Raw genomic sequence first — 72,089 nt, 5'->3', positions numbered from 1 at the left:
TCTACAAAGGGCACTTTAAATTAGTCAAAAGTGACATTTATACTCTATTTCAAAATAAATCACCAAATGCAGGAACACTGATTTTAACTCAAGGTTTCAGATTCAGAATAGCATCACAGGAAAAAAATATATATTCAAACGGAGAACATTTTAAATTGTAATAATACTGTTTGTACTGTATTTTAAATCAAATGCAGCCTTAGTGAGCAAGAGACTTCTTTCAAACATATTTAAAAAAAGGTATTTATTCCATCAGTAGACATTAAAATAGTCCAAAAGGCTGAGTCTCTGAAGAGCGAGTCTCATCCACTTCCCCTGAGATGAAGGGACCTCTGAATGAGCTTCTTTATCTGCCTTCTCCGCAAATGGCTTAAAGATGTGCGGCCGTGCCACATGGCGGACTGATAAGTGTTCATCTTCAGGAGACAGGAAAACTGCGCAGATAAATTTACTCTGTCATTTTATTTCATGAGCAGGCCTTACAAACTGAGGATACATTTGGCTTTTATCATAAACTGGTTTAGATAAGGCACCCACAGGTCTGAGATCGAAAACCAGACAATCTTTCTTCGAATAATATGAGCTCAAATGAAACTAGAAAGAGCATGACTTTATTTTTTGTTAACAAAGCTTACCATAAAATAGCAACACTGATGTGCTGATGTTGCATTTTTCCTTCTGTGGAACATAAAACAAGATATTTTGAAGAATGTCTCAGTGTTTTTTGTCCATACAGTGGAAGTCAGTGGTGAGCAAATTGACTCTTTTGTAGAGTCATAAAGTCAGCCTTGGAAAGACTTGAGGATGTATAGTGTATCCAGAAGTGTTTCTACACTGGAGTTGGATTTTCTTACTCAGTATTTTGTCTTATTTTCCAGTACAAATATCCAAACATTCTAAAATCAACATACATTTACTTGAAAAGCAAAATGACTTAAAAAAAAAAAAAAAACATTTGCTAAGTGTACTGTGTTATACTGAGACTTGTGCATCTTGCTTTTGTTGATTTTGATTGCTTCCATTGTCCTCATTTGTAAATCGCTTTGAATAAAAGCATTGGCTAAATTACTAAATGTAAATGTAAGATAATAAGCTTTGTTTGCTGAAAATGTATCAAAAAAATCTGCCAATGAGGTAAGAAAAAAAATCTTCTTTTCTCTTTGAATCTTATTTTTCATAACCTCGTTGGTGAGCTTAAACTCCAATTTGATACATTTTTCAGAGATAAAAAAATAGACACCATCACAAAATGTGTAATGGTTATACTGGTTATAATGGGACTTGTAATGGTTTTAATGGAAACTAATACACCCTCTGGGTTTCTATTGGTTGCTTTTGATGGTTTTAATGGTTAAAAGTTGATGGTTTAAAATGTTTGTAATGGTACTTGTAGTGGAAACCATTAGGATTCATGTGATGGTTTCTATTGGAGTTTTTTTTCAGCAAGGAAGACTTATGTCTTACTTTAAGTCTTGTGTCATTTTGCTGCTCAAGGTAATGTTAGACATTTTTACTGGAAAAGCCAAAATGATCAAATTGTTTAACTCAATACAGAGCTTTTTGAAAGCATCTTTATGCTACAGGTAAAGAAAACAAACAAACCACAATAAAAATAATCTGAACTTTTTACAGTTTGTGCCTCGAAATCAGGGTTGCCAGGTTTTCACAACAAAACCCACCCAATTGCTACTCAAAACTAGCCCAAAAGTAGCCCAGTCGCCTTTTGAGGGGGGTCCCCGGTAGAAATTGCGTTCCAGAGGGTAAATATTAAATTATTGGGGTCACTTTAACCCGCGGTCATGAAAAACAACCTGTGGCAATAGTATAAAAGTAGCCCAATTATGCGGGAAAACCGTGGACTTGGCAACACTGTTCGCAATTCTGACTTGCTTTTCTTAAAAGTTGTGAGAAAAAGTCTGAAATGTGAGATACATACCCCCAACTGCAAAGGTCAGAATTGTACACTCTTAAAAATAAAGGTGCTTCACACTGCCATAGAAGAACCTTTTTCTTTTTCTTTTTGTCTTTATTGGTTCCATAAGGAACCTTTAACATCTCAAGAACCTTTCTGTTTCACAAAATGTTCTTTGAGGTGGAAGAAGCTTCTTCAACTTTATAAAAAGGTAAGAAAGATGGTTCTTTAAAGAACCTTTGACTGCATGGTTCTTTGTGGAACCAAACATGGTTATTTATAAATAGTTTGCGATTCGCTTTGAATCATTCGGACACACTTAAGCTGTTTCTCACACCGGACACTAAAATTGAGAAGAACTCGTCATGTGAAGACCTTTTTTTTTTAAAGCACCTTTATTTTTAACCCCTTAACTGTCACCGTCCAACCTGTGGGACGCTTGGTGCTCTTTTTTCCGTTGTCCTTTTTCTCTATCAAATGTTTTAGTAACCATCATAAATTATATATCATTTGAAAGCTTAGAAGCTCAAGAATCATCCTCTGAAAACCATTTTGAAATCGGACATTGCCTTACTATGGAAATGGTACTTTAAAATCGTTTGGCGGTCTCCTCCCCCTTAGCGGTGTCATATTACAAAATGCATTATGGTCTTTTAGAATCACAACTTTTTACAATCTTGACAAAAAACATATCATTGGAAAGGTCTGAGTCTCAGGATTTCATATTTGGTGGTTACTTTGTGATAGAATGAAAATTTCCAGAAAAATTTAGACTTTTGTGACAGAAAAATGCATAAAAAATATATATGGCATTTGGATGGCACCCGGAGGCTGTTTGTGGTATAACGCCTAAACAAACTTTCACAGGAACCTCAATTTTTTTAATATCAACTTCAAATTTGGAACATAATTTATTTGGATGTGAGGCTTTAATTTGATATCAAATTTAGGATAAAACCTGTTATGTAAAATTTGTATTTTATATAAAATATAATAAAAATTGTACAGTGCTTTTTATTTACAGTAAATTTAAACTTCTATAATTTGTTGAGACTTTTTTTTTTTTTATTCCACTTCTGCAATAATCTGCTGATTGTCTTCTTTAAAAAGAGACCCACCTTAGATCTGTATTCCAAAGTGTTCATGAATTACAACAATTGAAGTTTGGATAGTGCACTTTCATGCCTATTTAAAAAAATGGGGGGTGACAGTTAAGGGGTTGAGCATAAGATAAAGTTACACTTTCCCCCTTTTTTTCCATTCAATGGATTTTAGATCAATCTGTAATTTTGTTTTCTATTTTAAACAGTATCCCATTACAGGGTGAGAAACATGCAGCTTTAGTGTGTTTGAATAACTAACTGGAATCCAAATGTCTGAATCGGAAACCACTCCGTTTGACTGATTATTTAAGTAATTCAATCATCAAGTAGATTAAATGTATGTGAAATAGTATTGCTTAAGGGGAGACACTGCAGGCAAAAACACCTGTCACCTTTGAAGTTTTGGGCTTTTTATTAAGTGTTTTTTCAGAGTAGTGGAAAAATAACATCTAAAAGACACCATTAAGTGTTTATTTTATAGCACTTGATCTATTTGTGTCAATAGATTTCAATTACAATGCATATTTTTAAAGGCCGTTTTCTCAAAATGAGCTTTTCTCCTACACTGAGCCATAAATCTCCACTTCAGTATCCCTTACACACACCAAACTTTACATTTTTATTCCTGTCTTTATCCTGAAGGTTTCTACAAAGGGATTTGTTCATATATAATTAGCTTGATTTTATACATTTTAATCCCCAAAACACTGTAAAAAATAGTTCCCTTTCGATACTTTCACTCGTACTGCGTCGAAGACGCTATGGGAAAAGCTCCTTTTTCTCCTGAGACTGAAGCATTTCAATAACGCAGTGTAACTGCACGGCCATTGGTTCGTGCAGTGATAAAAAGACGAACCAATGGCTCGGCAGCGGAGCTGCACGAGCCTATGGCGATGATTCGCGCCCGATCGCGCCAAAAGGGGCGGAGTATCTGGCTATATAAGCGTGCATTTAGCCATAGGATCTCAGATCCTTCTCCTTCAGCGACGACTTCTTTGCTGATCTACGAGACTTGATGCTACTCGCCGTTGACACGCCTTCGCAGCGGATCAAGCTGAACGAGAGACCCTCTCTGCTCGTCTGATTAGCCGCTTCTCCGCCGCCTTCAGCGTCGCAGCAGCAGCGGTCCCAGCTGATCCCCTGCCGCCATCCGGTGAGTATAAAAGGGCTTATTTCTAAGAAGTAAGTTCTAAAAGAGCAAATTTTCTAGCGACGTTGTTGCAAATGTCGCGATGCGAGTGGCTCGTGCAGGGCTCTGCACGATGTAGAAGGGCAGTGAGTGCCGCTCACTGAGACGGAATGCTGTCGCTGACAGTTTGAGTCTCGCTCTTTTCGCTCGCTAACCCCGTTCTCCCGTTTCTTATCTCTCAGCAAGGCTCGGAGAAAGAGACAGTGGAGTCAGGGAACTAAACAACAGGGTTTGAACGATCGTACGCCGGCAGTGTGCCCGCGTGCTCGCTCTTCCCGTTGCCTTTGATCTGACAAGCTCGCATTTGTTTGTGTGTGTGTGTTGCTAGGGAGACGGACTGCGTTCACTACGAAAGCCCGGTCCGCTCGCAGAAGGCGCTCCAGCTCTCATGTCTCTCTCCTCCCAGTAATCTCGGAGGAAGCAGCAGCGAGTTGTGAGCTGAGCAATCATGCACGAGCATTCTCATGCCGACACATATTGTGCGAGCTTTATTGATTTGCCAGCGTGTGTTACTCGCGAGGATCAGATGCACTCGTTACACGAGCGGCTTTAATCCTCCCAGGCAGATCAGAGCGAAGCACTGTTACATCTATTACTGACGGCTTTGCTTTCGTGTATGCGTCGCTTATGCCGCGCTCACAGAGGCGAGCTGCTTTCATTATTAATAGTATGGACATGTTCGCTCGCGGGAGTCGCCCCGCCTCCCCCTTCTCACGTTTCTCTTCTCTCAGTTACCTCGGAGAAAGAAACGGTGAACGCGCGATCAGACTTAAGTGACGTAACGCCGGCAAAGCCCCGCGTTCGTCACTCTGTGCAGTTTTTGATCAGTGTTATGTGAGGATCTGCGCCTCTCGCCTTATCGAGCGGCTCTATCCTTCTGAGCAAATCGGAGCAGAACGCTGTCACCTATGATTCTATATTGCTGACAGCTTCATATTTCAGTGCGCCTCTCGCCTGGGCCACGCCCACGCTGAGGCTGCGTGCTCTGAGACAGACAGCTCTCTCTGCGAGTGTTTACGTCTGGATCTGCTTTGCTCACAGCTCGATTTCGCAATGAAGACGGCCCCACCCCTCCCCTCGTCTGCTACGAGCAGAACTGAGAGGATGTGCGCAGCGTTTTAAACTGCCTATGTTTATACAAAGATCATCAGTACTCCTCTTTTTGAGCGGTTTGATCTTTTTAGGTGGATTAAAGGAGAATGCTGTCACTGTGATCATTACTGACAGCTTCAATTTGGATGCGTCCTGGCCACGCCCACGCTGAGGCTGCGCTCGTTGAGATGATGAGTGTTATGTCTCGCTGGCGGCTCGTTTCTCAATGAAGACGGCCCCGCCCCTCCCCTCGTCTGCTACGAGCAGAACTGAGAGGATGTGCGCAGCGTTTTAAACTACCTATATGTTAATACAAAGATCATCATTACTCCTCTTTTTGAGCGGTTTGATCTTTTTAGGTGGATTAAATGAGAATGCTGTCACTGATCATTACTGACAGCTTCAAATTGGATGCGTCTGGGCCATGCCCACGCTGAGGCTGCGCTTGTTGAGACGATGAGTGTTATGTCTCGCTGGCGGCTCGTTTTCTCAGTGGAAAATGCTGTGACCCCTGGGCCCTTTCTGACAGCGTCCTCACAACCTGCCATTGTCATAACGGTCAGTTGCTCGAACCAATGCAACCCCTTGCCACGCGGGCCGAGGCCTGGCAAGCCATCCCCGGAGTGTCAAGAGGGTTCTGGGCATAATAGAACGAGGTTACACACGTCAGTTCGCTTGAAGACCACCACGCTTCAGCGGGGTCTCCACCTCAGTTCACAGCAAAGACGTAGAAGTTTTGCGTACGGAGGTGAGGAATTTGTTGGCAAAGGTGCCGTAGATACGGTTCCCCCAACACAGAGCGAGTCAGGCTTCTACAGCCGTTTCTTCCTCGTTCCAAAGAAGGATGGCAGTCTAAGACCCATCCTCGACCTCAGACGTCTGAATCGCGCCCTCATGAGACGGCCGTTCAGAATGCTTACGCTAAAGCAGATCCTCTCGCAGATATGCACAGAGGACTGCTTTTGCTCACTGGATCTGAAAGATGCATACTTCCATATCCAGATTGCCCCCCGTCACAGGCAATTCTTGAGATTTGCCTTCGAGGTATTGGCTTATCAATATACAGTCCTTCTGTTCGGACTGTCCTTAGCTCCCCGCACGTTTACGAAGTGCATGGACGCAGCGCTTTTCCCCCCTGAGACAGATGGGAATCCGCGTCTCGAATTACCTCGACGACTGGCTCATCCTGGCCCAGTCGGAGGACGAGCTAATACACCACAGATCCATAATCCTCAGCCACTTCGTGTGCCTAGGACTCAGGGTCAATTTTGCCAAGAGCGTGCTGTCTCCCAGCCAACGTATTTCATTCCTGGGAGCAGTTTTCGACTCAACCCGAATGGAGTTGCGCCGCAACGAGCCCAGGCTATTTGCAGGCTCGCGGCCTCCTTCAAAGTCGGAGCCCTTCGCCCTCTCAAGGCTTTTCAGAAGATGCTCGGCCTGATGGCCTCGGCATCCCCAGTACTTCAGTTGGGCCTGCTTCAAATGCGCCCTCTGCAGTTCTGGCTGAAACCAAAGGTTCCTCCTCAAGCCTGGCGTCTAGGACGCCTACGTATCAAGGTAGATCAGGCCTGTGTCACAGCTCTGATTCCTTGGAAGAACTCTCAATGGATGGAACAGGGCGTTCCCCTGGACATGGTATTCAGAAGGAAAGTGGTCTCGACAGATGCCTCCAACTCAGGTTGGGGGGCACTGTGCGACAGCCAGCCTGCATTCGACCAATGGTCGAAAGCAGAGAGTCGCCTTCACATCAACTGCCTAGGAATGCTAGCAGTGTGTTTAGGCCTCCACACCCTTCTGCCGGTCTTAAAGGGACACCACGTCTTAGTCCGCTCGGACAGTATGACAGTGGTGTCTTACATAAATCACCAGGGAGGTCTTTCGTCAAGACATCTATCACGTTAGTGAAACGTCTCCTAAAGTGGGCTCAACTGCACTTCCGCTCGTTGAGAGCAACACATGTGCCAGGCAGGCTGAACCAGGGAGCAGACATGCTGTCTCGGAGCAACGTCTCCTCAGACGAGTGGATGCTTCACCCCCAAATGGTTCAGGAAATATGGGCGGTCTTCGGCAAGGCGCAAGTAGATCTTTTCGCCTCAGAAGACAATTATCACTGCCCAATCTATTTTTCAAAGGAACAGGATGTATTGGCCCGCGAGTGGCCCAATCTCCTTTTGTATGCGTTTCCCCCGACTGCCCTGGTACCACGGGTCATAAGGCGAGTCAGGGAGCAGAAGCTCAAAGTCCTGTTAGTGGCCCCATTCTGGCAGAACCAGCATTGGTTTCCAGATCTTCCTCGGCTGCTTTCAACAGCGCCGTGGCCCATTCCACTGAGACGAGATCTCTTAACACAGGCAAACAGAACGCTATGGCACCCCCCACCGGAATTGTGGGCGCTGCACGTATGGTCTCTCGACGGGAGCCTACAAGTCTCCCTGAGGCCGTTTTGAGCACTATCTCTCAAGCCAGAGCACCCTCTACAAGGCGGCTCTATGATCTTAAGTGGTCTGTCTTTTCCGCCTGGTGTTCCACCCGCGGTGCAGATCCGAATTTATGCGACATATCAGTGATATTGTCCTTCCTTCAGGAGCTATTGGACAAGGGAAGATCTCCCTCCACGCTCAAGGTCTATGTGACATCCATAGCGGCATTCCATTACCTTATAAATGGTCAATCTGTGGGAAAGAACGAACTGGTCGTTCGTTTCTTGAAAGGGTCAAGAAGGCTTAACCCCCCCTTCGCCCCATCACAGTCCCGTCTTGGGACCTACCCACGGGGCTGAGGGCTCTGAGAAGCCCTCCCTTTGAGCCGCTTCAGTCCACTGACCTTCGCCCTCTAACGCTGAAAACTGCCCTGCTTTTGGCATTGGCATCAGTCAAACGTATGGGTGAACTACAGGCGCTCTATGTGAGCCCCATATGCTTGGAATTCGGGCTAAATGACTCTAAAGTCATCCTGAAGCCAAGACGTGGTTATGTACCTAAAGTCTCTCGACGCCATTCAGAGACCAAATTATTTCCCTCTTGGCTCTTCCTCCTTCGGAGCAAGACCAGGATTTTAATCCCCTCTGCCCCGTTAGGGCATTGAGGTGTTATGTAGAGCGTTCTGCTTCCTTTAGGCAGCCAGAACAGCTGTTTGTGTGTTTCGGTGGCCGCGCCAAGGGGTCTTCGGTCACGAAACAGGTTATCCAAATGGATAGTGGAAGCCATCATGCTGGCTTACTCTTCTTTGGGCCTACAATGTCCCATGGGGGTAAGAGCCCATTCGACTAGAGGCATCGCCTCGTCCTGGGCCTGGTCTAGTGGCGTTTCCATAGCAGAAATTTGTGCGGCGGCCGGCTGGGCCTCGCCGTCCACATTTGCTAGATTTTATAATCTGGACGTCCCGGTCTTACAGACTCGGGTGCTTCTGCATAATGGGATAACTGTTACCAGTAATAAATGTTATGTGGTACGCTTTGGCCTCAGTTGGAGCTCCAAACTGCACTTAAATCCCTGGAACGGATGTTTATCACGTTATCTTGATTAAACAGATCGGCCCATACTAGCCCTTCAGTGCTAGGGCCGTGTCAGTCGTTCCTCTACCATAGCAACGGCGGGATTGTACTGGTTCCCCATAGCGTCTTCGACGCAGTACGAGTGAAAGTATCGAAAGGGAACGTACTCGGTTACTTTCGTAACCTCGGTTCCCTGAGATACGGGAACGAGTACTGCGTTGCTGGCCGTGCTATGTAGCTGCACGACTCAGTCGTCGCTTCAGTCGAAGTACCTGAGATCCTATGGCTAAATGCACGCTTATATAGCCAGATACTCCGCCCCTTTTGGCGCGATCGGGCGCGAATCATCGCCATAGGCTCGTGCAGCTCCGCTGCCGAGCCATTGGTTCGTCTTTTTATCACTGCACGAACCAATGGCCGTGCAGTTACACTGCGTTATTGAAATGCTTCAGTCTCAGGAGAAAAAGGAGCTTTTCCCATAGCGTCTTCGACGCAGTACTCGTTCCCGTATCTCAGGGAACCGAGGTTACGAAAGTAACCGAGTACGTTTTCTGCCTGTTCTAAGTATTTCCTGAATTACGGAGTGACAAAATGATACCCAAAATTCCCTCTGTAAAAATATTTGATTATAATATGTCAAAAAAAAAAAAATTCTACAAGAATTTTGAAACTGAATTCATCCAGTGTTTAGATTTTTGTACTAGAAGTGTATGCAAATTAGCACATATTTCATTAAATAATGCCCTATTTGCACATTCAAACCTAACATTTTAGAAAACTTGTAATACAAAAAAAGTTAGCAATTATCAATGTAAGCAACCAACTGAGTAAGTAAGGCGATAACTATTAGTTATTTTTTACCCTATTCACCTGCAGTGTCTTGCCTTCAGTAGGGGAGAGTGGGGACGGTTGCAACAAGGCTTATTTCTTCAAGCAGGAATAAGATACAGAGATGATATTCATACTGCACATGTTTTATTGGCTCCTCATACTTCCTGGAAGAAATCAGCCACATGTGATCATTCCCTCTACAAAAAAATCAATTTCATTGTAAAAAAGTGTTTTTTTTAAAAGATGAGATTTTTGGTCATAGTGTCCAAGTTGTTTGTGTGACGCATTGTAAAAACATAACATTTTAATCAGTGCATTCTGAGCGTCTGATAGGCATGGCTAGTGTGTGTCAATGATATTGTCTCAAGCTAATATAACAAATTTTATCATGGCTATCACTGTAGGGACAGTTGTGACACATTGTTGCAACCGTCCCAACATGCTGTCCCTTACCACAGCATTGATTTAAAAGCTTGCCATAACTGTAATTATATAATGATAATAATAATGAACCACTTTAATAGTTATCTCTCCTTTTTTAAGTGAATAGGTAAAAAATCTACTTGTTACTTAAGAATGTTTTTCATTTACTATTCTTTGTTTTTTACAGCCAATTTGCCTTATTAAAGACCCTGACTGTGCACAAATTCCATAAAGAAAAAGCTAAATTATATTTAAGAATGATTTAATTACATTTTATTGAACGTTGCAACTGTCCCCTATCATATGTACAAATGTTGCAGCACTCTGGGTGAGTAGCTGATGAATGTGGCTTTATTGTATTCAAACAAAAACAGTCTCTGAGAAACTATAGGAAAAAGTGTTGCAACTGTTCCCACTCTCCTATTTTATCATCTTCATCATTCTATCCCAACCTGTTCTTAGTCCTCACGAATGAATGCACAATTCCTTTTTATTGCATACAACACACATGTGCTCTCACTTTCCATAAAGCCTGTAATATAGCATCTTTATGCTGGCTGCAGCCACAGGGCTTGGCGCGGCCTCAGACAGCACTGCCTTGACCTGTCGCTCAGTAAAAGTGCACCGACTGCCCCACAAACCATGCTGCACTGAGAGGCAGAGCTCTGCGCTTGCGGTCGTGAGGCAAGATTTATTGCTGTAGGTTCTAGATGTAAGGCTTGGCAGTCCATTAAATGCTGGAAAGATTGGGGGGGAAACGTAGAGATCAAAACGGGCTTAAATGCACATATTGTGTAAATATGGGTAATGAAGTCCAGATGCTGCTCCAGAAGGGGAAGCAGCGTGTAAGTGGAGCCCTGAGGTCTTATTCATTCTCATCTGCATTTCTTACCTATGATCTTTATAGACACATTTGTTATAGATACCATTGAGGAATTTAATGCTCGTTCAGTCAATTATGGGAAAACATTATAGCACATTTGCATATGTGTGGATGCTTATTAATCTCGATGAATGGCATGACATGAATGCATAATGATTCGAAACTGCAGGTCCTGAAATCATATTAAAAACTGCATATGCGTTATATGATCATTTTACGAACATATATTATGAAAAAAAACTCAGTGGAATATAAATGACCTTTTTTCTGCAACCATCGTCTCTTTTTCTTGAAAAGGTCATAGAGACTTGTTTTCACTTTCCTGCCGCTAGAGGGCATTCTGCTCATAGAATTCACAGCAAACCTATGTGGGCAATGCCTTTTTCTAGGATATGCAATTAAAATGTTAATCTCGACACATATTGTGCTCATGGGGTCACAGATTTGATTCTGGATTGTGTCATGCTCCCATCCTATACCTTCTCTCTACCTCTGCTTTCCAGCCTAACTTCTGTGTGGGGGAGAGTGGGGATGGTTGCAACTTTTTTTGCATTTCCTTTAGGACAACTTACACTTAAATAGACAAAGTGAAATGAAATTACATTCAGTAAAATGTAATTAAATTATTCTTGAATATCATTTTGCAATTTCTTAAATTTATGTGTGCACAGTCAGGGTCTTTAAAAAGGTAAATTGGCCGTATAAAAACAAAGAATAGTAAATGAAAAGGGGGTTAATTATTCATAATCATCATTATTATTATCATTGTAAAATTGCAATTATGTAATGTTATGGCAAGCTTTTAAATCAATGCTGTGGTAAGCGACAGCATGTTGGGACGGTTGCAACAGTGTGTTGCAATTGTCCCTACAGTGATAGCCATGATAAAATTGGTATATTAGCTTGACAACATATCATTGGCACACGCTAGCTATGCCTATTATGGTTTTACAATGCGTCACACAAACAACTTAGACACTATGACCAAAAATCTTATCTTAAAAAAAAAAAACTTTTTTAACAAGAATTTTTTTTTGTACAAGGAATGATCACATGTGACTGATGGGCCAATAAAGCATGTGCAGTATGAATATCATCTCTGTATCTTATTCCTGCTTGAAGAAATAAGCCTTGTTGCAACCGTCCCCACTCTCCCCTATTGGCTCCTGTTCTTATTTCAGACTAATATTATTGCAGATGGTCATTCAACAATACACACAAAAAAGTATCAGAAAATGTGCATGCATAGATTAAAAAAAAAAAAAAAAAAAACGTGACAAAAACGTGAGCAGCAGGTACGAACATAGTCTACTCTGGAATGATCCATGAGCTGTTACTACTGTCTTGACTTGTATTTTTACTTGCTATCTAGGTTTCTTCATACTTCATTTGCACAAAAGCATAAGCTAAATGACAACTTTCTACACTTACATTTAAAAATGAATATGAACACTGTGTTTAACATTTATTTTAACATTTAGTTACATGTCAGATGGAAAGTAAAAACAAAAAAAAAAGTGATGTAATTACTTATGTACATAATATAAGTGTTGGGAAAAGCTACTATTTTTAAAAGAAATGCATTACAATATTGCATCACTCCCTAAAAAAGTAACTAATTATGTTGCTTCATTACTTTTAATGGAAAGTAAAGCAGTATGGTAGTTTTGCATTACTTTTACATTAGTTTTTAAATTTGGGCAAGGCTTGTTTGTTGTTAATATAAAATATTTAATTTTTGGCAAACATAAAAGCCATTTCACACCAAAATGCATCAAGGATATTTGTGTTATTTAGCATATTTAAATATTGCAGGTTTGCGTCATACTCTGAGTTTGCATTTTACTGTTTTTATTAATTTTGATGAATACTGAATCAGTTTTTTGCAAGTAAGATGAGTTAATGCATGTTCACATTTAGTCTAGAACTACAGTAACATCATTTTTATATAATGCACAGCACCTCTGCACTTACTCCTGATTTCTCTCAACATAAATAAATGGGAAAACAAAGTAACTGGCGTTAATTAACCCAAACAATCTCACTACTAAAGTAGACTGTAACACCAACACAATGCATGCATGTGGAATACATCTTGGCTGTATTGTGGTATAATCACATACCTGTTTGAAATAAGTATTCCATCCCCCATCAGCAATCTTTCTGCAACACACTCAGCTTAATTAAAAATACTAGAAAACATTTTCTTTTCTAAAAACATTACATACTATGTTAGAGAAAAAGTGCATGCAAATGTAGGCCTGTATACCTCTCCATTTTATTTTATTATATTCCCATTTTCCCCCATATGATTTTATATATCAAAATAAAGAACATAACCTGATGATTTGGATTCTGCCAAGTTTTGTCATTAACATAATAATACACTAAAAATAAATTAAACAATTTATGTTTAGCTAATTCCAAACTGAGTACTGCATGATTCTAGAACCAACATTTCATTTAACAGCTAATTACTAGCTAATAATAATTAATGCACTGCAAATGTTACTTACTAAACATGTAAAAGTAATAAGATGTTAGTCATCAATAGCACAAGCATTGCTCATAGAGTCAGCGCAGCATGAACTTTCACATATTCAAACACAACCTAACCACGAGCGCTAGTCTTCAGCACCATGGTAACCACAAAAACGTCAAAACAAAAACTTTTAAATGTCAAACATAAAAGCATTACAAACAGGATATTTCCCTTTACTTAAAAATGGAAATTTCAGAATTGCACACAATATTAAGTTGAAAATGATCAACATTATTACAACAGAACTCATTAAAATAATGTTTGCAACAAAAATGTTTTATTAATTCAATACCTTTTCAAATTGCAAATTTGCATTTTAGTTGTGTTGATAGGGCCCATGATTTGCTTTGTAGAGAGTGTTAAAAATGCTCTGAATGAGGTTTTGTCTCGTAAGTCCTTTACATTTTTATACTATCACCTCAGGAAGGTGCTGGTCATGTATGACAGTTCTTTCACCCCTGTAACTAGTTTGTCATTGGCTAAACTGATAAAGTGACAACTCCCCCCATGTTAAATCCATCTCTGTTCACTGCTATTACAACTTTTTACTTTTAACTGTCATATTTTTGACATATATTTACAAAATAACAATGCTTTCATTATTGCTTAACTGCCTAACTATTGATTGCTTGCTTAATTCTTTAATTCTTTCCTAATTCCTGAACTTCCTCTCAAAGAGTCAAAGTATCTGTCATTATTAAATATTGGACTTTGGACTAAACAAATTTATGTATTGTGCAAAATGTATTGTTAAAAAAAATGTCTCTTTTTTGGCATAATATGTGACCCTGGACCACAAAACCAGTCATACGATTTTGATATGTATACACATCTGAAAGCTGAATATGTGTGTTAGGATAGAACAATATTTGGCTGAGATACAACTATTTAAATATCATAAATCTGAGGGTACAAAAAACCTGTTACGTATTCTATACTGCCCTCCAAAGGCAAATCACAGTAACTACGCATTTGATCAAAATTGAGTTAAGGCATAAAATGGACTTTGTGATAACTGTTTTGTCTTGGGGCAAAGTCTCCTGGTTCAATTTTGTCCCAGAGAAACGAGAGTGTTTCAGAGAAGCAAGCGTGTCAACATGTTTGACTAGCTGGCATTAAAACTTTAAAGGCATTTTTCTCAGTTTCAGTGTTTGCGTAGTTACTGCACTTTGCTTTTGGAGGGCAGTATACATGCATTCTATACATCTGTCATATGACATAAGTCAAAGATTTTTTTTTTTAATTATACAAATGTCTTGCAAAGCCTTTATTTATTTATTTTTTTTGCAACATTTGAAAATTATTTACTGACTAAAGCAACTTTATATTTACTTAATTATCCACACATTATTATTATTATTTTTTTTTTACAAAATCAGGCTTTTGAGGAATGTTTATGTCATCAAACTAAGACATATTGTTGGAGATATAGAGTGAGAACTGATATTCGTGACCCTGAACCACAAAAAGCAGCAGGGTTATATTTGTAGCAATAGCCAAAAATACATTGTATGGGTCAAAATTATTAAATTTTCTTTTATTCCAAAAATCATTAGGGTATTAATTAAAGATATTTTGTAAATTCCTGACATAAATATATAAAAACTTAATTTTTTATTAGTAATATGCATTGCTAAGAACTACATTTGGACAACTTTTAAGGCAATTTTCTGATTTTTTTTTTTTTTTTTTTTTCACACTCAGATTCCAGATTTTCAAATAATTGTATCTCGGACAAATATTGTCCTATCGTAGCATTTTATGTATGATCTGCTATACTGATATTAAGATCTCATTGATCTACATTACAAGCTATCATAATTTCATCTTACCTTTTGGCCATATGTGACCCTGGAACACAAAACTAGTCATAAGGGTCTTTTTTATTGAGAATTATACATCATCTGAAAGCTGAATAAATAGATTTTCCATTGATGTATGGTTTGTTAGGAGACGACCAAGATGCATCTATTTGAAAATCTGGAATCTGAAGGTGCAAAATGAAGTTCTTAGCAATGCATATTATCAAAAATGAAGTTTTGATAAATTTATAGTTGGAAATTTAGGAAATGTCTTTATTGAACATGATCTTTATTTAATGTCCTAATGATTTTTTGCATAAAAGAAAAATCGATCATTTTGACCCATACAATGTATTTTTGGATATTGTTACAAATATAACTGTGCTATTCAAGACTCATGTGGGCCAGTGTCACATATGAGAATTCACTATATGGACATAATCTGTCCTAAAACAATCGATAAAATACATTTGTGAGTGAAGTATGGGAGCTTTTGGTCTGTAAGCCTTCGCTGTGCTGTGTATACTATAAATATGATCTGCTGATCAACAGCACTGTCTTTTCATTTCAGAACTCTTCTGCTCCTCAAACATAAATGCATATTAAACCACCATCTAAGTATAATTCGGTCTAGCGTCAGCATTTTTCAGTCAACTCCAAGGGTGGTCCATGTGGAGCGTCTTCTAGCTGCTGTCTGTCTTCACAATGCAAGGCATCGACAGGCATTATAGCAAACAAACAAACCAACAAACAAGCAAACACACAAAGAGTAAACAGGATCAGGGAGCAGATTCATTTGAGGTGTGAGAGAGCTGATTGCAGTAGAGAAGGGGCTTTTTCATGGACACCCCCACAAGAGCAGCCTATCTGGAGCTTTGATTGAGCACAGAGGTAGAGCTCTCTCCAGCTGTGTGCCTTTGACGTTACGTCTTGTCGGAATGCATTGTCCCATGCGAGTCTGAGCACTGCCGCTCTGTGTTGGCTGTTCTCACGTGACATGCTGGGGCTTTTGTTGACAGCTCGACATTTATGTGCCTGTGGATGTCTGTAGATGCATCTAATGTGGACAGAAATTCTGATTCTGATTCCTGAAATCTAATAGTAACTGGATTGCAAAATTAGGTAACACTTTAGTTTAGGGACCAATTCTGTTTATTAGAACTTATTAAGCACATATTAATTCCTTATTGTGCATGACCATATTTTGGATCCATAATAAAAATATAAAAAGTACAATAATATTACTCAGATTTTTCTTTTTTTTTTTTTTTTTGTAAATTGAGTTTAATACTGTGTATAGACAATACAAGAATGGATTTAACATTAAAATTTAGGGTCTAACCATAAAATGCATGCTTTTTTTGTACCCTTTTCACTTTAAATACTTTGGAGATTTAATAAGAATACTGGTAAAATATTAGTGTCCAATTCCCACTATTAACTACACTCTTAAAAATAAAGGTGCTTCACGATGCCATAGAAGAACCTTTTTTTGTTGAAATGGTTCCATAAAGAGCCTTTAACATCTGAAGAACCTTTCTGTTTCACAAAAGGTTCTTTATGGTGAAAGAAGGTTCTTCAGATTATAAAAAGGTAAGCAAGAGATGGTTCTTTAAAGAACCTTTGACAGAATGGTTCTTTGTGGAACCAAAAATGGTTCTTCCATGGCATCGCTGTGAAGAACCTTTTAAAGCACCTTTATTTTTAAGAGTGCAGCTGGTTATTAGCATGAATGTAACTGTGATATTGGCTGTTTATTATTAGTTAAAAAGCACATATTAATTATTACTTAAAAAGCACATACTAAATCTTTAATCATACCCAATTCTTAAGCTTAATTACTTTACTACATATTAGCAGTAATTAGGAGTATATTGAGGCAAATTTAAAAGTTAACAGTTAGTCAATAGTGAGAATTGGACCCTAATCTAAAGTGTGATCAGAATAATTTATGTAGTAATCTATTATTTATTTGAAAGAATTAAAATTACTGTTTAATGTCTATCCTTGGATGGTTAACTTGTCCAGGTTGATATAGGATTTAGAAAGTAAATAAATACTTTTTAGAGAGTAATTTGTACAGTAATCTAATTACACTGTTGAAGATGTAACTAGTAACTAGTAATTAATTATTTTTCTCACAATCTATTAATAAGTAGCTAATTAGGAGTTTATTAAAACAAAAGTCATAGTTAATAGCAACAATTATGGTCCTCAAACTAAAGTGTGACCAAAAATTACAATGAAAACATCATCTATTTTCAAAATTAAAGGTTCCAAAAAAAAGTGTCTTCGCAGCATTGCCATTAAAGAGATGTTTTAGATTCCACATAGAGCTTTTAAACAAACTGTTCTTAGATGAAAGATGTTATTTAAAACATTGTTTAATAATACTAAGAACTTCTTTTTTTTCGTCTAATGGAAAGGCTATATGGATGTTACATGTTCTTCATGGAACCAAAGATGCCAGCCTCATATAAAGCACTATAAAACAAATTGACTTTGGTTTTTCTTCAACTATGGGCATCTATAGGTATATATCTCCCATTCTTGTCTTCTAAATATTTTACCATGCATTAATTTACAATTGTGCAAGTAGCTTGTGTGTAGACTGTTTAACCCTGGTTCCAGACTTTCATTCTTAAAATATTACAAATCCATAATTTTACTTTTTAGCAATTATGATAATGTTAAAAAAGTTAAACACTATGCACAAATGTATACCTTTAGGGGCGTAACAGGTTGTCAATGAGATATTACTCCAAAAATTACAAATTTGCAGCTTATCTAACCCTAAATAAAGCATGTGACCCTGGAGCACAAAACCTTCTAAACTCTTAAGCATCACAGGTATATAGCTCAATACATTGTATGCCAAAAATCATTTGAATATTAATTAAAGATCATGTTCCATGAAGTTATTTTATAATTTTCCTACTGTAAATTTATCAAAACTTAATTACTGATTAATAATTTGCATTGCTAAGAACTTAATTTAGACAACTTTAAATGCGATTTTGCCAGTATTTTTATTTTTATGCACCCTCAGATTCCAGATTTTCAAATAGTTGTATATTGGAAATCTTATTTATTGAGCCTTCATGAATCTCATTTAAACAGACCCTTATGACTGGTTTTGTGGTCCAGGGTCACATATTAGTAAGTGATATGGCAATACTGTGAACCATGTAGAGGTAAATATTATAGATGTCTATTTAAGGGGTAGTGTCCCATTGACAAACTATTTCTTTGCACATTTTCTCTTATGAATAAACATTTCAATATTTCTGGCGTAAAAGTAATTTATGTACATGTTTACATAGCTTGTGGCCGTCCTTCAGTTACAACAATTTCAGAATTTTTTTTCTATGATGCATGTGCACTTTTAGACATGATGTTGGACATTGTCGGTGGACAAATTTACATTTAAAAATGTGTTTTATTTTCCAAATGTGACCCTGGACCACAAAACCAGTCATAAGGTTAAATTTTACAAAACTGAGATGTATACATCATATGAAAATTCAATAAATAAGCTTTCTATTGATATATGGCTTGTTAGGATATGACAATATTTGGCCGAGATACATCTATTTGAAAATCTGGCATCTGAGGGTTCAAAAAAATCTAAATACTGAGAAAATCACCTTTAAAGTTGTCCAAATTAGGTTCTTAGCAATGCATATTACTAATCAAAAATTACATTTTGATATATTTATAGTAGGAATTTTACCAAAAATATTCATGGAACATGATCTTTACTTAATTTCCTAATGATTTTTGGCTTAAAAGAAAAATCAATAATTTTGACCCATACTATGTATTTTTGGCTATTGCTACAAATATACCCCAGCGACTTAAGACTGGTTTTGTGGTCCAGGGTCACAAATGTCCACAGGGCCCAAAGTACCTATGGCTTATGAAACACACAATTATTAATCTATTCTCTCTTTCTTTTTTAATGAATATTATGAATCTCCAAAGAATTTTATATTTTTACATTTACTGTAACATGTAAAACACAACCAGAAGCATTAAACCAAAAGAGTGTTACCATATAATTTTTTTTTCCATACACCAGAGTCCACCAAAGCTCAAAAATGTGTTTATTTATTAGTTTATTTATTGAATTTTAGTGTTAAAATGCTTGATGCACATTATCCTGTATGCAAAAAGTGCAAAGTGCTGCATATGCATGTGATCTCAAGTTGTTCATCTGATCACTAAAAACTTCCACGATCAAGCTGCACATGATTTCCTTTCCTACTTCCGTAGAGAACGTGTCAGTTCAGCGCCAATTCAGATCAAGTCACTTCAACTGTCTTTCCATTAAAGGAGTAGTTCACTTTCACAACAAACAATTTACAGATATTGTACTCACCCCCTTTGGCATCCAAGATGTTCATGTCTTTCTTTCTTCAGTCGTAAAGAAATTATTTTTTAAGTAAAAGGATTTTGGATTTCTCTCCAAAATCGCCCCGAGTTTGAACTTCCACAATGCATTTTAAATGCAGCTTCAAAGGGCTCTAAATGATCCCAGCTGAGGAAGAAGGGTCTTATCTAGCGAAACGGATATCGGATATTTTCTAAGAACATTTAGAATTTATATACTTAATATCTACACAGAGTACATGCAGATGTAGCATTAAGGTTAAAAAGTATATAAATTGTATTTTTTTTTTTTTTAGAAAATAACATTGTTTTGCTAGATAAGACCGTTCTTTCCTTGACTGTGATCGTTTAGAGCCATTTAAACTGTATTTTGGAAGTTCAAATTTGGGGGCACCATAGAAGCCCATTATATGGAGAGAAATCCTGAAATGTTTTCCTCAAAAAACATGATTTCCTTAGGACTGAAGAAAGAAAGACATGAACATCTTGGATGACAAGGGGGTGAGTACATTATCTGTAAATTTTTGTTCTGAAAGAGAACTACTACTTTAAGGTAGAAGCTTAATAGCCAAGTGGCACTTTGGTAATTTGCTTATTGAGGACTAAGGTGTCTAAAAACAGCACATGCTTGATCAGGTCACTTCTCAAACCTCAGTGTTACTGTGAGCAACAGAATCGACCACCCAAACACTGTACGTTTTAGAGAATGACACTTTCCCTTTTCTTTTCTAGCGGTCCATAGGTCAGAGTTAAATCAGACCGAGAGAATCCACAAAGAAGCTGAAATCTAAGGGCCATTCCAAGACTGGACTGATTGGATGACTCCAGCTGTGCTGAGAGGAATTCCCATAGCTTCACACCTACTTCCTGCAAGTGAGTGACTGCAATACGCAACCTCTGAAAGGGGCAACCATTGAACTCTCAAGCAAGTGGCAATATTTGCTCACCTGAAATACACACAACTCTCCAATTGGGCCACAGGGCTGGAGCAGGACTTGGTGGCTCAGGCAGCTGTGAGGCAGAGAGAAGGGGAAGGTCAGGAAGTTTAGTGAGGGGGAATCGGACCCCCGCTGGGGTGTTGTTTATCGCCGGCAGTCCCATTGTACTTTATGGGAGGGAAGGCTATATTTGTCCTTAGCCACGGGAGGCTGATGAGGTGCTAATCTGTCGAGGGGCTCGCTATTGGAGTCTCCTTGTTAGCGGGCTAGCTTGTTAGCTATCCAGGTCTGTAAAACGTGGCTTGGATTTATGGGCTCCCCTCCCTGGATTCTGCCACTGTTCATGGGTAAGCAAACACAGATTGGGCACTGATGTTGGGGCGGTGGTGTCTGGGGGACCTTTGAATGAACGGCTGGGATGACAAAAAGATTGAGCTTCCCTGGTTCCCCCATGCTGTTTTTCAGTAAACATTACAAATTAGCCATCTGCATATGGATGGATCTTCAGGTGAGGCAGGAAGAAATTGCAGAGCAGAATTCTAATATCATTCCCTCATCTAAAGGACATCAGCACACATCGTACATACACTGTAAAAAGTTTTCACCAGATTCAACTTAAAAACCTAAGTTCAGCAGCTGCTTTAAATTTTTTTTAAGTTAAATCAGCTTAAAACTTCAACTCATTTTAATTTATTACTAAAAAATGAGTTGATTTAACTTGTGAGTTGAAATTATTTAAGTTGATTTAACTTAACATTTTAAGGTAGTTGCTAAACGTAAGTTTTTAAGTTGGAACTGGTGAAATTTTTTTACAGTTTAGGAGTATAAAAAATAATAGTCAGCAATATCCGTTTCAAATGGAACCGTTTATTCAACCTTCAGGCAAAATTGGAAAAAAAAAGTTGCATCTGTGTTTTATGTTTTGTACCACATCAGGCTTTTATGATATAGTGGGAACGTGGAGCTCATATGTGAAGAGGAAAAGCACCTACATTCAAACTGAGCAAAAATTTGCAATTTGGTGCAGATGCTGACCTTGGACAAAAACAACAACAACAAAACAGTCGTAAGTATCATGGGTATATTTGTAGCCATAGCCAACAATAGGCCTACATTGCATGGGTCAAATTTAGTGATTTTTCTTTCATGCCAAAAATCATTAGGATATTAAGTAGTTCATGTTCCATGAAGATCATTTGTACATTTCCTACTGTAAATATAACCTAATTTTTGATAAGTAATACGCATTACTAAGAACTTCATTTGGACAACTTGAATGGCGATTTTATCAGTATTTTGATTTTGTTTTGTTTTGCACCATCAGATTCCAGATTTTTAAATAGTTGCATCCTGGCCATCTCCTAACAAACCATGCATCAATGGAAAATCTATTTATTCAGCTTTCAGATGAATAAAATAATTGACTTTTATAATTGACTGGTGGTCCAAAGTCACATATGGCCAAAAAGTAAGATGAAATTCTAATAGCTTGTAATGTAAATCAATGAGATCTTAATAACAGTATAACAGATCATACACAACATTAATATAAGTGTGACCCTGGACCACAAAACCAGTCATAATGGTCAATTTTTTTTTTTTTACAATTTTGTAAGGATAAGATAATATTTGTTTAATATTTGGATCAAATTTGACAAAATTATTTGAAAATCTGGAATCTGAGGGTGCAAAAAAATAAATAAAAATAAATCTAAATATTGAGAAAATCGCCTTAAAATTTGTCCAAATGTAGTTCTTAGCAATGCATATTACTAATAAAAAAGTATGTTTTTAGATATTTATGGTAGAACATTTACAAAATATCTTTAATTAATATCCTAATGATTTTTGGCATAAAAGAAAATTTGATAATTTTGACCCATACAATGTATTTTTGGCTATTGCTACTAATATGCCGGTGATATTTGTGGTCCAGGGTCACAAATATCAGTTGTCATTCTATATCTCCAATAATAGTATAATGATATAAACGTTCATCAAAAGCCTGATTTTAGAAAAAATAATCTGTGGATAATTAAATAAATATAAAGTTGCTTTAGTCCAGTAAATGTTCATTTTCAAATGTTGCAAAGCAAATAAAATGCTTTGCAAGATTTCACAGTAAAAAGACACATGAAGCACGAGCTGTAGTTGGACGTTTATACAATTATACTAAAAAGTCTTTGACGTGCTGTTAGTCAGATGAAAGAAGGCATGTATAGATTGCGTAGCAGGTTTTTCAGCAAAGTTTTGATCAGTGTTGATCAAATTCAAATACGTACAGTAGACTTGTTAGGGTTAAAAGCTATTTAAGGCTTAAATAAATTTTGCAACAAATATTTAATAGACATTCATGAAAGAAGTTAATACTTGAATACATGAAGCTGAAAACACAGAGTAAAGCTCTTGGTGATGGTTGTCTTGGGTCAGCCTTCATTCCAGCTACTTTAATCCCGAACTCACTATCACCTATCAGCCCGGAATACAGATAAGACTGTCCTCCGGCAGACACGGGAATAATGGAAAATGGGAACAGTCAAATGCCTTCAGACTGATGTAAAACTGAAACGTGAGCGTTTTCTTAAGGGGCCGAAGGCCTGCATCAGACAGCTCAACCAGCGGAAACGCTGATAATGATTGGCACTGATTATGACATGTGGATTTCAGTGCTTTCTACACCTTTGAAATCCAAAAAGTAACACTGCTGGACTTAATTTGGTCTATTACCATTTCTAACCTTACTAATGGAAGGAGAAAAGGATGGCAAGGAAACACAGGAAACTCTAATCTCTTACTAAGTTCGTGTCACACATGCTGTCACCTCTTTAATAACTTTCCCTAATGAATTGATTTCAGTCAAGCCCCTGTTTACTTTACTGCAGCTCGGAGGTGAAAATGTGTCAGGTGAGTGTGAACGATGGCAGCTCGTAGTGCTCAATCTGGACTGATAGCAGTGATATTTAAGAGCTTCTCTTCCCACGGGAGCCTGCCATTTAATTAGCATACTGACGCTTGTCCTCACGTTTAATTGCTTTCGGCTTGTAATTAAAATGTGTGTTGACTTTGCAGTTCCCTGACTGATGAATAGCAATGGAGGGTTATGCGATATTACATTTTTGCAGCGGCATACATTAAAATGGAAGGATTAAAATAACGGATTTAATCCGAACCCTTTTGTCCTCAGAGGGGTAATAGTTTGTCAGACATGCCAAAGCATTATAATGCATTAATCTGATCAATTAAGAGATTTAGCATCTCAAGCCTCCGCAAGGCTTTGTTTTGTTCCCTCTGTCACCCCGTTTAACTTCTGCCCGCTTTGGCCATTTAGCCGAAACGAAGAGATGTGTGATTTTGCGCATTCAGATCCTCCAGTACGCTGGGTTCACTGGATGTGGATTGGCACCTTGTTTGAGGTATGCGCGATTGTGCCGTGGTCTTCTTTGCATGACAAGAGAAGCGTATTGCAGTGGGCCTTGGATACAGACCAAACAGAAGTGCACTATGGGGCAGTCCTCGCAGAATGCTTCTCAATATCAAAACGTGCGTATTTGAGGAAGTCCCTTAGCCCATTTACGCCACTGTTTGCGCCCAGGCCCCTGTGCAATATCTTCCGTACCACCCCTTTGGCTTTGAATGGCATTTCAATGGCGGGACTGCGTTTTTTTCCCCCCTCCGCATCCAATCGCCGTTGTGTGCATTCCCCGTCAAACTACTTTTGAGATTCATTTCCAGGTAAACATGCTTTGGTTGGTCACAAACCTGCAGCCAACAGGGGTTGTCACAGCTGTGCCAGATAATAGCCAGAACAAACTCCTGTCTCGCTCCGGAATGTTTACTGTCGCCACAGACACTGTGCGCCAAACATTTTTGCATCTTTTATTTGGAAAGAAAGAGATCCAGTTATTGGTTTCACACAGACCAATCATAAGCTTAACCTACTGGCCCTTTTGTGTTCCATCAGATAAATGACAGGGTAAAAGTGCAAATGGCAAAAAAAGAAGAAATTACAACAAACACGGTTTTGTTTAAAGGCCTCTTTTGTGGCTTAAAAGCTTTGAAAGAGGAGCTCAGAGTAACACATTCCTGCAAATAACAGCAGGGAATTTAATCAAATCCTGCTGCCTTACTCTTGCTGACAACATATCTATCTATCTATCTATCTATCTATCTATCTATCTATCTATCTATCTATCTATCTATCTATCTATCTATCTATCTATCTATCTATCTATCTATCGTTAATGCTATATATTGTTCATTCTCTGTCTGTCTATCTATCTATTGCTATATATAGTTAACTTATATATTGTTCATTCCTTATCTATATATCTATCTATTGGCCTATCTATCTGTCTATCTATATAATGCTATATATATAGTTAACGCTATATATTGTTCATCTGTCTGTCTGTCTGTCTGTCTGTCTGTCTGTCTGTCTATCTATCTATCTATCTATCTATCTATCTATCTATCTATCTATCTATCTATCTTGTTAATTCTATATCTATCTGTCTAGTGTTAATTCTATATATAATTTTATATATTGTTAATTATATTTATCTATCTATAGTTAGTGCAATATATTGTTCATTCTCTATCTGTCTGTCTGTCTGTCTGTCTATCTATTTATTGCTATATATAGCTAACTTATATATTGTTCATTCTCTATCTATATATCTATTTATTGGCCTATCTATCTGTCTATCTATCTATATAATGCTATATATAGTTAACTCTATATATTGTTCATTCTCTATCTATCTATCTATTGTTAATTCTATATCTATCTATATAGAATATATAGAACATCTATCTATCGATCTAAGAACAGATCTATTAGCTTAAAAATATCCTGACCTCTCTATGATCTCGAACACAAATTCCTAGTGACAAAAAGGAGAATGGAGGTCAGTGTTTAAAGATTCCATGGCAATATTTACTGGGAATACAGGCCCTAATGTATGAGATTGAGGAGGATCACCGAGGCGCCACCCACAGTGACAGTACATTGCAACACACAGAGCATGCTGAATCGCATGATGAATGATCGAGCTCTGGGCCGTGCAGAGAAGCAGAGAAGCTTTAGAGAAAGAAAGTACCCCTCAATAAAATATCTAAAAGTTTTGCCATCTGTTGTTTTACAGCTTGATATTTTGAGAGACATGTGACATGTGCCAGTCCAAGTTCAGAGATGATCAGGCACAAAGTGTGGACCTATGCTCCAACGTGGTGTGTTTACTCAAAGACATGGTCCTTTTTGCATTTTCCAAATACAACATAGCGACCTTCTACACAGAATGCGTTCAGTCTGTACCTTGTCCATTAATAATTAACTTCAAACAAAATAATCCAGGAGGACATTGTGCCATGTAATTTAAAAAGCTTCTACTGTTGCGTAATCTTTTTTAAAATTAGGTAAGCATAGTTACCTAGTTTAGTCTATAGCTTGGTAAAACTGGATTACAAAAACACCAAGCCTGTCAATGCATGCTCATATAAATGGCATGATTTAGATTTAAACAACTCTACAATGCTGTAGTGATTCAATATTCAGAAACTCTATGCTGACAAATACTCTATTTGGTCTAGTTGTATTAGAATTTTGTCAACTATTTGTCTCAAATTTTGGTCAATGCTTTCTGTTAGAGGCTGATAATAAAACAGTACCATCAATGTTATGGGAACTATAATGATGCTATTAATTTCCATTACCTAAATGAACAGTTAGAAGATGTGATAGGCTACACACACACACACACACACACACACACACACACACACACACACACACACACACACACACACACACACACACACACACACGTTGATGTTTACATGTTTTATGGGGACATTCCATAGGCGTAATGGTTTTTATACTGTACAAACCGTACTTTCTATGGCCCTACACCTACCCTACACCTAAACCTAGCCCTCACAGGAGATTGTGCCCACTTTTACTTCATCAAAAAAACTCATTGTGCATGAGTTATAAGCCTGTTTCCTCATGGGGACCTGAGAAATGTCCCCACAAGGTCAAAATCTACTGGTATTCCTATCCTTGTGGGGACATATTCATCACCCCACAACGTGATGAATACCAGGTACACACACACACACACACACACACACACACACACACACACACACACACACACACACACGTTTGTTTTTGTGAATTGTGGGGACATTCCATAGGTGTAATGGTTTTTATACTGTACAAACGATATTTGCTATCACCCTACACCTAAACCTAGCCCTCACAGGAGATTGTGCACACTTTTACTTCCTCAAAAAAACTCATTGTGCATGATTTATAAGCCTGTTTCCTCATGGGGACCTGAGAAATGTCCCCACAAGGTCAAAATTTACTGGTATTCCTATCCTTATGGGGACATTTGGTCCCCATAACGTGATAAATACAAGGACACACACACACACACACACACACACACACACACACACACACACACACACACACACACACACACACACACTTCAATCTCTTTATTTGAAATGTAGATCAAGAGACTGCTGGCAAATTATACTGCTCCTTTTTATTGTTTGATTTTTAACTCAGAAAATAAATTAATAAATTATAGTAAACCTAATAATTACGACATATGACATGACCACAATTGGTCCAGCATTGTCATTTTTTTTTTTTTTTAGTTTTTAATAATTAAAATGGCATCTACAAAAAATCACTAATAATCAAGTAAGATAATGTGAATATGCTAAACACAAGAAGTAGATCCAATAGCACACATTTTAAATGACGGACAATTCTCACTTGAACTAAAGGAATACTTTAACGAGTTATCCAAACAAGGTGCATTATCAAAATAAAAAAAAGCCTACATTTTCACTGATGACTCAGTTTTAAATGAGTTATACTCTTACAATATTTCATTGACTGTTGTGAAAGAAGGTTTGCATTCAAAACTACCATCGTTTAAGATGTTCTGTGACATACAACATGTCAAACCACAATAAGAAATTGCTACGAATTTGCAGAACGTTATTTGTTCGGCGATGTTGCACGCGTTTGGCGTTGTCTGTGAGCACGTCAAACTTACACCGTTTACACAATACACACAGGTCCAAATAAACTCAGTGACTATATTTGCAAATTGTATCCCTGCTATAGGCAAATACACACTAAATCTGATTCTACATCATTACAATGCTGGTGAGGCACGTGTCAAATCGAAGAAGAGATGATGCCTCGCTGTTTATTTGAAGAAATTTTATTTGATTAAAATGACAGGGAATGACAATGTTCACCCTGCAAGTTTGGACAAATGTGATTATAAAATGAACTGATAACGAAGTGTAACCATTATGATTTCTGTGTCATTTATATATTCAATTATTAATTATATAATGCTTAAAAGATAATTTCTTCAACGCTTGAGTATGAAAATACACGAAAATTTCGTGACAATTCGTGACATGTTTGACACTAACTAGTAATCTATTAAACATTGAATAATGCAATAAAAAGGTAAACAATTCATGTATTTTAAACAGTTAACAACTGAGCATACTAACCTATTTCTGTGGAAAAATCAATTTGTACACCAAGAGAGGGCGCACTCTTTTTTTCTCTCTTTTTTTTTCACAAAATCAAGGGGATGCTTAGCTATCAAAGGCCAAAGAATATCAAAATATAAGCAATTATGTTGTGGTAGGCTTCACGTATTTTTATAAAAAAATTTTATTCGTTGTCCTCAGCTTGTGCACCAAACCACCGCCGGCTAAATATCGTGGATAGTCAAACAAAGTGTATAAATGTTAAGCTACTTTGTTTAATGAAGGCAATCAAATCTTGCCACTGAGCTCTGCAGAATCAACACCGATGACCTGCTCTTACATTAGCAAACTGCGTACCGCTATTAGTTACATAAACTAGAGCGCAGGTAAACAAATTAATTCAAAATAGGCGAAAACATTTGAGAACAAACAACGCATTTTGAGGATGTTTCGATCTGGCCTATATCACTGTCGTCCTGATTTCTCTTATATTTAATGCTATATAGCCTATTTTTAAAATACAGCCCATTGTCCACAAATAGCAAGTTTTAAACATTTTGTTTATTGGACTTTTTTCAGCTCAAAAATGAAAATTAAATGGTGTTAAGACAAAAAATGTAGGCTATATATATATATATATATATATATATATATATATAGTGAGATAGTGAGATGGACTTGTTTAAATGTGTTATGGATTTTAAAATTGATTCCAATTGATTGTAAATAATAAATACTGCTTATGAACTATGAAATAAAAAAAACACTTGAACAATCTGAATATAAACTATAGTACTTGAACCCAGAGGTGTTGGCATTCTTAAATCCGTTTTCCCAGGTTTTATCTGGATGTGATTTCAAACCACTCCTCTCGCAGCAGTCCAAACTTCTATTCCCCCCTTTCTCCCGCTGGAATACAATAAGATTAGGATATAATGAATCTTTTCAAATGGGGCTGCTCTTTTCAAGCTGCGCAGGTGTACAATAGGGGGGCAAATGGAGAAGTCTCACGCCTAGGTGTGAGCAGATTATTCAAATAGGGGCCGAGTGAAGCAGTAGGGATTGGAGGCTCGCCCGGGCGCACAGAGCTATATCACAGCGTTAAGAGCCAGCAGCAGGCGTCATTTCAACTGCAGTCATCTCAGATACACACACACACACATACACATGCGCCAGCTCTTGACAGGAGGAGAGCACAACGACGACACGAGTGTATCCCGTGGTCCCCAACAACCACCTTTGGCTGCCAAAGGACACACAATACCGGCATTTCTCGTGTGGGGAAGCGTTTTGAAAAGTAGACGAAACTTTTTTCCAGGATGCTCGGTGCTGTCAAAATGGAGGGACACGAACACGCAGCTGACTGGAGCACTTACTACGGAGAGCCCGAGGTGGGTAACTCACCTAAATAAATATATATGTATTTTTTTCTCCTCGTCGAAATCCGATCCGGTTTTATACAACTCAATATTAGCCCTGAGATAATATTAACTTTGAGATCAAATATTGACTTGAGGCGCCTCCAAATCCTCCCCCATCATCTCGACGCCCTGCACTATCCTAACAAAGTTGTGCTTGACATGCAATGCAAACTTTTCATTTCCAATTATGGATAGTGATGAATACATGGCTTTTCTTATTCGACAACATCGGGCGTTCGAAAGCGAAAATAACCGGACATTTGACTTTTAAACAAATAACCTACTGTTCTTGGTTTTGAATTTCTGCGTGGCTGTAATATCGACTATGGTTTTCCTTCAATATGTTGGAAACCTTTAACTGGCCAAAAAAAAAAAAAATATATATATATATGTTCTTTTTATTTTTTATTATTTTAGTAACACTCTTATGACTTCTACACGCCTCCAGATAAATTCGTTTTCTTTTTTCCACAAACCCCACCAAAACGATTTATTTAATAAAAGCACTTCTATATTAAACTATATATTAGGCCTATTTCTCTTTTCAGTGTAGCGAAGCCAGCGATTATATATATGTTCTGCTTGGAGTTGAATTGTTTTTAATAGTATTGTTTGATTTCTTTGGCAGTGTTACACCTCGGTCAGCAATATGAACACCGGACTGGGAATGAACTCCATGAACACTTACATGACTATGTCCGGTATGGGTTCGACCGCAAACATGACAGCAGCTAACACCATGAACATGTCCTATGTCAACACGGGTATGAGTCCTTCAATGACAGGCATGTCCCCCGGCACGGGAGCGATGGCCGGCATGGGCGCGGGTATGACGGGCATGAGCGCAGCCCTGAGCCCGACCATGAGCCCCATGGCAGCGCAAGCGCCCTCTATGAACGCCTTAACCTCGTACAGCAATATGAACGCTATGAGCCCCATGTATGGCCAGTCGAACATAAACAGATCCAGGGACCCGAAGACCTACCGGAGGAGCTACACGCACGCCAAGCCGCCCTACTCGTACATTTCTCTCATAACCATGGCCATCCAGCAGTCGCCCAGCAAGATGCTGACCCTCAGTGAGATCTATCAGTGGATAATGGACCTTTTCCCTTTTTACCGACAGAACCAGCAGCGCTGGCAGAACTCTATCCGCCACTCGCTGTCTTTCAACGACTGTTTCCTGAAAGTTCCGCGCTCCCCGGATAAGCCGGGCAAGGGCTCGTTTTGGACCCTTCACCCCGACTCCGGGAACATGTTCGAAAACGGCTGCTATCTGAGGAGGCAAAAGCGCTTCAAGTGCGACGTTAAAAAAATGAGCAAGGAGCCGGGTCGGAAAACCTCGGAGGGCGGCTCGAACAGCAGCTCTGAGAGCTGCAACGGGAACGAATCTCCTCATTCCAACTCGTCCAGCAACGAGCACAAAAGATCCCTGTCTGACATGAAGTCGGGTCAGGGTCTGAGCCCGGACCACACAGCCTCCCCGACCTCTCAGGCGCAGCATCTCCTGGCTCAACATCACTCTGTTTTGGCGCACGAAGGACACCTGAAGCCAGAACACCATTACTCCTTCAATCACCCCTTCTCCATCAACAACCTCATGTCCTCGGAGCAGCAGCATCACAAAATGGACCTAAAGACATATGAGCAAGTGATGCATTACGGTTACGGCTCTCCTATGGCCGGCGCGTTATCCATGGGCTCCATGGCGAGCAAAGCGGGCCTGGATTCGCCGGACACATCGTACTACCAAGGTGTGTACTCCAGGCCCATCCTGAACTCCTCCTAAACTCTCACGGACCTTGCGGCGATTTGTACATTTGTAAAATGTTTGTGTATATGTATTCTGATTTTTGACGTTCTCCGTTAATTTAGATGTTCGTTAGTAATTATTTTGTAAAAGATATGTTGACAATGTGACGAACTCTTCGAGGCGGCTTTTGAAAATGGACCAAAATCTCACCGAAGGACTGCGGACGGATTGAAGTTCTTCAATCACTTGTGTAAACTTATTTATGGCTTGTAAATGTGTATTCTTGTAGTTGATGACAAGAACAGAATCTATATTAAAGTGTTATTTGGAATTTTTTCTCAATTCTGATTTTCACTTATTTGTGTGTGTTGTCAACAACAGCAATATTATTCTACTACTACAAGGCTATAATAATAACTAATGTCCTTTTGCTCAACGAATTATCAACGCATTTGCACATATGAACTAGACTAGTTAATTGTGAGGGTTACACATTTCTATTTCATCTGCCACAGCTGAATTATTTTGACTGAATAAATGATTTGCCATTTTTATCCCTGACATGAAATATCAACAATAAAAACTGAAAAAATAGCCTAAGAATATATATTTTTTTACAGTTAAAATGGTTTTAATTCCATAGGTTTCTAAACATTCAGAAATTCTCCAAATAGTCTGTATTAAGCGACATATATTCGAATACCTTGAATATATATTGCAGTTTGCGTAAAAAAACCGCAATCATTTGAAATCTATTATCACAACAATTAAATGTAGCCTAGTGTTGTGTTCAGAAATCCACGTTGAAGAAGACACAAATGGTTTGCATGTAAAGGCTATATAATTAAATAGATTCATTTACTCATGCACAGTGTATAGGCCTATATGATGACTTCATGAAGATTTTTTTTAAAGCACAACGGCATAACAAAACTAAAAAGACAGTGCCCATTTCTCAATTCAGCAACATCTTTTGTCATTTTTAGAAAGGCACTTGTTTCTACAAATTAGAAGTGAGGCCCTTTTGATGTATAAATGAATAAATAAATAAACAAATATCATGAAGTATAGACTATATTAAATAAAAACCACCAGTTTTCACCAAATATTTTAGGAGATTTTTTAATGAGACAAAACCGAAAAAATAATAATAATAAAATAGCGCCAATTTCTGAACATCTTCTCTCATCTTTATGAAGTCTCTCGTTTCTTTCCAAACATATAAATAAGACGATGAGACCCCTCTGATATAAAAAGCAAATAACAGAAATAATAAGTCCTAACTAAAACACAGAAATGTTTAAGTAAATGGACACTTTTGATAGGCATCGCATTGCCGTTCCGACGCAAATAAGGAAGCTGTATTACAGGCTTTCTCTTTTTAATAGTAAACTTGCAGATCAAGAAGTCATCTGCGGCCAACAAATCATCCCCCAGGGGTATCACATGAATGTGTACACTAAGAGAATTCTCCTTCAACTTGAATAATGGCAAAGAAGGCCTGGTTTTGTTACCTCTGTGTTTTCAGCTCTCAGTCCATTCCATTGTATTTCAAACCCCCATGATCTGCGAATAAACAAAAACTGGTAAACAATGAAAAAGGCGGTATTAATACATATAGGATGTGTACATGAGCAATCAAATCACACGAGTGTAAACTTTGAATAGGAGCACGTCACTTCTAGGTAAATTTACACAGAAATTAAATTTCGGTGCCCCTCGTTTTAGACATAATGCTAGGCTGAATTTTTATAGCGCACTGATCGATATCTTGGTAAAATAATCATTTTTTTAAACTAGCGGGGCAGTGAAATCTTTGCTTTGTTGCTAAAGTCAACAGTGACAGAGTTTGAGCTCAAATAAATGCCGCGAGGCTTCCAGCCCTGTGCAGAAGGCAGCGGGAGAGGCTCCGACTACCGTTCTGCAGGCTCCAGGTACGAACAATTTTATCATTAAATCCTGAGGCTTTCGATGCATGCTGTGTGTTTGGCTTGAAACGGATTTCATATAGGACGTTTCTGCGTGCAACTTTGATTTCACGGCAATATGGTTCGACGCTTGAACAGACACAGCTCAAGTGCTGATGTTAAGGGGCTCTTTCAGCCGACTGTCAGATGGCTATTCCAGCTGATTGATGCCAATGATACTGGAGAAGACATGCACTGTTTTCGCCGTGCCAATAACCGCAGCCCATCAAATGGAGTTCTCAGGTAGCCTACATAGCGGTGATGTGTTTTTTTTTTTTTTCCGGACAAACTTGTTATCGAAATAAACGCAAAGCCTTTGCAACCAAGTTGCAGATAAAATATCTGACGTCTCTAATTTAACGAAAGCGAAACGGTCTACATCTTAAATTATTTTCGATAACCAATACAAAAATTTTGCGACGAATTTCTCGTTTCAAGAGACACAAATATCAACTTGAGCATACAATTTAGCAGCATCCTAATAGACCTAATGTTTGACATCGGACAAAATAAGTATCATCATGACAAGATCAGAGTTTATCTTCACAAAGTAAAGGAAAGAATAAAAGGAGTGGTAGCTCCGGTTGTTTCTGTTCTGATTCTCTACAATGTTTTAAAAATTCCCTTCTTCACCACCACCAACAATTTAATTTGATAATAATAATAACAACAATATTATTATTGTTAGGCTATTATTATTTTGCTCATAATTACTGTGACTGTGCGAGTATGTAAAACGAGAGGCCTTGAAAGGAAAAAATGCAATAAAAGGATGCAATAAAAAAGTAAAACCTAAAATATATTTCTAATAGCATTTTAACAGTCTGTTTGTTACAACGAATTAAAACAAATATAAAAATCGAACTATTATAGTTGTTATAGCAACGAGATCAGCTTTTCCCTGGCGTGTTTTCTCTTCTCACTTAGGTAACCCAGTTTAATTGCTTTTCGTCGGAGTCATCCAATTTGCATATCATACTGCAAATGAAAGCCGGAATGTAAACAACCGATCCTTAAAATTCTCATTAGGAGCATAAAGTTTCTCAAGGAGAGCTATGGGCATCACCTAAACTTTCATAAGTAGATACATCACAAGCATAATGCAGGCCAAAATTAACAAATCATTGGGAATGAAGCTGATTTATTTATATTTATTTGATTGAATTGCATGCATATGAACGACTCATATTGTTACCTAAAGCACAAATCCAGCTAATTTTGAAATGGAAACGGTCTGATCCAAATTTCATGACAGTGTATGTGGCATCTAAACTAAATGGCTTTAGCACGTATTTTGCTCTCTACTCAGTCCTGGAACACCCAAGTGGAGCTGGTCTCCAGGGAGATCTGCGGGACACCCTTCTTACAAGCTGTAATGCCGCTTTAACCCATTGCTGGGGAGGGTCCGTTCGCACTACCCCGATTTAAGACCAAATACTCTTAATCCTGCTGCTGTCCCACACTATATTAATGCTCAACACAGACGCCTAATCTACGCCCTAAAGTTAGAAAGGCAGTTTCACTGCAATATGCCGAATAGGATTAGGTCAGTCTTTGTAATAGTCTTTAAGACTTTTTAAACGTCGAGCAATAAGATTACATGTAAAACTAGAGCATTTTTCCCCAAAACTGATAAAATATTAATACATTTAAAGGAACAACGTCGAAGACGACAATTTTAATAATTCCATGTCATATTTCTACTAAAATTTTTAAATAGCCTACTAATGCTCGATAATGAATTTTTTTTGGAACCCTTTATTTTCTATATAAATTGCAATTAAAACTAAAACAGTTTTTCGTTCTTTTTAAATGTTGTTGTCTACATATATAATAAAGCCAGACAGAAAACCTTGGAGAGCACATGTTTTTTTTTTCCTAAAGATGACCTTGAACTGCTGTGTACTTTGGAAAAACGCTAGTTTCCTCCTAAAATAACTAGTAACAGTTATTTATATAACAGTTATAAAATCAACATTGTTTTTATACATTTCTTTAGTTTTTAATATCATAAAATATTGAGTATGCTTTTATATTGCCTTTACAATAAATTACACTTGTTCTTGGTTACCTTGGTCAATACAATTATATATTAAAACATTACACAATATAATCTGAGAAATATGATAACCATAAAAAGATACACTCTGTTTATTTAAGTCAATAACCTGATGAAGCATATCTTTGTGACACAGCAAAAGATCAAATGAATCTAGCTGTCTACATTTTTTTTTTTGACTGGAGAAATGCATGTTTTCTAACCTTTAATGAAATGTTTGCATTTCATGTGATACAATGCATGCTATCCAAACCATTAATATGACATAAATATGCTGTTTGAGCTATTCAAGCTGGTTACATTACAATACAAGCTGACTAGTCTTCTAAATAAAACACTCATGAGCATTTCTTGAGCAATTTACTATAGTAATTAATGGGATGAGTAGGTGGCATTGTTTTGAAATGAATCATCAACAGAGTTTTTCCTGCTCTTGCATTGCTTTTAATGTTATGTGCATGCCCAACCCTTTAGACACTGAATAGAAACATTGTCTATTATTCTTTAGCCTTAAAAGGTTGTTTTATTGTCTTGGAGCTGTTGTTAAATGGCCTACATGTTGTCAGGGTGTCATGGTCAGAGAATCATGGCGAATGCAGCGGAACTAGTGAAAGAGTGTGACGGTTCAGGCCTGTGTTCACACTCATCCAACAGCTTGGTGTGAAATTCTTGCTGAGACGTACAGGCCAAACCACATGTCCATTCAGCAAACCCATTCTCCCGATTCATCGATTAAACATCGGCATCTTTTAGGGATAAATTCGCTTGGACAAATGCCAGATTCCATTTTATGACTGAAGTAGGATATTAAATAAGAAATGACAATGTTGATGTCAGCTCTGCCGTTTCCTGTGCACATTAACACACATGTCAACATGGTACGGATGCCAATAGTTCACAGGCTTGCCCAACATTTCCTGTGGTCAAATGCTGTGGGTAAAATCTAAGTCACTGGGAAGGACACTTGACTCATTAAATCTTAATGAAAGCAATAAACACAGACGCCAGCAATTCATTCAGACCTCCAAACCAATCTCCATTTCTCACCAAAGGCAAACAAGCCCAGATGCCCCAGCGTGATTCCCTGCATAACAAAAGCGAATCAGATTGTGTCCTGCATGTGTTCCCAGTGCCGAAATGGTAAAGGCGATAGGTTATTCCAAGATAGAGCTTGTCCAATTTATTGTACGTGAGAGGAGTATGTCACAAAGGTGATTTCTGCATTTTTTTTCAACACTGAGAAGCTTGTAGTTTAGAGGGTGATGGACATACTCATGCAACATTCATGAGAAAAACTTTCCTCAAGCATTCACAGAGAATAAACACATACATACAAATAATCTAGCTGCAGGATTTTAGAGTTTTGTAGTGATGCTTCTTTATGTTTATTACAACTGTTGTGATATAACTTAATGAAGACAGTTATAAAGCTTGATTATATATGAACAGCATTCATTTTTACATTTGTTTGGTAAACCACTTAACAAAAGCAGACATGAGCAAACATAATGGGGGAGCAAACAGCAGTTGATGTTCTTTCATTTGATCGAATCAGATCTCTTGCCACGGACGAATTTAACCTACTAGTAAATACATATCCAGGATCTCTACCCACACCGTCCCCAGAGACTCCACAGCAAGAGCTCTTAAAGTAAATCCCCCAACTCAGACCGAAATAATTCACCAACGCTTTCACAAACTAAAGGCAATCTTCAGTTTAATCCAGTATAAATGCATTTATCACAAAGAGATTAATGTCTGGGTGTTGCCTGTTAAAAAGCCCGGAGGAGCCTCTGGTACGCTAGAACAGATTACTCTCAGATGCTACACAGTAGTGGTCCCCTGACACACAATGTTTAACCCCTCTCCTCGTTCTGACAGCCACATAGCAGGCAGTTTAATTCAATTTCCTGTCAGATCAAGTGCTTTCCTCATTGTTGTGGCTGATTTATTATCTGCAAGCATGTCTTTGTTTTCCAATTTACAGAAGCGACGACAATGGCTTCAATTAGTGCGAATGTTAACGAGGCCCCTTAACCACATTAAAAGCTATAATAACCATCTGAAGTGGATGTTTAACTGTAATACAATAGCAATTCCCATAAATAGCATATCAATAGTTCTGAACAATGAATTTAAGTACCTTGAGTGTTTTTATAGTGGAGACCAACTTGTTTGCTGATGCTCTCTAAAATGGTAACCTAAAAAATGTGCTTCATGATCTAAAATAATTGATTTTATTAATAGAAAAATGTTATTTAACATTAATGAATATATTAGGTTACACCAACAAAACTAAATGTAAGGGTAAGATCAATTAGAAATAGATTTTTAATGTAACAGTCTAATAATAAAATAGTATTTTTCATCCTGAATCCCAAAAATGTTTATTTTAAAAATAAATGTTATGTAAGCAGATTGCTTTAACAAAAGCTTATCCAATCGACTAGAAAGCTCACAACAGGCCTGTCTTACCTTTTTAAGTTATAATAAAAAATAAATAAAGTGGATTTCTTACTATCAAAATCCAGCTGTTGCACTCTATTAGTGTTGAAAAAACAGATTTAACAGAGAAAAGAGGTATAGTCTATGCATGTTTGGTACAGGATTTATTACTAGCATCAACCGTTACCATAACTGTGTATTGGGAAGTTTAAAAGGCTCAACTCATCATTGAGGTCGCTCTTCCCATAGACCGTTCTCCAACTAATGCAAACCTATACCAATGCAAATCATCCAGAGAGCCATTTTTACATGCAAAACAAAGCATTGTTGGAGAATGCCTTGCCATGATGCCACCTTTGAAGCAAATCAGGTGATGGATGTGAGCTGTGAGACATATATGAGAGGCGGTTCATAATCTAAACAAATCCATCTGCCTTTTATGCGACAGGTTAAGACTCATATTGCCTTTACGATGCAAATGCTCTCTCTCCGTGGAAGCTATAGAAGAAGGGAAAGATGGGAATAGGAAGATGAATTATTCAGCATTTGCAGTGCCCTTTGATGGTAACGGACAAGAACACAATAGGGTTTACAATTAATTTCAGCTGTTAAATGGTACTTGGAGTAACAGCTTTATGTCGTTTGTGACATTTAGGAATTGTTGTATGACTTGGAAGAACGTTGCACTTGGAAAAACAGACACTTGCAACAAGGGAAGGACCAGTTTGAATTGCATTTGACCTGAAACAGAAAATGCCAAATGAACAGGCTGTGCGATTCGACGTTCCTGCCAGTGCAGAATCTGAATTTCAATACGGTCTTAGTGACTTTTCACCTCGTCAGGCTAGAACATTACCATGCGTCCACGCAGATACGTTTAAGTTTATTTAGCCCAGATCCTTAACCGTGTCCTGCGGCATGTCTCTAAAATATAAAAGCCGACAATTGAGGAGCTTGCGGCCGAAGTCGAGGGCATAATTGCTAGGAAACATCTTACTGAACAGTTGGCGATAAACGCAGTCAGCCCCCTCCTCGGCTTAAAGCAATTAATTCAGGCACCCTGACATCAACTCTCCAATCCTCTGACAGCTTGGAGCCCAAATCAAAATGCTAGTTCTCCTGGGAACAGCAGAAGATAGCCGGCTCTTTTCTGGACTGTTTGCTCACTGGGCCTGAGAGCAATCTTCCTTGCCGAATGAAATGCAAGGACACAAACAATGTGCCGGCGAGAGAATGGAAGACGGGGAATGAACAGTTTGGACTATTTGCTCAGCAGAAGGGCAGTCACAATAGCTGGCCCATAGCTTTCCCATGCATCAAGCCTCTTAGTCTTAGGGCTCCTTTGTTGCCGGGTTTCGTTCAGATAAGAGTCCAGCTGCCCCATGTGTTTAATTCTCATTGTACGTTGTACTGTATGGTCATTTAGATACTTTTGCGTGGCTTTTCGCCATTTCGGGAACAAACACGCTAATGCCACATATTGTGCGTGTATCTCCGTGGCCGGGCTTCACCTCTGCATGTGCTCTCATTTAAGGGGGACGGCTGAGTCAAAAAGGGGGTCAAGATTGCGGTTTGAGGGCAATGCCTTATCTTGTCAAGTATAAGGGTTCTGATATGGGGTTTGTGCCAATTATACAGTAGCTCTCTGATCTCTGATGTGTTTCACAAATGAGTGGTAGCAAAATAAAACTATCCACATGACTCCTTTGATCAGTAAAAAAAAGAGGGACGACAATGCGATGGTTGCTTGGAAAGAGAAATCCAGTTCCAGAGCTCACATGCATCTTTGTTGTGATTGCACAATACGAAAAGTAGCAAACACCTAAGGCTCTATTTGTTAACATTAGTTCATGCATTGACTAACAAAGTAGCAATAAGAAGTATATTTTATAGCATTTAGTAAACAATACAATTGTTCATTGCTTGTTCATAGAAGTTCAGAGATGTTAACAGATGCAACTTCAGCTTTTAAAAATGTATTGTACATATTAACATGAACTAAGATTCATGACTTTTGTTCTAATTATTGTTAACAAATTAGACTTTATTGTTATCCATATAACTGTTATTATTATTACCTATTTCTGAGGACGCCTTAAAAGCAACCTAATGGTATCAGTTTGTTTTAGTCATAATGAATAATAGTTTTGCCACTTTTGTCATTATTAGGTTAACCGATGTGTTTAACATTGCAGTATGCATTCAGTTTTTATGACAAAAAAAACAGTTAAGGGTCAATTTTCTTGAAATTGAGATCTATACAGCATCTGAAAGCTGAATAAATAAGCTTTCCATTGATATGGTTTGTTATAGGACAATATTTGGTCAAGATACAACTATTCAAAATCTGGAATCTGAGGGTGCAAAAAAATCTAAATACTGAGAAAATCGCCTTTAAATTAGTCTTTGCATATTACTAATTAAAAATTACGTTTTGAGATATTTATAGTCAGACATTTACAAAATATCTTCATAAAAACGATGATCTTAATGATCTAATGATTTTTGGCATGAAAGAAAAATTTTACAATGTATTTTTAGCTATTGCTACAAATACACTTGTGCTATTTAAGACTGGTTTTGTGGTCCAGGGTCACATTTTTTTTGTGTAGTCACACACACACACACACACACACACACACAATAGACTTAAGTCCGTTTAAAGTAGGTCAACCTATTTTTTTTCTTCTTCTTCTCCTAACACAGTATTTTGTATTCTCTATTCCAGCAGTGCGGACACATCAGAAAGATCATATGGAATTACAGATGTATTAGGCAGCTAGAAAACTCGATAAGTTGATGAGAAGAGTCATTTCATTCTTGTCATGACTCATAGACTAATTCTAATGCATTAGTGCATAATATGGCTTAAGTAATGAGATCTCATAAAAAGATGACAGATTTCACAGTTCGGTCACAAGAACGATGGATTTTAATTAAAACCCAAAATAATAATAATAATACATTCAGTGGCTTTGAAAAAAAAAAGAGGTAAAAAGAATCATTTGTGTTTTTTGTTTTTCATATGTAAGCATGTAAGTGCAATTATGCACGCATTCACATTTATGTGAGTGTGTGTGAACAGGTCGTGTGTGGGATAGTGGAGACTTACGCTTCACTGATAGTAAAGTAAAGCTCTGTTCATGGCTTTTCAGCACTTCTTTAAGTTGCCACCGCTGTGTAATTTATGGGTGCTGAGAATCGCTGTGTTGAAACACGACGCAGATCTCTACTGCACAGAAATGGCTGAGAACGACTGACTCATATAAGATGAAACGCACAAAATCTGGGTGATTAGCAAGTACCGGAACATGCCAAGGATACGGTTATGGGAACACACACGAATAAAAACACACCCTGCTGAAGGGCTTTTGCGTATACCCAAGTGAGACTTCCTAGAATAAATGTAAAAGTGATACAATATTTTGGTCATGCATTAAATCAGAGACAATAGGCTATGAAAGGCTTGAGTAATAAGGTTTATTTAGGTCTTAGGCTATGAGAAAATTATCGTCCAGGTGCTCCCTAGTGAACCAAAATGTATGCAAAAAAATGTATTTCAAGCTAAGTATAATACAAATACATTTACATAATATGTACTTATCGTGCATTTAAAGACCGATATTATTTAAAGATTATACAATCGTCATTAACAGTGACGTTAGAAAACATTTTAGGCTTAATATTAAGAAATGTGCATTGTGCACAATAGTACTCCAAATGAAATGTAATTATTATTTTTATATCAGTAAGTCTCAAGCGATATGTCAGTGAAAATGATAATAGACTTCAACTACACTTACTATAAAATAAATGCATTTTAAATCTATTACCTTATTATGTCTGTTATTCTCATATTCTGTCAGTTTTCAGAACTGAATTCTTCCAATGTTGGATATATGTGTGTGTGTGTGTGTGTGTGTGTGTGTGTGTGTGTGTGTGTGTGTAAAACTACATTTCCTAAGTTGTTACGTTTAAAGAAGATTAATATTATCAATACATTATAAATAAATGCCATCTTATATTGAAATGACTATTCACATCAAAAGTAAACAACTATTTCGGGAGTTGTCTTTATTTCTAAAACTTTGCTACAAATTATATGCATATCTTAAAAGTTTGCTCAAAATCTTGGCTGGATTTAAAAAAAAAAAAGTAAAACAGGTAAAAAGATGACCACTAGTCATGCTCTTGAAGCACATTTAAAATGTTTTCCATTTGACATCTTTTTAATCTGCTTCACAATTCCATATATTTCCAAAAATTTCTTTCCAAATTCTTTTGACAAGTGCTAAATGATAACAGCTTGGCTGTACACATGATCTCAAAAAAGGCCAAACATTATAATCTCTATCTCTTCAAACGTGCCTTTCGCTCTCACTCACAGGTCTGGTCTCAAAGAGTACACCAGAGATAAGCCTCATCCACACAATGTCCCCTCAGTAGGTCTCATTGACCGGCCCATGGCACCGGCCAGGTATGCCAGCAATGTTTAACCAGCTATCCATCTTCTACCTGCTGCTGGTAAACAGGCACCTTTGTTTAAAGCGCACTACGGTTAGGGCCTGCTCTGACTCAACAAATGAACTATTTATTTCCCCATTGGCCCAGGCTCAGGGAAATATGCCTCTTGTAATCCGCTTTTTATGTCTCTGACAGGAGCAGTGTGGTAATGCATGTCTGTGTGTGGGTGGGAGTTTCTTCAGAAGAGAGGGGGCACATGGCCTGGTTAACTAGTGATTTTCACAGTGAACTCATGTTCCAAGCTCTTATCATTAGCGTCCAGGGTGAACAAACAAACAGTGTGCGGTGTAAATCTGGCGGGATGTCTGAACATTGTGGCTTCAGTGATGTTTCTGCCTATAATTTAGGTTAAAGGTTCGCCTTTTTCCTTAGATTGCACATCTTTCGATTTAAAACCCCCCAAAAACAATACAAATAGCAATACAAATTTGAACCTCAGACCTACATTTATGCACGGTATTTAAATTATGCTCACTACTTAGTTTTCAACCTCTGCCTAAAATTTTTGATTGGTATACTGTATTCCTATATTGTTAGAAACAATCATACTACAACTTTGTTACCTATAAAACATGTGCTTGAATGTGTGTTAAACCCAAGTCTACAATCTTAAAAAAAACATTCTTTATTGGCATCGATGGTTCTATGAAGAACTTTTAACATCCATGGAACCTTTCCACTTTATAAAAGGAACTTTACAGTGGAAAAGGTTCTTTAGATGATTCAATTGTGACTCTGAAGCAAAACAACAGTCATAAGAGTCAAAGTTTGAAAATTACTTATGTGAAAGCTGAATAAATAAGATAATAATAAATAATGTTTAAAGTTGTTTAAATGAAGTTCTTAGCAATGCATATTACTAATCAAAAATTTCATTTTTTTAAATTTACGGTAAATTTACTACATATCTTCATGAAACATGATCTTTACTTAAGATTTTTGGTATAAAAGAAAAACTGATAATTTTGACCATTGTTACAAATATACCAGTGCTACTTAAGACTGGTTTTGTGGTCCAGAACTAATGTTCTTTGCACTAAGAAAATTCTTTTTTTTTTTTTAAACTGAACTTTGGGAAACGCAAAATGTGAAAATGTTCCCCATTTTGGAACCTTTTCATTTTAAGAGTATGTGCATTAGAGAATTGTACACTCTTAAAAATAAAGGTTCCAAAAGGGTGTTTTTGCAGTGATGCCATAGGATAAACTTTTTTTTTTTTTTTGGTTCCCCAAAGAACCTTTCAGCGAACAGTGCCTTAAAGAGCCATTTTGAAGAACATTTCAAATCTAAAGATTTTTTTTTCAGCTATAAAGAAAGTTTTCTGAATTTGAAAGGTTCCATAGATGTTCAAGGTTCTTCTCAGAATCATTAATGCCAATAAAGAACCTTTATTTTTAAGAGTGCATGGGGGTAGTTGGGGTCTTTGGAACAACCAATAACAAGTTCAGGCATAAGTATAATCTCAGTATCTTGTGGTTTAGCCAACTTAATTCCTTAAAGATGGATGTGATCCATGTTAGCACAAATGACTTTAACTTCTATTATCGCTTCCAATTTCTCAGTCACCATGTCAAACAAGACCCCAATGGTTGCTGCTATGTTTGTAGCATTTTCTTCCAATGTCTTTCTAGAATACACATTTTTAGACACCCTTCAACTGCATTACTGCATCACAAATATTTTACACTTTAACCAAGTATGCTTTTCTTTTTAGATCCGAACCAATCAGCAGTCGTCTTCACCGTCGTGCCACACCCCTTCATATGGCAACTGCTGGTTCTACTCTTTCCATCAGCCACGTTCACCTGCAGCTACCCACAGTCACGTCTGACCTGGATGCATGAGCAAGATAACATTCACATCTGCAACGTCAAGAGAGAGGGGCACAAGGAAGCCTGACATTAATGATTAACAGCGCTAAAAGCCCCTGCTTTTGTATTCCCATGGTGCCGGGGCTATCTGCCGATCATGTGACCTGCACGGGGAAGATTGGGGGAGTGAGCGCAAAAGCAAACACAGGTGTTTGGGCTGGAGTCGGTCGGTGCTGTTAGGGACAACTGCAAACACAGGCTGCCATGCTTGGAGACGCGAACGCCCGCCCACACCAACGGGACGGCCAACCAGAGTCACTGACTCAACTCTAACGCTCTGCCTGCCTTCTCTCTGAACAATTAAGGCTCTTCATTGGCCTATTAAAGTCTGCTCTTTTATTACAGTTTGACCTAAGGAGCTACGGATTCTTAATTGGGCATCATAAATAGCCATAGCCATAAATAGAAATAAATAAAGCTTTCAAATAAATAAATAAACAAATAACTAAATACATAGCTACCATGAAAGAATGTGCTACAATTACTGAACCACGATAGTGTTAACATTGTTATATTCAGATAAAATCCAGTGACTATCACACTGTTTACAAGAGATTTGTCTGGTTCGTTCATCTAAAAAGTCAACTCATTGTGAGCTAGTTTTGAGTTGACTGAGAAGGTGAATGTATATGAATGTAATTTATTTTCAAATACTTGGCTGAATTCATTTTTAATGCAACCGTAATTAAATAAACACATTTTGATCTACAAATTACGCTCATTTTGTTTATTTAAAATTAGTTTTGGGTAAAATCATTTTAGAAACGACAGCATACTTGATGTAAACAATGTAAATGAAGTTGAAGGAGCACACAGCTGCTGATCTATATTCAGCAGTTTCTTCGTAGCAGCAGTTAAGCTTTGGATGTGTAAACACTGATCTGAGAACAGCGATAGCTAGAGCAGCTATTGGAACTTATTGTTGCGCTATGGGAAGACTAATCGTACACAGAGTCCGCCTAAGAACAACACGTTTTAACATGAAAACTGATGAAACTTACATAAGAATCATATTTTTTGATGTTTGCATTGCACAAAATGTCATCAGCGGACATTAAACCACAAGATGCTTGACTTGTGTTGTAATCAACGTAGTGCCGATTTTGCTGCAAAAGTTGATTTCACAATGTACACAATATTCAGTGCCATTCCAAACTGAAGGGAACGTTCATTTTCAGTTTGAAGGGCACTGTAAACGCCATAACCAAATTCCCCCACCTTTCTCTGCGCATTGCCACAGTACTGCAAAATTAAAAATAAAAAGTGGGGAAAAGGAGTTGAGGCATTATTATTGAGTTTAATTAGGAAGGTGTGGTTTGTTCGCAGTAATAAAGTATGCAAACTGCAACAGCTGCTAAACAAAGCTAAATATAATGATTAAGGGTTACAGTTAAGATGACCATATAACCAAAATACACACTTAAAAAAAAGTTGCTTTGCAATGCCATAGAAGCACCTTTTTGTCTAAATGGTTCCATTAAGAACCTTTAACATTTGAAGAACCTTTCTACTTCATAAAAGGTTCTTTGTGGCAAATAAGGTTCTTCAGATTATAAAAAGGTAAGCAAGAAATGGTTCTTTGTGGAACCAAAAAAAAAAAAAGCCAAAAATTATTCTATGGCATCGCATGAAGAACCTTTTGAAGCACCTTTATTTTAAGAGCGTACCTTAGTTTTCATGTTAAATGTCGCAACATATATTCAGAGCTTTTAGGACTTTTAAATATGACTGATTATAATCATAAAAATTGATATTAAACTAAATTGAATGCATTTTACAATTTATAATTTGTGAACTTTCAGTGATGCAATTAAAAAACATTTTGGGTTCCGAAAGAACCTGTCATTGAACAGTTCTTAAAACAACCTTTTTTTCTTAGTATAATAAGTAATCTAATAAACCTTTTTTCAACTATAAAGAACCTTTTGTGCAATGGAAAGCTTCCATGGATGTAAAGGAACCTTTATATATTGTATAGGGAGCAGCGAACACTGCATAAGGGACCCTGTGAACTCAGCTTTACTGTATGCAACCGTCCCTGCGTCAGGTGGCAGTAAGAGACTGTATGTGTGTGTTTTTATTAAAAAACATAAATAAAAAAACAGGCAGACTTTGGTTTCACAGATTACTACTATTAATATTTGTCAGTCAGTCAAGCAAATACGTTGAATAACCAACAAGGGTAATGAGTTTTTGATGGGGACAGGAGAAAAAAACTAAGGAAGAATGCAAAAAATGCTTTTTTTGAGGCGTACTATAAATATAATTGAGTAGGCCTGTTTAAATTAGTTATTTTTATTTCTATCAAAATTTGCAAAGTCTGAGTCACTTAAAACTTAAACTATATATATGTCTGGCCTCAATAACAGCATACACAAAAGCTTCACAAAATCTGATAAATGCAATGGCATGAGTATCTTGTGTGCTTTAATAGAAGCTAAGAGATTTTGTGCAGTTTTTGTGGCTAACATGTCTCCTTTAGTGTAGAGCAAAAAAGCAATACAAAATGCAAAACTCCTCTAGGGAGTAAAATGACGGATATTTAACAATAAATCTGTACTGTATTTTGAGAAGATAAAGGCAAACACATCAAACCACTGCTAAAGGATCAGCTTTGTAGGCATTGTGTCAATCCAGCAAGATATGCGTCCATTGTGGGCTGAAAGTGAGCTAATCAAAGTGAGCCGGCAGCGATAAGCTGCAGATGAACGGTGCTTTGCTCAATTGAGCTTTTGATGTTGCAGACACAATGCAACATGTCAAAAGAGCAAGTGTCCTAAGAAGCTTTTTTTTTTTTTGTCTGGCTCCACACCTATAATGAGGTCACACAGCAGCCGTGGTAAAGCTGTCTAGCGTATTCATTCCCACGTTAAAAGATACCACTAATACACAAACTTAGAAAAAGAGGGAATTTTATGTTACAAGCTTGTATTTTTGTGGAATGTTTCAAAGTCCATCTAATGGTTGAAGGACAAAGCTCACTTACATATTTTTATAGTGTGTTAGTTTTTTGCCATTTTGTTCTTTTTCACTTTCTTGTGTAGATTCAGTATTTGTGTTGGTGTTGATGTTAGCTGCACTTCATATTTATTTGTATTTGATTCATCTAAATGTCAGTGTTTTCAGACCAACTGCACCAACCAGGAGAGGACCACAGCTTATACGTGTAATATGTTGGTTGTGTAACATTTATTTATTCAGTTATTGTCAACGTGGTAAGAGAATGAACTAAGAAGTCAAGTCATCGTTTCTTCTGTATCCTGTACATTTTATACAAGATTTTTTGTTTTCCACTACGGCCTATTTAGGTCAGACGTGATTTAGGCAGCAAGAGTTCAGGGACAGTTCAAGCTCGTGCATGTGTGTGTGTGTCTGTGAGTGTGTTTGTGTTTTAATCAAGGGTGGTAAAAGCTTAATTGCACTGCTCTTCAGGTAGCAATGCAGAGGCCAGGTGCTCGCTGCATGGGTCACCACAAGCCCTTTTTCCAGAGAAGCTCTTAAGGAGTTGAGAACCAGCGCACTTCTTATATTTGCCATGCAGCCTATCAAAAGTGGAGAATTATAATATAACACCACTGGACAAAAAAAAAAAAAAAAAAAGCTTGATCAATTTGAATGATCCCAGGGGGTGGAAAGTACAAAATGTTTGTCTTTGTAATGTGTCATTGAATTGCTCCACCTAAGAAAGGGCTTTACTTTAGTGCTGACAACAAACCTTTCTGATGCATTCTTATTCTTTGATGCAAATAATGCAAGCTTTCATGTTTTAAAATTGCTAATTAACTAAATACAGTGTATCATATGTGACCACAAAACCAGTCTTAAGTAGCATGGTTATATTTGTAAAAATAGCCAAAAATACATTGTATGGGTTTAAATAATCAATTTTTCTTTTATGCCAAAAATCATTAGGATATTAATGTTCCATATTTCATGTTCCATGAAGATAAATTTCCTATTATGCATGGCTAAGAACTTCATTTGGACAATTTTAAAGGCGATTTTCTCAATATTTTGATTTTGTTTGCACCCTCAGATTTCAGATTTTCAAAATCCTGGCCAAATATTTTCCTATCCTAACAAACCATACATCAACAGAAAGATTATTTATTCAGCTTTCAGATTATGTATAAATCTCAAAAAATAAAAAAACAAACCCTTATGACTAGTTTTGTGATCCAGGGTCACATATTTGACACCCACATTTTAAAGGCCTTTAACATAAAAGTTTGCTAAATAACAAATTGTCCACAATCCTACATTTAGTCATTTGATAGATAGTTAATACTTTTTTAGCAAGTAAAAGGCCTTTTAGTATAATTGTAAATATGTCCACTGTCTGGTTGTGGTTCACATGTCTTTTTTCTGTGAAATCTATAAATAAAAGAATTTTTTTTTATTGCTTATAAAATTTCAAGAACTCTTACATGACTGAAGAAACATAGGTTTACTTGATTATTTATGCCTAAATTTGTATAAAAACGAATGTCCAAATGTGAACTGGACACTTATTTTTTAGTTTATCTTTCAATCACCATTGTATTGCACTGCCTCCTATGTTTTAAAATTAGAGAGATCATAAAATTAAATATTTTAATATCTCGCAGTGAAGTATTTCTACTCTGCTGTAAAAGTACTTTTTCTAGTGTCTGTATTTTTTGTATGTTTTTCTTTAGAAAACTATTGTACGGGTCAAAATTATTGCATTTTCTTTTATGCCAAAAATCATTAGGATATTAAAGATCATGTTCCATGAAGATATTTTGTTAATGTCCTACCGTAATTATTATATATATATATATATATATATATATATATATATATATATATATATATATATATATATATAAATAAATTGATTAGTAATATGCATTGCTGAGAACTTAAATGGACAATTTTAAAGGTGATTTTCCAAACATTTTGATTTTGTTTGCACCCTCAGAATCCAGATCTGGTCAAATATTGTCATATCCTATAACAAACCATACATCAACTGAAAGCTTTACTTCACAATATATCATTCAATACTTAATTATATTAGAAATCTTAATTTTCCTCAAGTAAAAGTTATTCAAAGATTTACTTGAGTATAAGAAATTACTACATTTTTAATTAAGTTTAATAAAATATTAAAGGTAAAACAAACAGCAATTTTTTTTTATATGAAATGTAGTGCAGTAAAAAGTATGAAATTATGCTTTGGAAGTATTTTCCAAAGAAAGTTTTCCAAAGAAAAAGACTTGAAATTTACTTGAGTGAAGTAAAAATGAAGTGACACCCTGAAATGTATAAATCCTTTATGTAAGTATCTGCTATTGTTATAAAGATCTCATTGATTCACATACAAGCTCAGAATTTCATCTTACTCTTTGATCATATACATATCAGCATCTGCAACAAATGGCATATTTTTTTGGACAAAAACAGTAAAGAAGAACACCAAAAAAGGCATGACTTTTTGATGTATAATAGAAATATAATTGGTAGGCCTATTTAAATGAGATATTTTTTTATTTCTATCATAAATAGCAAAGTCTGAGACACTGAAAACTGAAACAATATATACGTCAGGCCTCAATAACAGAATGCACAAAAGCTTTATAATGTTATAATGAAAATGTTCCAAAGAGTATCGAGTGTTTCAATGGAAGCTAAGAGATTTTGTACCGTTTTTGTGGTTAACCCATCTCAAATTTGTTAGATTGTATCAGTGACTAAATCCTAAAACATTTATTATAAGATTTAAAAGTTAGGTTTTGGCTTTATTCATTTTTTATATAAGTATCTGCTATTGTTTCACTGATTTACATACAAGCTATCTTTCTCTTTGATCGTATAAATATCAGCATCTGCACCAAATTGCATATTTTTGGGCCTCTAAATTTGAGCTCCATATTATTCTAATCATATTAGCTATAAAATATGATACAAAAGCCATACACAAATGTTTTGTTTAGATGTTTTGTCAGGCTTTGCAAAATAACAACAGCACATTTTCACTTTTTACACTGTTTCGTCCCAGAAACACATTAGGTTTAGTTCTAGTCCAGGTGACTTAACTGTAATATGCAGAGCACAGGTGTCTCACTGACATGGGCTTTAACAACATGCCCATCGTTTGATCTCCTTTATTCAACGGCAGAGGAAAGAGAGGGGGATGGGAGCGCAGAGGAGAGGCGGTCGACTGGTGACAGGTGTACCTGAGCGGAGGTGTGTAAGAGGAACAGACAGAGGCCATTAAAGTACATTCATTGCCATCATAATACTGAGACAAAGAGTGGGTGATGCTGTCATGGAGGAAGAGACTGGATGGGACTACAAGAACGCCACAATAACTTTTAAATGCTTAATAAGTCAGATTGTAAGTTCTACCCATTTTGCAGATATTATCTTGCATTGATATACAGTAGTTTTTGATACATATATACACTCTTAAAAATAAAGGTGCTTTAAAAGGTTCTTCACAGCGATGCCATAGAAGAACCATTTTTGGTTCCACAAAGAACCATTCAGTCAAAGGTGCTTTAAAGAACCATCTCTTTTTTTAAACTTGTTATATTCTGAAGAACCTTCTTTTGCCACTGTGAAACAGAAAGTTTCTTCAGATGTTAAAGGTTCTTTATGGAGCCATTTAGACGAAAAAAGGTTCTTCTATGGCATTGTGAAGCACCTTTATTCCTAAGAGTGTATTTAATGAATTATTTTGTACCTGGCTAGTTTTAATCAACTAATCAAAAGTAGAAACATGCACAATCTAAACAGATTTATTTCTGATGAATGCTATTTAAAAATGCAGAGAAAATAAACAAACTCTAACATCCGTTTCAGTTGAGTCCAATGAAAAAAGTAGCAGCTTTAAAACTGTGTGTCAGAGCATGTTGCTTCTTTAGCTGGGCATCTGAGCAGAGCTGATTGTTTGGGGTGAATGGCTGTGTGGGAGGGTATGCATTTATGTTTTTGAATGAGTGTGACTGGATGCGTGACTGACTGTTTGTGAGTGCGAGTGAGTGAGTGAGTGAGTGAGTGCGTGTGTTGGAGCGAGTGAGCGAGAGAGACGGACAGCTGCTGTCTGCTACAGGTAGCAGCTGGGCCGACTCACCTGTCACGCAGATCCAATCCCGTCCGTCAGCGCCGGCGAGGAGGAAAAGCCTCGTGCTCATTCAGCGGGGATCGGAGAAAGAAACAGAAACAAAGGTGGAAGGTAGTTTCCATGAACGAAAGAGGAAGAAAAGAAAAACACATGGATTGTTATCCATGTTAGAGACTCCCCTCTCGTCCTGTCCTATAAAAACATTTAATAGAAAAAGACGGATTGCAGGGATTTCATCTTAATAACATATTTTTGTATTGTAATTACACTATAATTAATATGTTATTAACACATTAATTTAATATGTACCTGAATGTAGCTTACTTTTTTTTTTTCCATTTTAGATTTTTGTTTACATAAATACAATGTAAATTGAATACAATTGAACACACTGTAATTATATAGAATGACTAGTGTAATATTGTCTTGTTTTTATTTCAGCTTCTTTCTTTTCTTATTTTACATTACAGGGTTAGGGTCCTTTTTGCATTCTATTCTATTCTATTCTATTCTATTTTTTTCTATTCATTTTTCAAAACTCTGCTTGTCCTGAAAGCTTTACTCGTCTTCTATAGGATAATTATATTATTATATTATATTATATTATATTATTATATGTGACCCTGTACCACACAACCAGTTGTAAGTAGCACGGGTATATTTGTAGCAATAGCCAACAATATATTGTATGGGTCAAAATTATCGATTTTTTCTTTTATGGTCAAAAATCTTTAGGATATTAGGTAAAGATCATGTTCCATAATGATATTTTGCAAGTTTCCTACCATAAACATATCAAAACCTGATTTTTGATTAGTAATATGCATTGCTAAGAAATTAATTTAGACAACTTTAAATGTGATTTTCTCAATATTTAGATTTTTTTTTAACCCCTTAGATTCCATATTTTCAAAATCCTGGCTAAATATTGTCCTATCATAACAAACCATACATCAATAGAAATATTATTTATTCAGCTTTCTTATTATGTATAAATCTCAATTTTAAAAAAAACATTTTGTGGTCCCAGGTCACATATTTGATACACAAATTTCAATTTTAAAGGATTTTTTTTTTTTTTGCACCCTCAGATTCCAGATTTTCAAATAGTTGTATCTCAGCCAGATATTGTCCTATCCTAACAAACCATATATCAATGGAAAGCTTATTTATTCAACTAAATCTTATAACTTATAAATCTTAATAAAAAAAAAAAAGACTGGTTTTGTGGTCCAGGGTCACATTATATTATATTATATTATATTTTAAGGTGTCTTGTTACAGTGTAATTACCCAGTAATTATACACTGAGTAATAGTAATTAACAAAAATTAGTACATGTAACACTAAAATCAAGTGTTACATTATAGTTAATTACCTTAAACTCAATTTACCTCAGTTTTAATTTAATAATTAAATCACATTTTTGTAAGGCTGTTCACGACATATTTCTATTCTATTCTATTCTATTCTATTCTATTCTGTTTGTCATCTATAGGGTCATGGGATAGCCTATATAATATTATATGTGACCCTGGACCACAAAAACCAGCCATAAGGGTCAATTTTTTTTTATTTTTTTTTTGAGATTTATACATGATCTGAAACCTGAATAAATAGGCTTTTATTAGGATATGACAATATTTGGCCGACATACAACTATTTTAAAATCTAAAATCTGAGGGTGCAAAAAAAAAGAAAAAAAAAAAAAAAAAAATCAAAATAGAGAAAATTGTCTTTAAAGTTGTTGAAATGAAATTCTTAGCAATGCATATTACTAAACAAAAATTAAGTTTTAATATATTTACGGTGGGAATGGAACATGATCTTTACCTAATATCCTAATAATTTTTAGCATAAAAGAAAAACTGATAATTTTGACCCATGCAATGTATTTTTGGCTATTGCTACAAACAGACCCGTGCTACTTATGACTGCTTTTGTGGTCCAGGGTCACATTATATTATATTATATTATATCATACACTTAATCGACCTCAGTGCAGACAAAGAAAGAAAAAAAAAAATCTGCTGCTTTTATTTCTCCCCTTCAGTAGGGATTTGTCCGTCTTGATAGAGCAAATTGAAGAATACTGTGAGCGGATTATGTGTAAGCAGAGCTGTGCTCATGTGTGCGGTTCTGATGCAGTCTGCCTGATCGGCTGGGGTCGGGATGAGGCTGATAAAGAGATGACACTGCGGATAAGATAACACAGCCATATAGGAGACATTCAGATAGGGGGCAGGAGGAGTGCGATGCAGAATTGGCATCAGATAAAGCGAGAAGGGCCCCTAGAGGGCAGAGAACAATAGGGGGAGGCGGAGAGGCAACGAGCTGACTAAAGAATCGTTTCCGGAAACATGCATGGAGAGCAGGCTTGAAAGAGTGGGCTGGGCCGGCAAGATGAGCCTCCGAGATCCCTTCCATTAACCTCATTGAGTGCACGCACACTACAAATTCATTAACACACAAAGTGAGACGGCTGTGCCTGATAATGCCAACATACCATTGCTTGCAGTGAATATGGCATTGTAGTGATAGCTTGCTCAGCAGTGCTTTTAAAACAAAAGCAACTGACAGTATACCATGGGGCTCAATAATTACAATATTAATGTATTGTTTTTACAAGTTTGGCAACCTGCAATTATTACCTTAAAGAGCCTGATTTAACCCATACAAAACATAATTGTTTGTAAAAACTGATGTATAGGCTGCTCAGTAGGGTTATGATAGTTAACTAAAACCATAAAAAACACTTGAAATAAAATAAACGCTCACTGGATTAAAATAAATCCTAAAAAGCATGAAAAAGTTTTCCATTTCTCATTTTAATTAAACTTAACATACTAAACTAAGTAAAACTGAAATAACAATGAATGTAAATGTCATAGACTTACAATAAAAAAAACAAATCCTAAATTGAAAATTGAAAAGAACTGATTCAAAATATTCATAAAAACTATAATAACATCTCAATAATGCTAAAATAATGTTAAATAATATTTTACCAGTTATTTTATATTTATTTTGCCATTTTGTCTTCAGTGTGGTACTCCAATATGCACGTCTGCAATAATAATAATAATAATAATAATAATAATAGTATTTATAATAAACAAGGTATCTTATTGTCTTTTTGAAAGTCACTATTTACCTACTTTAGCAATGAAGAGGGATTTAAACCAAGGTCCGGATTTAAGAGCAGAAGTGACCAGAGAGGACAGGAATTGCTGCTTTATTGATGTATGTGAACACACAACAGAACAGGCTCTGAATCGAAGATGAACTCATTTTACTGCTGCGACATTGACAGTAGGACAAAGACGCCGAACGCCCCGACACAACGGGAGAAACAAAGAGAAAACTAACTTTCACGTGCATGAAAAGGAGAGGGTATCAAGCCAAGCTCTTTTTAATGGTGGCAACATTGACAGGAGGCAGGCCGTATTTAACGGTGCACATCGGCCCTTTCAGCCGAGCACAGAACACCCTTTCACAGGCCTTTGTCAGTAACCTGTGGTGACCTGCATTCACAGCCACGTCAGGGTCCCCTGCACAAAAGGTAGCGGCGAAAAGCGACGCGGGACGGGTGGGGGTGCGTGGCTGACCGCTGCTCGTGACCCCACAAACGCCACCCGGACTGAGCAGGGGACGATAAAAAATGGACTGGGAGTTTGAAATAAGACGCACAGACAAACAAACAAAAGAAGAGCTAGGTACACACATAGAAAGAATGTACAAATAACATGGAAACAATAGGGCTCTTGTAATACAGACCGGGATCTTGATGAAAAATTCAAACAATATTATATGGAGAATGTCAACAGCCGCCACACTTCTGCTGAGGGCCTTACAAACAGATGGAGCAACTCTGCACACACATTACGGTGGGCCATCTCGAGCTCTCAGGGTAATGATGATGGCTCTGGCCTGCTTTTAAAAACATTGCAAACAGCAGACAAGGAGGGTGAGGCGTCTGGACTTGTCCTGGATGTCTGCCGCACGCTCGTACGCCGAGGTTACGGGTCACCTGCGTAACCTGCGATCTCCTGACCGCTCAGCAGAGTGGCGCTTTCTAAAAGAGCCAGATTAAGGTATCTCCATTCCTGCATTCCACCTGTCCTGCTCCTGAACATCAGGCTTTAATTCCTCCTGACAGAGCAGCTTAAGAAGCCAATGATTCTGCTGCATCCTTCAATCACATATCAGAGCCTACACAAACACACTCAATGCGTTTGAGTCTCGTCCGTCGCTGATTTGTGAATGAGTAACAGATCGAAGACAGCTGAAGAGCTTTTTTATCACCTGCTTTAACCATACAACTCATTAAAGTGTATATTTTTTAAATATTTTGCATGCATATAAAAAACTTGCCCTTTTAGGCCTATACTCTGTTCATTTACTTACTGCTTGTTTTCTTAAAAACAAACAAACAAACAAACAAACAAACAAACAAACAAACAAAAACTAACACTAGCTTATCTAATTATCTATTTTTAGGCTTCCAACACTAGCTTGCTTTTTGTTTTTTTATTCAATCTATTTTCTTTATTATATAATTAAAAAAAATCCCTTGATATGCATTAGGCTAGATGAGACTTGTCATAGAACTTGTGTGTTATTGCTCTTTTGTTGATTTTGATTGCTTCCATTTTCCATCGCTTTGGATAAAAGCATCTGCTAAATGTCTAAATGTTAATTTATAAAATAAATAAGTAAGTAAAATATAACTGGAAGAGTGAGATCATTTATATACCGGGGACATTTTTTTAGGAAAATGTTCTATTTGAGCTTTGAACATTTCTAGCTTTTTTCACATAACTAAAAATAAGGTTAATCGTTGGACATTGACCAAATCTTATGTTCCCAAATCTGGCCAAATATACAGTATGTTGCTGAAACATGATACTAATTTATATTTTTAAACCACTTGTTTTGACCTATAAAATATGTTTGCTGAAGCCTGATTTGAGAGTAAATTTCTTTTATGAACAGGTAAGCCATTTGTTTATTTTGGTTTGTTTTAATAAATCTTAGATATTTACTGTTGAATGCTGCTTTTTTTTCTCTTCAGGATTTCCTTTCACTGTGTACCAGGGTCATAACTGACACCATATGTGACCCTGAACCACAAAACTCATACGTAGCACAGGTGTATTTGTAGCAATAGCCGACAATACATTATCATTTTTTTTTCTTTTATGCTCCATGAAGATATTTTGTAAATGATCTACCATAAATATATCAAAACGTAATTTTTGATTAGTTATATGCATTGCTAGGAACTTTATTTGGACAACTTTAAAAGTGATTTTCTCTATATTTAGATTTTTTAGATTTTCAAATAATTGTATCTCAGCCAAATATTTTTCTATCCTAACAAACCATACATTAGCTTATTTTTTTCAGATGATGCATAAATCTCAATGTAAAAAAAAAAAAGACCCTTATGACTGGTTTGGTGGTCCAGGGTCACATATGCACTAGTATTATTTAGTAGTTGATATTTAAAGTATTTTGATAATTGTACATGTTTTTATGGTCATTTTCTTTCTTTTTTTTAGTTACTAACCTTAAACCTCTTCCTAAAGCATTACATTATTTCAACCCTATCACAAAAACAACTAAAATTTATATGCAAATTTCATTATAGAATAGAGACAATTCTGGTGGTATTGCCACTGGAATTTGTACATATGACCTGGCACATATGAATATGTATGTTTTGTGGAAAATTGTATGTCTGTGGCTTATTTGTATGAATGACCACCCCTTACAGTACACAGAATAAACAGATAAATCCATGACATCTCTCTTTCAAAACATTTCATGTACACTTCTAAAAATTCAAGTGCTTCCCGATGCCATCAAAGAACCTTTTTTGTCTAAATGGTTACATAAAAAAACGTTTAACATCTTAAGAACCTTTCTGTTTCTTTAAGGCAAAAGAAGGTTGTTCAGGTTATAAAAAGGTAAGAAAGAGATGGTTTGATTGAATGGTTCTTTGTGGAACCAAAAATGGTTCTTCTAAGGCATCGCTTGAAGAACCTTTTAAAGCACCTTTATTTTTAAGAGTGTAAACCAATATGTTTCGTAGAAGATGTGCAAAATGGCTAATAACAGCCTTAAATAGCTAATATACTGTAATGGCATCAAACCATATTATTTACAATTAGCATTATTGTGCATAATTATTTTCTGAAAGAAAGAAAAAAAAATCTGAAAATAGTGGGATTTGATATTTGACATTTGAGTTGAAATATTGAGTGTAATGCAGCCAGAATAAATGTAAAAATATTAACACTCATTTTAGAAAACACAATGGACAGTTTAGACTTTTGATGTGCATGCTGAATTTAGATACCTTTTTGGTAACACTTTATTTTATGGACCAATTATCACTATTAACTCACATTGGTTGTTTTACAAAGCACATATTAATGTTTTATTCTGCATGACCATATTTTAGATCCCTAAATCCTCCACCATTAATAAATGTAACAACTACCTTACTAACTTGTAATAAGCAACCAATTAGGAGTTTATTGTGACAAAAGTCTTACTTAATAGTGAGAATTGGTCCTCAGACTAAAGTGTGACCTTTTGTGTGACCTTACATTTTTTTTGTTTTATTATTCTATGAATACAAATAAAACGGCATTGTGCAAAAAAGGTAAACATGCAACTGATAAAACAAATGAAATAGATCACAAGTCAACACATTTTCTTAGTGACACAGTATGCAAAATAGATGTTAACAGGCTCCTCATTTGTCAGGTCCGGTATAGAGAGCTCAGAAGTTTGCCTGTGCTGCTGGAGAAAATCGACAAACTTGCACACCTAATTGTTATTGCGCCAGTGTTTGGCCTGGAGCCAGTCGATAGGAATCAGGGATCAGCTCCTGGGCTGTTGCTCCCACTTCCAGTGTCTTAGTTGTAATGCATCCCTCTACTAACAGGGATCAAGGTATTAGGGATTCAGGTTATTTGTATTGATTTTATGTGCTGTCATGCCGCGTTTCAGCCAACTCATATTTGTGGAAATTGCAAATTTCACCTCGGAAATGTCACCTGCGTTTAATCTCGCGCGGGCTGGTCAATACAGGAATGTGGGGTTGATCGGACCAGCATTATTGCACAGGGGCTGGGAGCTTCCTTTGTTGCCATGGCATCGACCCAGCGGTAAAAGATGGGAGCGGTCCAAAGACACGAATGTGAAAAGGACAGAAGACATTCTGGATGTTACAGAACTTTAAGATTACATAATTTAAGTTAAACCAAATTTAAACCAGTTGATTGATTACATTGATAATTGAAAATGTTTTTTGTATTACAAGTTTTCTAAAATGTTAGATCTAAATATGCAAATAAGGCATTATTTAATGAAATATGCACTAATTTGCATGCACTTCTAGTACAAAAATCGAAACACCGGATGAAGTCAGATTCAAACTTCTTGTTTACATTTTTTTAAATATTCGAGTCAAATGTTTTTACAGAGGAAATTTTGGGAAAAATACCCTTCCGTCAATTCAGAATAAAATGTTGTATAAAATTAAGCATATTATATATGAACAAATCCCTCAGTAAAACCTTCAGGATATAGACAGGAATCAAAATGTAAAGTTTGGTGTGTGTAAGTGCTACTGAAGTGGAGATTTATGGCTCAGTGTTGGAGAAAAAAATCATTTTGAGAAAACGCCCTTTAAAAATATGGATTGTAATTGAAATCTATTAACACAAATAGATAAAGTGCTATAAAAGAAAGACTTAATGTCTTCTGGATGTTTTCGTTCCACTAGTCTGAAAAAACTCTTTATGAAAAACAAAAAGGCCAAAATCTCAAAATTGACAGGTTCCCTTAATGGAAAGTTAAAATGAACAGCATCAATTTGAAATATATATATATTTTTTTATGAAACATAAATGTCAATTTCACTTTTGATCAATTTAATACACATTTGCAGAATAAAATCATGCATTTATTTTTCTTTTTTAATCTTTCTTAACCACAAATATATAAAGAAGCACAACTGTTTGCAAACACTGATAATCAGAAATGTTTCTTGAGCAGCAAATCAGCGTATAAAAATTTCTAAACAACCATGTGACGCTGAAGACAGGAGTAATGATGCTAAAAATTCAGCTTCACATCACAGGAATAAATTACTATTTAACAAATATTCACACAGAAAATAGTTATTTTGAAATAGCAATAATATAGCACAGATTTTACAGGATTTTTGATTCATGCCTTGGTGACCAAGCGTTTTTTTTATTTATGTATATAAATATTATGTTAACATTTTTTTACTGGTAGTGTAGTTATAAATGGAAGAAAAAATTTGCATTCAATGATCATGAAACCAAACATTTACATAGCATGAAGTAGTCCCTTACAAAAGATAGTCTACGACTAGAATATACAATTTAACGTCATTTCCATGCTGCAGTTCATGCAAAAAAATGCTATAACTTGTCAATGAGGCATCACCCGCTCATGGTCATTTTCTGCTAGGTTTACCTCTAATAGTTCTAATAGCTTTACCTGCGGGTAAAGGTTTATCAAAACAAAGCTGGAGCCATGTAAATATACAACGACACGCAGTGGCACAGTTTGTTGGCTCACATGCCGCAGGCGATGTTTTCTTTCATTCCAAATTTGCTCTGGAAACTAATCGTGTCCCAATAAAGCCCATGGCAAATATGGGCAAGAATGACACCCACATGTGGAAGTTTACATAGCTTGGTCAAATGTACATATAGGGCATGGAGTGGAGGGCCATTTTTGAAGGCTGGAGGGGGGTCAGAGTCAGACTTTGGGATTGTGGGTATTGACAACAGGCTTGGATGTAAAGTTTAGATGGACACTAGCTGGATTGCGCAATCACGTGAAATAAAAAGCACAGATTTAAAAGTTCACATGCAAAGTGGAAAGGACAAAGAAAACACATCATTCAAATTCTTGTTCAATTTGAACTTCCATTCAGACCAAAGAGCTGATTATTGTCTTTTTATACCTTTATTTTTAACAAGCTGATTTTTTAACAAGCAGGAACAAGCTGTTCCTTCTGTCCTTGGAACAATGGTTTGGTGAGGCAGAAAAAAGACTGAGCAATGAGTAGGCCAGATCATCCTCCAACTGATGAGTCTGATGCTAATCTATGGATCAATTAGGAAAAGCCACATGGGGTCAAACTGCAGATATTGCAGTGCCTATTAGTTCTTCTACCTGCCATTATTACAGAGTCACATGTTCAAACAAAGAGCAGGGGCTCGGCGTGCAGGCAGCACTAGCCAAGGTAAACAGACCGGCAATGAGGCTTGAGCAAAATATTGATCTGACACGAATCTGCAGACAGGCTTCAATTCTGTGATTAGGGTTATTGTGTGTGTTCAAAGTAGACCGTTTCAGATTATTTAATCAAGCTTTTTTGAAAAATTCTCCTAAAAAGATACATTAAATGCAGCACACAAATTATTTTTTTAGGTTATCGGCATTCGATATTTCTGTTGTTTCAGTTGTTAAAGAGTTAAAACCACAACCTCAAAACCACAATCCCAAGCTCTTTTGAGGCACTGATTAGAATTAAGACTGTTATTTATTTTGGTATACAACCTTTACAAACGAAGATTAATGTGGAATAGAACTAGTGCATAAAGATGCTACATTTATGCATGTACATTCTTAAAAATAGTCTTTGAAGGGGTGTTTTTGCAGTAATGCCATAGAAGAACCATTTTTGGTTCCCCAAAGAACCTTTTCGTAAATAGTTCTTGAAATAACCATTTTGAAGAAAATTATAAAAATCTAAAGAACCTTTTCTGCATTTGAAAGGTTCCATGGATTTTCAAGGCTTTTTATAGAACCATCAACGCAGGTTGGTTCAGTGTTGTAAACCATTGTGTTTCTGGTCAAAAATGAAAATCTCTCAATTTGCTTTATCAACTAACTTTAGATTCAATCTTTTTGTCAACTTATTTTCTTTTCATTTTCACAGGTTTTGTGTATCTATTTGGAACTGACTGATCATATTCATCATTGATCTAAGCTTATTCAGTTCTGTTTTTGAGTTGAAACAACAACAACAACAACAACAACAAAACATGATTCGTGGATGATCTAGGCATGTTCACGGCATTAGAGCTTGGTAAAAAACTACCTCAAAACCACAATCCCAAGCTCTTTTTGAGGCACTTATTAGAATTAAGATGTTGTTTATGCTGGTATAAAACCTTTACAAACTATGATTAATGTAGAATAGAATTACTAATAGAATTAATAAAACTAATGCATAAAGATGCATTTATGTACTGTATGTACACTCTTAAAAATAAAGGCTCCACAGGGGTGCCATTGAACCACCATTTTTGGTTCCCCAAAGAACCTTTTAGTAAATAGTTCTAAAAAGAAGCATTTTGAAGAACATTTTAAAAATCTGTTTATCTATTTGGAACTGACTGATCATATTCATCATTGATCTAAGCTTATTCAGTTCAGTTTTTGAGTTGAAACAAAAACATGATTTGTGAATGATTTAGCCATGTTCACGGCATTAGATATTTCTGAAATTTTAATTGTTAAAGAGCTTGGTAAACCACTACCTCAAAACCACAATCCCAAGCTCTCTTTGACGCACTAATCAGAATTAAGACTGTTGGTATAAAACTAAGCCCCAAACTAAGATTAAAGTGGAATAGAATTACTAAAACATGATTTGTGAGGCCTATGATCAATCAGCTCCAAAAAGAAACACAAAACCTGTACTAATTAAAAGAAAACAACTTGACTAAAAGATTAGGAGTAATATAGCAGAATGAGAAATTATAAGCAGTTTTTCTATATATAATTATACCATGTGTGAGCAAAATCAGTAAGTTTCATAATTTTTGGAGAAAAAGAAAATCCACTCAGGGTCAAAAGGGTTAAATAATTATTCTAGATGTTATCATTTTGGATGTTATCATGTTTTACAGTCTTGGCCGTTGATTTGTGAATGAGTAACAGATCTAAGACAGCTGAAGAGCTTTTTATCACCTGCTTTAACCATACAAATCATTCAATTCATTCTCTCGTATTTTCTCATTGCATGCTTAAAACACACACACACACACACACACACACACACACACACACACACACACACACACACACACACACACACACACACACACACACACACACACACACACACACACACACACACACACACACACACACACACACACACACACACACACACACACACACACACGTTGGGTTTACATGTTTTATGGGGACATTCCATAGGCATAATGTTTTTTATACTGTACAAACCGTATTTTCTATGGCCCTACACCTAAACCTAGCCCTCACAGGAGATTGTGCACACTTTTACTTCCTCAAAAAAACTCATTGTGCATGATTTATAAGCCTGTTTCCTCATAGGGACCTGAGAAATGTCCCCACAAGGTCAAAATCTACTGGTATTCCTATCCTTGTGGGGATAGGAATTCCATTTGGTCCCCACAACGTGATGAATACCAGGTACACACACACACACACACACACACACACACACACACACACACACACACACACACACACACACACACACACACACACACAAATTAGAAGAGCAAGATCATAATAGACTAGGGACATTCTAAGGAAATTGTGCTATTTGTGCGTCAACATTTCAAGAATTTTTACATTACTAAAAGTAAGGTTATTGCTGAACGTTGACCAAATCGTTTTTTCCCAAATCGGGCTAAATATATGGTATGTTGCTGAAGCATGATGCTGATTCGTATTTTTTATCTGATTTGTATGTTTTGAAATATAAAATAGTTATTTGAAACTGACTGATCACATTTCCCATTGATTCAAGCTTATTCAGTTCAGTTTTTGAGTTGAAAAAAAGAAAAAAAAAAGAAACATGATTTATGGATGATTTTAGCATGTTCACTCAAAAACTGAGACGCATAAGATCAAATCAATGAGGCTAATGATCAATCAATTTCAGAAAGAAACAAAACCTGTACTAATTAAAAGAAAACAAGTTGACTAAAAGATTGAATCCAAGATTTGGTAATAATATAGCAGAATCAGAAATTTATAAGCAGTTTTGCTCATATATAATTTTATATAATAGTGGGTACAGGACACTATAGTTAATTTATGCAAGTGATGATAACAATTATTATAATTGGGGTATAATATATATATATATATATATATATATATATATATATAATACCCCAAAATTCTTCATACAGTGGACTACCAGTGAAATTATCAAAAATTTGGGACCAAAAATTGGAATTGACACTTTGACAATGTTTTGTTACATACCTTTCTATTAATGTGACATTATCAAGATGAATTTGTTCTGAAACAGTTTAACTCTTGAGTTCTTGTTACATTTTATTACCATTTTCTAAACTATAGCGAATAAACTGTTAATGTCAAAAATGTTGAAGGTGTCTGAACACATTTTAGTTTGGCTGTAATTCAATTGTGATTATCAAGACAAATTGGTTATGACAAAGTTGAACTTTTGAGCTCTTGTCATATTTTTTTTACCATTTTCTAAACAATAGCGAATAAACTGCTAATGTGAGAAATGTTGAAGTGTCTGAATACATTTTGGTTTGACTGTATATGATTGATCAAAATCAGTAATCAGTAACTTTTTGAGAAAAGAAAAATCCTCCCCAGGTCAAAAGGGTTAAACTATTATTTCAGATGTTATCATTTTTAAAAATAAATCCTTTTCAGAGTTGTCGCCTTCACAGACAACAGGCATTGACGTGCTTCAGGAAAAGAAACAGATTCATATTTGCACTGGCAATTCATGTGCTAATTTTCATAGCTATGCATTCATTTACAATTACTCTGTGTCTAGTTATGAAAATGAGCTCTTTGAGAAAGTGCATGTGCAAATAGAGAAGCTTTTGCACAATTACTGCCACATAACAACACAAAAACAACTGAAATAAAGGAGCACCGCAGAATATAATAAGGATGAAATCTGACATTCCAGTGTCATTATACCACGATATACCACAGAGATCAATGTGACCTGGCTGTTTGGGTTTGAGTTGTGCACTCCAAAGCTGGCCACAATGTTGAGCTTCATGCTACCTTTCAAAATCCATGTGCACACATTAGTTATGAATAATTTCAGATTTGTCCTCTGCAGATTAGATTAAGGCATCCACAGGGGGTACGAATGCTTAATGAATGCATGTGAAAAGTAGCAAAGCAATTCAACATTCCTCGATCTAAAAACCATTGAGCATCACCAAAGGGGCCGTATTATATGAGATCAGTTTGCTTTCAAATAGTTCACTTCTTTTGCATGCTCACTGGGGTTACACGATGTCCCCAGACCGGTGACAATGAGAGAAAGTAGGCCTAAAAAGAAAAATGCACTATTGATGGGTTGCCAAATGGTAAAGCCCACTGATTGTCATTGCCATTTCTTTCATTTCAGTTAGAGACTTGGCATTATTATAACCAAATTAGCAATTGTGACCTGAGCAAACATGCTGGGATTTGGACTTGTCACAATGCCCACACAGAGGGGTGCCGGTCCAAAGGGGACATCCCGCACAGCAGGGTTTCCTCTCTCTGAGATGATCTTATGTGGCCTCCTGCTGACTGCACCAGTCCAACATGATAAAGTAGCTGGCTTGCAAACAAAAGAACCACAAGGAGAATCCCTTGCTACCTTGCCCGAGCCCTCCCTCCCAGCGTGAAGACACAAAAAGCATACACTATCAACACAATCACTTGATTATTTGAGGGTATTGAATGCTAATTGACATTGGAGATCCGGACAGAATCCCATTAGTTATCTGCTAGAGGGTGTGGAACTTGATAATGAACATTTCTTTTGTATTTCGTTTGATTTATGATTTGACAAAATTAAAGCATTTTTTTTTTTTTTACCATGCATTATTTTTCAAAAAGGGATTTCGTAAAACGTTCACGCATCAATTTCTCGAATTTCTGTGGTAGCTCTAGTTACTATTTCCCAATGGGTGTGACTATTTCTCTGAGCTTGTGGCTCTGAAAACCTGGGTGGCCGTGGCTCTCCCTTTGGAGTACAATACAAGCTAAGTTTAGCAACTTAAATCTGCAATAACACAGCTCCTAGCTACAGCTAATCCTATCAAAATGGACTCCCTCGCAGAGACAATGTGAACCAGTGCCTGCTAATGACTGAGAGATGTCACACATGGAATGTTCTGAGCAATGAGAGGACATGTGCCAAACTCCAGAGAGCTGCTCCACCTAGGCCTAAAACCAACATGCCATGCAACTGAGGCCTGCGCAGATACATCTGAACTACCTAAACAAACTGCAGATGTTCTGGCAGAGGCTCGAGTGGTGACATGCACCTATACAAAGTCACAGATGCGGTGTAGACACGAGAAACCTCCAGAAGCCTCACGTGTTCTCTGAAGAGATGCGGAGAGAAATTTCGAAGTTTGCTGCAGTCTTTTGTTTGACTGGTCTGAGAGTTTGTACAGAAATAGACAACTTCCAAATAATTTTATTTAATAGACAATCATATATTTGTGAAAATTTAACTTCAGATAAATAATCTTAGTTATGAGCAAACATTCTTCCAGTGAAGTTAATAGAATGTTCGTTCAAAATGATCTTGTCTTTAATAAGGTTCTCAAAATGTGAGCATAAAAATGTTGTTTATACAGTGTTCATGTTTTTTTACGTTTCAGTTGGATGTTTATCTAACTTTTTCTGTTACTTTCAGAACTTCCAGTGAACATCCCAAAATATTGTTCCTATATAGTGTTTGCAAAAAAAAAAAAAAAAAAAAAAAAAAAAAAAAAACTTTACAGAACATGAACATTTGTTTGCAAACTTTTATTTTGACGCCATTGGCAGCTAGACTTAGTTCTCCAAGTGGAACATACAATAATGGATCATTCCCAAATAATTTGTGCATTTGTAGGATGCATGCACTGACAATCATATATTTGTGAAATGCATGAAAATTTCACTTCAGATAAATAATCTTAGTTGAGCAAACATTCTTCCAGTAAAGTTATTAGAATGTTAGTTCAAAATGATCTTGTCTTTAATAAGGTTCTCAAAATGTGAGCACAAAAAAAGTTGTTTATACAAGGTTCATGTTTTTTTTTTTATGTTTTAGTTGGATGTTTATCTAACTTTTTCTGTTACTTTCAGAACTTCCAGTGAACATCCCAAAATATTGTTCCTATATAGTGTTTAATAAAAAAAATAATAAAAAAAACACCATGCAGAAACACATTCACCTTGTCCATGTTGGCTTAAAACTTGGTGTGGCCCAGCACATTTGTCAGAAATAAATGCTTAAATAAAACGATTTTATTTAGGCACCACTGGCTGCTAGACTTCGTTCTCGACAAGGGTTTCATAAAATAGCATCAAGATCAGAACGAGACATCCAAACGGAACATACAATAATGGATCATTCCCAAATAATTTGTGCATTTGTAGGATGCATGTATTGACAATCATATATTTGTGAAATGCATGAAAATTTCCCTTCAGATAAATAATCTTAGTTATGAGCAAACATTCTTCCAGTAAAGTTAATAGAATGTTCATTTAAAATGATCTTGTCTTTAGTAAGGTTCTCAAAATGTGAGCACAAAAATGTTGTTTATACAATGTTCATGTTTTTTTATGTTTTAGTTGGATGTTTATCTTTTTCTGTTACTTTCAGAACTTCCAGTGAACACTCCAAAATATTGTTCCTATATAGTGTTTGCAAAAAAAAAAAAAAACAATGTTTAGAGAACATGAACATATGTTTGCCAACTAAAATAATAAAAAACACCATGCAGAAACACATTCACCTTGTCTGTGTTGGCTTAAAACTTGGTGTGGCCCAGCACATTTGTCAGAAATTAATGCTTAAATAAAACAATTTTATTTTGGCGCCACTGGCAGCTAGACTTAGTTCTCGACAATGGCTTCATAAAATAGCATCACGATCAGAGCGAGGCATCCAAATGGAAAATACACTCCCTGAGATCTTATGTAATGCATATTAATCACCGGTAAATTAGTGGCACAGAATACAATTACAGCACTAAAAGACCACCAGGTATGTCAAAGCTTTGAAGAAAGTTTTCATCCTATTTTTCCTTTCTCCTTACACAAAACCCAAAGCCTAATTTGCTATCATCAGGTCTCTTTGTTAACCCAGGACTGGTATTTGGGAATAATCCTCCACTCATACACAGAATATCGTCCCAACAGGCATGGACAAGATCACCTTCCCGGCTTTTCAAGAGACAAGCCTTTGTGAGTTATGCCACGTTCAAGACTGAATACGTTCTTTCTTGAGAAACTGAGAGATAAGTTGGACAGGACATAACTTGGGCGCTTTGTGTTTGTCGTGTTACAGCAACAGATGGCTTCTCTAAATTCGGTCATTAACAGTCATATCATCGTCTCGGCCTGCCACTTTATAAATGTCCACGACGATATTTATGATCATTACTTGAACTTGTTAAGTCACCATTTCAAAATAAATAACCGATTGAGTCAGTTTCCAGCTTGGATAGACAACAAAATACAATTTATTCTCTAAATTTGTATAAATATTTCAGCTTAGATTTCATTTGTTCATTTGATTTCATTGTCATGTATATGTACATAACCATTTTATCCCCCTACTTACACTTTATTAAAAATACAATTAGGCTGATAATGTTGTTGTTGCAAAGAACTAAAAAAAAAGCATAAAATGATGCGTAACATATGAACCAAAAATTTTAAGGATGCTGTGTAGAGAATCTATGCTGTTTAGTCTATTTTTAAGGCATTATTCTAAATCTACTCACACTGTAGATTTGAAGCCTTTTCCCCTTAATTCATATAAGTGCATTACTAACGAATTTTACTAAAAAATATATAACCCATTGTGCATTTTAACACAATATACATCATTAAAATGTTTTATTAATTTATTTTAACTCAGTTTTGAAATACAGTTTATCATCAGTGAATTTTTGTTTTTCAGGAGAACAAAAGAACTTTTCATGAAATGTTCCATGAATGATATGCCCTTGATCTATGTGATCACCCTTGTGTAATATCTCAACCCTGACAGCCAGTCAAGGATACAAACAATATGGCAAATAGCAAGTTGCAAATGGTCATTGATTGTTTAGATGTTCCTGGTGACAGCATGCCATTGGAGGTCACATTTGTTTACTCCCCAAATTTTAGAAAATGTTGAAAATGCATTAAAGAGTGTTGATCCATTGATGAGGTTTTCCGTGTTCAGACAGTGACATTGGAAAAATCCTTATAGGTCATTGCGTTTCATTGAATTTTCACTCATTTTCTATTTTCCCGTGTAATGCAGTGTTTTTGGATTGTTATTTCAAATTCATTATATTTTAGCACACAGAAGCACATCTCATGATTTCTCTTTTCTATGCACATTGTGCAGTAAAAAATGCTTAAAGATTTTTTTTTTTTTCGTTTTTTCCCTTCAAAAATTACACAAACAAAAATAAATCAATAAATCCTAAAATGACAACAGGAATGCTGTGTTTTTGTTTATGAAACACATGAGGACAAAAACGCTTGTCACTTTAAACAATGCAGCAGAATAGATGGAAATAATTACGGGTAAGAGGACAAAAAAGGAGGAGCTTTGGGCCGAACACAGAATGGCACGCTGAAACTAAAAATGAATCCATTTACTTCAGGCTGTTTACTTTGTACTTTTGGCTGGCGAGGAAGAAAAAGAAAGAGGCGGTTCAGGGGCCACTCGTTTTCCCCTTTTTCTTTTCCAGCGCTTTAAAAACGGGCCCAGCAAATGCCCTGGCAGCGGCGAGAAGCGGCAGAAAGAAAGAAAAGCACAGTAACATCTGCAGACGCTTCCAGACAGACAGTTGGGATGTGAATAACTCAACTCTCAGTTGCCCTGACCTCTGGAGAACAAAGGGGAGATGCCTAGCGGAGGAGCGAGGAGCCCCCAGAGCGGGACCGGTGAGCGGGATTTATTGTCCCCGCTCCGGGTGAAAGCGGTGCCATCGGGGCACCCAGCGCCGCATACCTCCGCGACTGTCATAGTTGCCACACAAAGATGCACGACCCGAGAAGAGCCAAGCGTAAATTTCGAGAACGCGCCATGCGCGATTAAGCTACGCCGAGCCTGCGATCGGGGCCGTAAAACGGGCTGCAAAACATTTATAATCAACCTTTCTTTTAAGTAACACTCCTAATAGTCAATACGTATTTTTCTCCCTAAATCAAAGCATAAAAGGACAATTCTCTCGACTAGATATCAAAGGGAGCTGTAACAAAGCAACTGTGTACTTCAAGACTTAAATCTTACAAGTCTCTAATCCTTCTGTAGTCCGTGCGGGACCTTTGGTCTCCATGGAAACCCTAGAGCATTCAAGCAAGTGATTGCCTCCAATGAATTTCAGATAAGAAGAAATGGAAGAGAATTGATGTGATTTTAATGCAGAAGAGTGCAGCAGAGGGGAGGTCCACTCGGTTCATATTTGAATAAAGCAAACAGAGAAGACAAAAGGCTGACAGCCGTAAATGACATTGTCAGTACAAAAATTATCAGCCAGTTTACAATCTGTTTGCTCATGTAGAACAAACAGAATGTGTGTGGCATCCCCTGGCTTTGTGAATGGCAGGGCCGCCGGCAGCCAGCGAGAGAGAAAGAGAGAGAGCGAGCGAGAGACGGAGGGAAAAGCAGATCTCCTCTCCCCCAGCCAGAACTGCTACCATTAGATAGCAATTTGACAGACGCGTGGAAAAAAACGCCGCTTGGACCGCAAACAAGACTTTCGTAATAATCATACATTTATCTTCGACAAACCCCGAGAAATAAGGCGAGCCCGAGTCGGCCGACTTACAGAGGGGGAAATGGCCGATCTAAAGGGAGGCGCATTCCAAACAACTGACCCTCAGTTCCCTAGCAAAGGCCCACACCACAGTTCTTTTTATCCCCTCTGTCCGTCTAGGGAGCGAGTGATAGAGAACAGGGGGATGCTCCTTAAACACAGACTTTGAAACCCACCCCCTCCCTTTTGTGCCATTTTGTCACTACTTTTGTTTTGAACTTGTTAACTTCTCAGCGGCCGCGTCGGCCCCAGCAGCTGCCTGGCTCGCCGGGACTCTCGAGGCATCAGTATTCACAGGGATGCGCTACGAAAAAGAGCAGTGCGATATATTCAGAAATAAACTGATATATATTACAGCTATTCATCCAACCTTTCATATACATACAGTACACTCAGTAACACTTTATTTTAAGGACTACTGTAATTTCCACTATTAACCAGCATGCATATTACTAACATATTGCCTGATTATTAGTACTTAAAGCATATATTAATGTTTTATTCTGCATGACCTTATTTTAGATTCCTAAATCTTTCCGCACTCCTAAACTTAATAACTGCCTTACATGCACTCTTAAAAATAAAGGTGCTTCACGATGCCACAGAAGATTGTTTTTGTCTAAATGGTTCCATACAGTACCTTTAACATCTGAAGAACCTTTCTGTTTCACAAAAGGTTCTTTGTGGTGAAAGAAGGTTCTTCAGATTTAAAAAAAAAAGTAAGAAAGAGATGGTTCTTTAAAGAACCTTTGACAGAATGGTTCTTAGTGGAACCAAAAATGGTTCTTCTATGGCATCGCTGTGAAGAACCTTCTAAAGCACCTTTATTTTTAAGAGTTTACTAACTATTAATCAGCAGCAAATTAGGAGTTTATTGAAAGACATAGTTAATAGTTAATGGTGAGAATTTGTCCCCAAACTAAAGACAACAAATCTCAGCTGCCTGATTTTTTTATTTGGTAACAAAATGTAACTAGGCCTGTCACAATAATCAATATATCGACTTATCGCACAATATATATATACACATGATTTAATTTTTGGTGACGCAATATATTGCCCATTATATTTACATAAAAATTAATGTCACATGTTGTGCATACAGCAGGGATTGTGTTTTTCAGAAATAGTGTGTACCCTTAATTTACAGAGAAAAGAGGGTGAGGGAAAAATCTGTAGATGGAAAAATCTCCATTCAAATAACTTGAATGAAGATTTTTCCATCTACAGTTTTCTTTTGAAAATGTTTGATTTACTATTAAATCAAGTTTTTTAAGATGTCTAGTATTTTGATACATAATTTCCATGATCTAAATATTCTCATGAATTTAAAGCTTGTTGTCATTTGAAAGCATGTAGGCCTTATTGCATTATTATGCTGTTATATTATGATTATATATTTAGTGGCATAAAATGGTCTTAAAATGACAATAATATCATTTATCGCAATTATTTCTGGGGCAATATATCGCATAACAAAAAGTTGTTATCATGACAGGCCTAAATGTAACTACATAATTGCCCAGCTCTCTCTCTCTCTCTCTCTCTCTCTCTCTCTCTCTATATATATATATATATATATATATATATATATATATATATATACATACATACATAGTATACTCACATATAGCAATATATATAGAAAATTTCAACTGCATGATTTTTTTATATTATTCCAAAATGTAACAATATCATCAGTCAGCTCTTTACATAAAGTTGTATTTATAAGTAGGTTTAACTGTACATGCATATAAACAGTATACATAGGGAAATATGTTCTTGTCCAGCTTTCTATATAATCTTGTATATGTAGAATATCCAACTTTTTTCACATACATACAGTAAACTCACATAAAGTTATATAACATTTAGCAAATCAAATGCCTGTTTTTTTCAACCCTCTATTTAATTTTGTAGTTTGTAATACTTCTGCATACAC

General features: G+C 36.7%; 1 protein-coding gene and 1 long non-coding RNA gene across 2 annotated transcripts; both read left to right on the top strand.

Moving 5' to 3' along the window:
- Positions 1–29,143: 29,143 nt before the first annotated feature.
- Positions 29,144–31,649, top strand: foxa2 (forkhead box A2). The gene is made up of 2 exons (XM_073827262.1): positions 29,144–29,524; positions 30,183–31,649. The coding sequence occupies exons 1-2, from the start codon at positions 29,453–29,455 to the stop codon at positions 31,341–31,343; spliced, it is 1,233 nt and encodes a 410-aa protein (XP_073683363.1). The 5' UTR covers positions 29,144–29,452; the 3' UTR covers positions 31,344–31,649.
- A 1,332-nt stretch (positions 31,650–32,981) lies between these two features.
- On the top strand, positions 32,982–44,885 carry LOC141296305 (uncharacterized). The gene is made up of 2 exons (XR_012341223.1): positions 32,982–33,241; positions 44,017–44,885. It is a non-coding gene; the product is annotated as an uncharacterized lncRNA (long non-coding RNA).
- Positions 44,886–72,089: the final 27,204 nt, after the last annotated feature.

Source organism: Garra rufa, chromosome 21, assembly GCF_049309525.1.
Source record: "Garra rufa chromosome 21, GarRuf1.0, whole genome shotgun sequence".
Lineage (NCBI taxonomy): Eukaryota > Metazoa > Chordata > Actinopteri > Cypriniformes > Cyprinidae > Garra > Garra rufa.
This window is presented reverse-complemented; position numbering and strand designations above follow the sequence as displayed.

What these genes read in the sequence shown, in the direction of transcription:
- foxa2 (XM_073827262.1), top strand. Translation starts at nt 29,453, where the DNA reads ATGCTCGGTGCTGTCAAAATGGAGGGACACGAACACGCAGCTGACTGG. An exon ending in CTTACTACGGAGAGCCCGAG is followed by an intron (nt 29,525 to 30,182) that starts GTGGGTAACTCA and finishes TTTCTTTGGCAG; the next exon opens with TGTTACACCTCGGTCAGCAA.